The 71,565-nt window shown below is 39.2% G+C and overlaps 1 protein-coding gene across 1 annotated transcript; it reads right to left on the reverse strand.

The window, feature by feature from the left end:
* Positions 1-9,333: 9,333 nt before the first annotated feature.
* Positions 9,334-59,689, reverse strand: BRD10 (bromodomain containing 10). Its single transcript, XM_062612514.1, has 8 exons — positions 58,900-59,689; positions 56,376-56,576; positions 47,545-48,974; positions 38,240-38,316; positions 30,501-30,590; positions 19,293-19,408; positions 15,687-15,874; positions 9,334-13,545 (listed from the first exon to the last, which is right to left on the reverse strand). The coding sequence occupies exons 1-8, from the start codon at positions 59,484-59,486 to the stop codon at positions 9,914-9,916; spliced, it is 6,321 nt and encodes a 2,106-aa protein (XP_062468498.1). The 5' UTR covers positions 59,487-59,689; the 3' UTR covers positions 9,334-9,913.
* Positions 59,690-71,565: the final 11,876 nt, after the last annotated feature.

The raw sequence follows: 71,565 nt of genomic DNA on the forward strand, positions 1-71,565 counted from the left end.
ATTTATACCCAAGACCTGATGTCTCAAAGCAGGAGGCAGCTAAAACTGAACATTTGTTAAAATGAAAAGTAGTTACAGAAGAAAACTATTTTCGTGATCCATTTAACTGTTACTAGTAAAAAATCCAGTTCTTTGTTATCAAATAGGCAGACACAAGCACTTTAAAACAAACAAAAAATTAAACACAAGGGAGACTTACTTGCCTTACACAAACTCATCATGATAAACATTATGGTGATAAATAATAAGACATAGGTTTTTGGAAATGTTTCTTTTTTAATAAAAGTTTATATAAATTCATAAAATTAGGTACTTGTTAGAGGGTAATAAATATGTCTGGTTTTATAAATTTAGTAGCTATTTGTATTTAGAAATCTGTATTTAGAAATATGAGTCATTTCCAACATACACCTTCAAGGAAAAAATTCTGCGGACTTCTTTAGTGACAAGAAGAAAAATACACAGGAAAATACACAAAATGCCAGATTATAACTAGTCAGCTCCAGAGATGTAGAACACAACGGCTGACTATTTTTTGCAGATCTGGTAAGCTAAAGTTTGAGGCTAATGATCTTTAGCAACTGTGTACTCCGCAATTCTATTGTAAGGCAACATCCTTTCAGAAGACTGTGTGGTGCCACAGTTGAATCTAGCTGACATACGCATTCATGGCTGAGAAAAGAAATAATTTCTATAAAGATTAACTACTATAAAGATGTGAAGTACTTAGAGTTCAACAGTTTTACTTGATCCCACACATTTTTCAGTCATATCAGCATTAAGCATGTTACCAGCCATTTCAGAAGCTCATGAGAAAGTTAACACTGATCAAGTAGAAACATTTCCAGAACTACATAAGGCCAAATTGTTGGAACTGTTCAGCAGCCAGAGCTGGAACTGTTGAACTCTGACATTAATTTATAGACACTTAAAGGATAGGTAAGCTCTCTTGGAAACCATCTTTAGTTTTCAGCCTTCCCAGTTTTCCTCCCTGTGAAAGCAGTGTTCTTTATTTATAGACACAGACAGTAGTCTCAGATTTTAATTAGTGCATAGAAATAAGAGCAAGAAATAGAGCTTCATAGAAGTCTGTATTATATAGGTGGAAGCTTCATCAGCTACACTAAACACTCCCACAGATTCCATTTTTCAATCTGACTCTATACTGAATGAGGGTACACTGGAGAGGCTGCCTGCTGATCCATTAAAAAACACCAACAGAGGACAGGTCAGAATCTGAAAGCCAGAGACCTGTAGTTGCCAAAGTTGCATGCTGCAAGAACGGGCTACATTACAGTTACTTTCGGAATTACATTCAATCACACTGCAATTCACTAAAGATAAGCTAAAATTTTCTAGGAAGGCTGTCCCCTTAAGAAGGAAGAGAAACTTTGCAGCTACCACACATGCAGAACATAGTGCAGAGTTCTCAAATTTCCATGAAAGGCTGTCGTATTAGACAGTCATATGCCCCCAGAGTAACAAATGGTCACCAAAATTTTGATTTATGCTTTCTCTGGCATGGTCATTTTTGTACAGAAAGGGTGCAAAAGTCAAAGATCTCCTGTTCCTCCTTTTTTACACACTTTCCAATCAGGCTGCTATAAGATGTCTTGTATTACAACTATAATTCTCAACAAACACGGTATTTGTGCTTTATTTTCTTCCACCAAATGAGCAAATAAAGAACCCATGGGCAGTTTGGGTTCTCCCCTGGGATGCTGACAAAGTAAGGTGTCTGGTTGTACCTGGAGAATGAAGCTCTGCTTGGTACATTCACATTAAATGGCTTCCATGAGAGAAGTAAGCATCAAAGTTTTTCTGTACAAGAGGAGCTTACCAATATCTACAGCTATGCATGCAACCATCACGTAGATACAATGAACAACTTGGAAACAAGGCCTTTCATGGACACAGCGTGTTTTGGTCAAATTGGTAAATTACAATGGCAGCAGCAGTTGCATTGTCTGTGTTTGGATTCCTTGTATGATCCTGCTGGATCATCTACATCCTGATGAGGCTGCAAGCCTCAATTTAGTCTTAAGACTCCAGAATATTGCTCAGCCATCCCAGCCACAGCACAGAGACAAAACGCAGCCGGTGCTGACAAGGGCAATATTCCCGGCATTCTGAACCATGTAGTGTGGTTTAAACTCAGTCAGCCACGCAGCCTCGCTCGCTCACTCCCCTCCTTCTTCCTTCCCCCCGCTCCCGAAGGGATGGGGAGGAGAATCGAAAGAATGTAACTCCCATGGGTTGAGACAAGAACAGTTTAGTAACTAAGGTATAACACAAACCACTACTGCTACCACCAGTGATAATAATGACAAGGGAAATAACAAGGGAAGAGAATACGGTACCACCAGCTGACTGGTAATACCCAGTCCAACAGACCAGTGAACCAGCCGTTTGGGGTAACTCCCAGTTACATCCCGGGCATGACGTGCTGTGGTACGGAATACCTCTTTGGCTAGCTTGGGTCAGGTGTCCTGTCTCTGCTTCCTCACAGCTTCCCCTCCTCCCTGGCAGAGCATGAGACTCACAAAGTCCTTGGTCAGACTAAATATTTGAGCAGTAACTAAAAACATCAGTGTTATCAGCTCTGTTCCCAGGCCGAAAGTCGAAACCACAGCGCTGCACCAGCTACTAAGGAGAAAAAATGACTGCTACTACTGAACCCAGGACATGTAGCAAAACATTCAAGGGGACAAGAGCCATAGCGTATATACTGCACACATCAGAGAGCTATGGTAAAAGAAAGTACCAAGGACTTTCTGCAGGAAGCACTTGTTTATTGGAGTCTCACTAGACCAGTGTAACAGGACTGGCATATGCTGCTGGTTGACAAGACAATCGGGTGACATTCATCTCAACAATCTCTGTTGATTAAACACCTGCTGCAGCTGGGAATGTAGACAGACTATCTTGGACTCAAAAACTGTACTAGTATTAACCATATTGCTTGTAATTTTTCAGTTAAACAAAACATTCTATTTTGATTCATATTTATGTCTAATATTGGTAAAATATCCACTATTTTGCTGGTGTATGAGCATGTACTTATGTGACTTAAGAATACCTTTTCTTGCCTTTAAAAGCAAGTTTATTTTCACTTCTTACGTAAAGAAAGAGGTTAATGAAATCCTCTGTGCTTTGGAGAAGTAGCATTTACTTGTGTGCTTTTCTGCTGACTGCACATTATTGTGCAACAAAACTGAAAGGCTGTTGTATGTTCACACCATTTCATTGAACAGATTTTGTTGACCATTAAATCTGAAAAGTGCTTTAAAGTTTCCAGTGTTGTCTTTTGGCCGCATATCAGCACTGAATTTTATGTACACTAATAAAGGTAAAGTAGCAGCAGGGGAGACTTTAAAAGGGTGTCTACAGCTACTATTTACACAACACATCCATGCTGACAGCTAAAAACCAGCCCTTGTGCACCTTTTGGAATTGACCCTTTGTATTCTGCATCCTTACACAATCCTCCAATTTAGTTTACTTCCTTTCCCCAGAAAGTCCTTGGCTCAAGTGCTGGCTGGTTTCTAATGAACAGAAACAACTATTACTTCCTTTGCTCCAAATTCTAGCTCTTCAAGACATTTTGACCACATAGGTTCTACTCTTGGGCAAATATGAAAGACCACACTTTTGAGGGTAGCAATGTTCCTAAATGCCTTGTGCTCATGGGAATATGAATGACAGACCCTTGTCCATCTCATCCTCATCCTCCCTAAACGGTCTCTCAAATTTACCCATCCAAAGAGAACCAGAGCCTACTGAGCCCTATTCTACCAGGAAAAAAAGGGGGAGAATGTAGAATTCAATGTGTCAACACTACTGACACCAAAGCTACAAGCCACTGTTACTGTCTTCTCTAGTTCCCCCAGAAAACTTTTGCCAGGTGATAGCAGTAAATTCCACTCTTGCTGCAGTCACATGGGCCAGTCCTTGTAAGGAATTAAAAGGTATCATGTGCCTACCTTGTAATAAATTACTCATTTTTTGTATCTCCAGAAATCTCTTCCTGAACATTTCTGGTGTTGACACAGACAGAGTCTTACATTTGTAATCCCCAGGATATGCAGTCCGCATCCTCTACACCTCATTTTTTGGCCTCACCAACAGCAAGGACAAAAACAGTATTTCACAGTCAATTCCTCGCTCAAAACTTACGCTTTCTAGCAGGGTTCATGCACCTCTCCTACCACCACTTAAACTGGAGAAGCAATTTTATGTTTTTACGTCCTTTTTTTTTTCTGTTCTCTGAATTACTGCTCACCTTTTTCCAATACCAAAATCCCTGGCTGCAGAATCTGTTATTCTTACACAAGTCCAGGCTGAGTTCACACAATTCTCCTGGGATCACTGTTGGAGGCTATGTATACATACTGGTAAGATTCATTCACACTTGATCTACTTCATGTTCTTTTTGCTAAGCATTTTCTACTGGCCACCACAGTGAGATAAAGTCAAAGGTGTGGCTTATACAAAGACTGGGCTGCTGTACCAGCTGTATCACTTGCATTCCACGCACCGAAGTAAGAAACTCACTTTAAATATGGGCTATTTTTAAAAAAAAAGGTTATAGTTTTGCATCAATTTCTTGGGCCATGGAAAGAGGGAAACAGTTTCATACTGGTCTCCCCTGCCTGAAAGAGTTTGCCTATTAAAGGTCCTTCCAAGATCACCTTGCAGAAAAGCACTCCACAAGCAAGAAGAGTGTTTTGAAAGCATAACGTGTAGTTGAACTGCAGTATACTGGCCAGTTTGCCTCAAGCAAACTATTGTAAGTTTAGTATTGCCATGTTGCTGATTTGCATTGATTAAGTTTTTTATAAATAGATGTAAACAATTCCTTCTCCTCAGTTAAAACTGAATGTAATGCTAAAAATACCTACCTTTTATGCACTGTTAATTGATTCCACCATAATTCCACTATTTCCTTATTATAACCAGGACACCCTGTGATACATAATAATACCCAGTCACTAATCCCTCTCCGATATTCTATTTTACTGCTTCATGTGATTAAAAACAAGGGAGTGAGGAATAATTCTACAAATACCAGTATATTATGTGGATAAGATCTCAACGCATGTGCTGGTACTAAGTGCCCATGAGCTATACATAGCCAAGAAAAAAGAAGACGTGTTTATCAAGATCTTAAAGTTTGTTTTACAACAAACTATAGTTTCAAGGAAAATATTTAAAATAGAAGATAATCTGTATTATGTTTGCAAAAGTGGCCTCCTCAACAACTCACCATTTTTTATTTGTGTGCAAACGTGTTTAAGATGATCATGGACCTAACATACAGACTTAAGCTTGCATTCTATGCACAAAAATAATGAGAAATATAATCATGTTCGAAATCATTATAGCAGTTTGTCTTTCTACATTTCTCAGAGAGGTAAAGCAAACAAAAGTAGAAAATGTACAGAGGGAGGAGAGTGCCAGACTTGCACTGGTTTCAATAATCTGCCTTAAAGATCAGGTCTGAAGAGCCATCCTATTCTGGTATAGTCTTATACGATGGATTGAATTTACAGATCAAATTGTATTTGGTTTACAACTGTTATTTCTATGAAAAAGTTAGTACAAGGCTAAATCACAGTCAAGAATTGAAATCTTGAGAGAAAAATCATCACAACACTGCCAAATAGATTCGTAGTGCTTTTAGAACACGCATTATTCTGATCCCACATCTCATGGATATAGTAAAACTGAAAAAGGTACAAACAGCAATAAAAATAACTGATTATTTCCATATAAGAAATAATTAATGATGTCTCTTTACCCCAGAAAAGACAACCAACATGGCAAAGGTCTACATAGGTCACATGGAAAAATGAATAAAGATCAAAAGCTTAATTTATCTTACAATACAAATATTATTTGCACCAAATGAAACTAGCAGGTGCCAGGTTCAGAAACAAACAGATTTATTTACACACTGTGAAAAGCTCTTTGTCACAGGAGGCTGTGGACGGTAACAGTTCATCTGTGTTCAAGATGAATTCTAGAAAGTATTGGTCAATTTAACAAAAAAATATACACTGAGGGCTATTAAGTCGAAAAAAAAAATCACAACTGTCTGAGGGAGACTGGCTCACACATTAGTAGATCCTATAATATTCAGGCCTGTTATTATGCTCCAGACTGCTACTGTTGGCTGCTTCAAGAGACATAACGGATAGATAGACGGACCATTAGTCTGATAATGGTGTTACTATTCCTGAGTCAGTAAACACACTTTAGGTGCATTTTAGAGAACAGGACACATGAATTTAAGTTTCTGTGAGCACCTTCTGATGTTCTTTTTAAAGGAAACAGCCTCATCATAACAAACATTCATATTTAATAAAAATTATTAGTTTACCTTAAAATCAATTTGGGCTACTCAAGTTCTGCACTACTACAAAAAAGCAAAACCAGCTATGAAACAAACTGTAATGAGGCTATGGAGTCCCTTCAAATGCCAGCTTTTAGTAATTTTCTGACCTACCTACATGAGTAAGTTTCTCTTCTCTTGCTTATCAGGAGAATTTCTGATTAATTTTCCCCATTGTACTCTTTTTTTATGTCAGTGAAATCAGAGTGGGTTTGAATAACTTGATGATAACAGACTTGGTTTGAACAGGTACTTCTATGACTCCTATGACTTCACATAAGGAGCCTAATGCGAAGCCTAATTGTGTCTAGTATAGTGTAGAGGCAGAATCCCTAGAAGAAAACGGTAGCACACGCATGAGTTTGAACAGTGAGGCAAAATGAATGTCATTTTCTACTCAAAGTGATGCTATTGTGCAGAATATGTTAATTTAGGTAAATATCAAAGATTTTTTTTCATTTTCATCAAATACACCTTTTTCATTCTGGGACTATAATCTACTGTTTTACAGCTCTTTTTGTGCTATAGGTAGCACTATATATTTGGTCCAGAGGAAAAAAGATACATAGCAAACTGTCAACGGCTATTTGCTTTCACTTGAAAGAAATTCTTACTCTGACCAACATTTATATTATCAGAGAAGAATGATGGAAAGAGGAATTTTATTCAAAAAAATGACTAAAATTTGTTTTTACAAAATAATGAATCATGCAAACTCATTACCTAACAGTCTCAAGCCTTTCTCCAGTAGTATCTGGGATCTGAACATGTGTCCAGTAGAGAATAAAAGTCCATGAAAATTCTAATCAAACTCTGCATGTTGCAAAGTTTATGAATCCCAAATTACAAAATATTTATAAACCAATTACAAAACATTATCATACTAATTCAGAAATTTCTTAAGAAATCATTCAGGCAAGTACCTTGAGTTCCAAGTTCCTCAATTAAGATTTTTTCTAACTTTTCTCTTTATTAGAGTTAATTATAGCATAAAACTTTCTACTGCATTAGCACACAGAAAAATGTCATGCAAAGATTTTCTTCTCCAGGCTGCCTGCAACAGTAGAACCTAGTCTTAGGCCTTCCAGACAATACAGACATTCACTCAACAACAAAGAGAAATAAAAATTAAAAGGAAAATCAGCCATTGCAAGAGAAGAGAAAAATCCAAGAAAGGCAGTTCCAAAGTTCAACCAGTGAAATAGAAATAAAATGTGTTGCTGGTATATATGGTTTTAGAGTACGTAAAATGTCCATGAAGGAACTGCCATTCTTTGCCATCTTCCTCTTCTGGAAAACTCACCTGCAATATTCAACTGCAAAACGCAGTCAAACTTAAAAAGCCTTAATACTGTAAACTCCAGCAGACAGGAAGTACTTACTGCCACGCATCTTCAAAACTGATTACCTTTAATGAGAAATAGGCAGCTTTTTCTGAAATAAAAACCAACCTTTTGTCTCCCTGAAACTGACAGCTTCCATCTTTCCTAACCCTGAGATAAGATGGAGATTACTGAAAGGCAACTTCCCAATTCAAAGCTTCTAGTTAGTGCAGACAGGAAAGCTACTACGGAACGCACATGCCTTTATTCCCCCACTTCCACATAACTCCAGTTAACTAGTTACCAGATTACTTTTCAGAGCAAAATGAAGGGAAGCCAAAACAGAGGGAGTAAGCTGTGGTCTAATTCTACAACTCAAGATCCAAACTGCCAAACTGTATAGCAAATGGGGAAAGAAGGAAAAACTCAACAGGATGAAAAGCAAAGCTGAAGCTTCATCTTGATAAAAATCAGTCTAAGAATGCTGCTATGTAAAGGTATGTATGCTTTTATCCCCCTTTAAAGCCATAGCTATTAAAAAGGCAGCTAACATGCATGAGGAATTCTGCAATCTTCCCTTCTAATGTCTAAAAAAAGGAAAAAAACAAAAAAATCCTACACATACAAAGATGTTCAGCCTGAGACTGGATCTCTCAAGCAACTAACGGAGACTATGACTTCAGATTTTAATACAGCACTTCTAAAATCATCATCATAAAAATCATCATAAAATAAGAGCTCCTATACAGGCAGCTAAGTCAGTATATACTAAGTCCCAAAAGAAACCAAAAAACATTTATATTTTCATGAACACTGCAGCAGGCAGCTGTGAACTCAGGTGACCTGCAGAAAATAACCCAAGGGTTTCATCAGATCAAAAGCTGAACCTAAGCCAACAAATACAGTGCAAAAATGGGAAGACTTATGTAATATGTGAATTATTCCCACTCAAAGCACTAATAAGGCCTCTTTTAATACTGTGTGATGTTTTAGTACTATCCTTCCAGACAGAATAATTAAAAGCTAAACAAAAAAAATTACAAATCTAGAAAGCATGACTGGTGAAAAAAAATGGACAGCTTGTTATGGCTACATGGAAGATTACAGAGTGTTTACAGTTACCAGACCCCCGGAAATACATACAGGGCTGTAAAAAAGAGAATAATGAACGTATCTATGAGCTTTATGACAAAAAATGGTAGTCCTAACCAGCAACCAGTGTGACTTAGAGTGGTGTCTGGGAAATGATTTCTAGCCTTACCACATCACTGGAGATTTTATGCAATATAACCAAACATTTGTTAAGAATGAATGAAGTATGGGTTACATCCTGCCCTGTATTGGGAGGATCAAGATGGCCTTCCTTCCAGCTCCTATTGAATGAAGTATGGGTTACATCCTGCCCTGTATTGGGAGGATCAAGATGGCCTTCCTTCCAGCTCCTATTGAATCATGTGAGATGTAAATAACAAAGAAGAGCAGAAGAGATTAAATAACTTCATTCTACTATATTCCAAAGGTTGAGATGCACCTGCTTTAAGCAGGATGATATATGTATGTATTCTGCCATGCTGCAATAGATACACACATTTTTAAACTATTGCCAACACAAAGCAGTACAGCAACTTGATTTATTATATGCAGATTCTTCTGCATTGTTGCTAAACAGTACACTGGTCCAAAGTTACTAAAATACTTAAAAAACTATACATATGTAAACAAAACATAAATAAGACAGCAGAGTTCTTTGTACATATAGTTTAGTACAGATTGTTAGGAATTTATGAATATGTACAATTCTATACCATAGACTGCATTTTTACAATGCATAAATATTTTTTACAGGAAAAAATAAAAAATAAATTTGACAAATAAAAAGGAGACATATACTGTCATAAACACTGGCAAACAGTCCATACTGTATGATGAAACATGTGCAAAAGGCTAGGTTTCTCCAAACTAAGATGTTTAATGAATTTGTCACTCATTTCTGACCTTTTTACTAAAGAACTCTGAAAATTCCCAACAAACTAAAACTTTTCTTCTTAATCCCCACAGGTAAACAGGAAAGAACTGCAATCTCAAGTAATTTTTAGTAAATCAACTGTTTCAAACAACATAAGAAATTATTCAATAGTTACAACTTTCAAAGTCAGAAGAATCCCCAAATTTTCAAAGTGGCTCATTTGCAATAAATTCAGGATGCAGCTTTGTCAGGTTTATCAAGGCAAGATGACTGAGATGCAGGGAAGACAGTGGTAGGATTTCTGCTTGTGGATACAGCAACAGGAAGCAGTGCTGAAGACATGGAAGAAACTTTTGATGCTGGAGTATTTATAGCATTCAAAATTGCTCCCTCTGGACTGACCAACAGTTTTTTGATAGAAGTGTCTAAGTGAAGCACCGAAGTATTGCTTGGTAAATGAGAGTTTGGCAAATGAATGGCAGAAACCACAGAAGATGCAGCTACTACATTGACAGGAGACTTTATCACGGAAGACACAGATGGTGTTGCTGCAGACAATGGAGTACAGGAGTTAGCTGGAGTACTAAGTATCTGGGGTGTTGCATGTACAATGGGTAATGCATCTGCAGACCCAAAGGAGTTCACAATTTTTGTGGAGCTTTTCAAATGATGTTTTGGTATCTGCCAACTTAATGAATTACTTGGTGCTAGCATAATTTTTGAAGTTATTGGATTAACAACTGGTACATCTTGAGCCTCTTGACCATGGTTAATAGTTAAAGGAGGAGTCTGTTTTGTATTACAAGAGAGAAGAAGAACATGGCTGCCAGCTACAAGGCCTTGTGGTGGAACAACAAAACGAGTACCATTAATCATTATTTGAGTTCCAGGTGCCAAAGGCATACAGGTGTTAATGACTATTTTCTGTTGAATGCAAGGTTCATACAACTGACTTCCTGCTTTGCTTGTTACAGCTGGTGAAGCTGCAGGCATATGAATCGTGGAAGCACAAGTGTAAGCATGACTTTGTTTCTCTGCACTGGGAGGCACCTGCTGGCACTGCAGGGAAGAAAAGTTGGGAAAACTAATGACTTTCCCTGTATTTAGTGATGGAGGGGGCAACACGCTCTGAGGTTTGTGAGTACCTGCATTACTTGGCATAGCAGCTGAAACTCCTGATGACTGAAACTGAAGCAGTGTAGGCAACTGGCTTTTTGGCACTGGAGGAGGCGCTGGAACTGCTGCTAACTGAGGAACTGTGCATAACACTTTGTGGGGCGTGGTTATAGATCCAGGCAAGCTAATGACTGGAAATTGCAAAGCAGATGCTAAGTTTTGAGGAGATACTGGTGGCTGTGTTGCTGAAATCAGCACAGATGAAGCAAGATGTCCTGTTTTCACAGTTGATATACCCACAGTATTTCCAATATTTGATGTACACAGCTGACTACCCATAACTGGCCTTATTCTCAAGGGATCATTTCCACCAACCAAGACAGTGGGCCGTGTCCCAGAAGTCCCACCTGATGTTACTGAAACAGATTCTACACATGCATTTGCTGTTGTTACTGTAAGAGCATTTTCAGCTTTTGTTGTAACACATACAGATTCAGTAACTGACACAGAACTTCGACTCACAAAACTTGGAACAGGAACCAAAGTACTACTACCTGTCAAAGATAGCCCCAAGTCCATGCTCTTTTTGTCTTCTCCCTTAGAAATGGCAGAGTGCAATATATTCACTGGTGGAGCCTGCTGTGCATTGCCTTTGGTATTTACAATGGTTTGACCTATATTTAGTCCAATTTTCACATCTTTTACTTGAGCAATACTTGGTGATGAATTTATTCTTATTGGTGCTCCTACTGTAGATGGGATCAGAACCAACTGTGGTTGCTCTGTGGCACTAACAAAGGTTTTGCTCAGGGAAGAAGGAAGGTTATGTTTCAGTGACTCAGCAACTAGATTGGTGGTTGATGGACCATTAGCAATTTGCGTGTTAATGAAAATAAACTTTGGAGCATTAACACCAGCAGATGCTGGAGAGGGTATAATACTGACTCCTGATGCCCCACAGGGCGAGAAGATGGGTGGATTTGTGAGTACTGTAAGTTTCTGGACTGGTATACCACTGATTAAATCTCCAGTTGTTGCTGAGTAAGACTCAGACTGTATAACAGTTTTAGTTTTAGTATCATCTTGTTGCAGCACAGAAGAATCTGGAGTTACAACAGTGTTATTCTGTCCAATGCTAGTCACACTAGGAGGACTGTTTGGAGTTCTTGACATCAAATTGCTGGCTAATGAAATGGAGGACAAAGGAGAGGACACACAGCTAGAGTTCCCTATTACTTGGCCCAAAGTGCCTCCAACAGCAGGCTGGTGTAATGTCAATTTGATATTCTTCTCTGTTGCTTGGGTAAAATCAGTTGGGAAAGCTGGAATGTTAACAGAAGCAGCTGTTGAGGGATCAAATCCAGAAAGAGATGATTGTCCAGTATGTGAGAGACCAGATGTGGCTGTTGCTACAGATGTAACAGAAGAACATGATAATGCTGTGGTTTTTGGCACAAGAAAAGCCTGAAGTTGAGGTGCGTAAGTGAAAATTGAACTAGAAGATAAACTAGGTGAAATCTGGTCTGGGTTTGTTCGCACTTTAACAATTCCTGTGTTTCCACCTCGTGTTGTGACCAGAATAGATTGTGATTCTCTTATACACACAGTCTTCAGCTCTTGCCTAGTTTCAAAGGAGTCAGTTGTCTGCTGAGGTGCAAGAATATGACAGGTGGAAGTAGTGTTTGTAGACCCACTTAGTGCTGTTGCTGATATCAAAGACTGGCTAGCTGTTGAAAGAGTAGGTGAAGTCAAAGATACAGGGGATGTGGCAGCTGAAGCTGTGGCCTTGATTTTGTTGGTTTCAGTCTGACTCACCTTAACAGTTGATGACAGTAAGTTACTTGCTGAAGTTACAGCAGCCAGTGGTTGCGCAGTGTTTAGGGGACCAGTCGTTTGTGACAAGTGGGTAATATCCTTGTTAAAAACTGTACTAGGTGACCGAGTGCTAGCATTTGCAGGGCCTGTCACCAGAACAGATGTTAAAGAAACACTGACATTCGGTATTTCTGATGAAGTTGTACAGTGCAGGTCAGATGATTTTTGATGTAGTGACTGAATGTCCTTGGACACAATTTTTCCCTCCTTCTGCTGAATAAGAAAATTCTTAGGTAAAATAAGAACTTGTTGCATAACTTTTTCTCCAGTTTTAGGGTCCATCACAGGTTGCATTTGAATTTTCACAGAGCTGTTCTGAAGATCTACTGGTACACAATGGACATTTGGCATTTTGTATACCATTTGTAAAGGAGACTTTGAACTAGTTTGGCAGGACAATGCTGGTTTTATCAGTGATGGTTCCAAAGGTGGTGAAACTGTCTTCTCAGAAGTAGATACGCTTACGCCTGTGAGAGGTGACAGCTGATTTGTTAAGGTCACTTTGTTCCCAGTATTCTTGGCAAGCAATGCCTGGATGGGTTTGGTCCCTTTCAGAAAGTTTGACACTGATGTTGTAGGATCTGTCAAGGAAAATGATTCTGGAGTTGACCCTTCAAATTGTTTCGGCTCAGTCAAACAACTATCTGGCTGCAGGTTACTTTCTGAAATCTGGACCCCAGCCTCATTAGTGCTCAGCTTAGCTTTCTTCCTCAGTGAAAGCTCATTAATGCTTTGATCCAGACAACTATTTTGCTTGGACTGTCGTTTAATACATTTGGGCAGTGTCTTCTGTGTTTCTTTGGAAGTTGATTCTTTTTTCAGAATTCTGTTTTTTCCTGCAGGTAAATTCATCTCCAATAGTTTCATTTCATCTGCAAGGATATTAAAACAGAAACTATGTTTTACATATTTGTGACTGATTACTTCTATATAACAATTATATAGTGTCTAGTTCAGGCAAATTCATAGTTTGCAAGTATAAGGATATGTGTGAAAAAGAATGCCTACTTCTTTGAGAGCACCTGGTCAAGAACCTTTTCAATTAAAAAAGATGGTAATAAAGAAAGGAGGAAGTAATTAACAAGAACATGCAAGGACATAAACCTCATCAGCACGGGAGATCGTGAGGAAAACCAAACTTGGTCATTCAAAGTAACTGATGAAGTCATTTAAGAGTGTGAGAACGCTTATTCCAGCAGTTATCTTGAGGGGAAAAAGGGAAACACCAGAAAAAAAAATATACAGGGACACCAATCTAACAAAACATCCATGGAGATAACGACAATAAATCAACCTCACCAATCACACCAATTGACAGGCCATCAAGAAAAATTGCAGGTGCCCCTTTCAGGAAGATTAACCTGGAGTATGCAACAGGTATGACTCTCCAGGGTAGATCTTGGACACTGGGCTGGAAGGGGTGAGGTAATCAGTAGGGCTATACAAACTCATGAAGGGATGTGCGGCGGAAAGGAGAGGTGCAAGGACAGAGCAAGAAGTGCAGCCTATGTACGTAGTGCCAGCTGCTGGGGGATGTCTGTGTCTTCCCCAAATCCAGTGTACCTGGGGACAGTGTCTGTTATTGACTGGCAAACTTCAAGACAGATTAGCCAGCAAACAGATGGGGCTGGGGACTGGGCATATCAGGTGGAGTTCTAAGTGTGTGGGGCCTGTGGGAAAAGGGTGTGAATGCCACACGTTTCATATCAACCATCAAGCATCACCAATCAGTGAGCAGGGGAGACATGAAGTACACAAGAGGGCCCAGGATGCAGGCAGGGGTGCTGGGTGGACAGAGGTGCTGTGCATTGAGGTGTTGCCAAGGTTTTGGCAGTGCAGGGTTGCAGGAGGGGCCTGTGCCAGACACAGCTGGCTCCAACAGAAATCCATTGCAGGGCATAAATGAACCTGTCAGCCAAGCTGGTGATGCCTCATGGAAAATGCTGTGCTGGAGAGTGTGACAAAGAGATGTTAAGCAAAAATGGAGATACAACCCTGCAGACACCAAGGTCAGGGGAGAAGAGGGGAAAGATGTGTTCCAGGCACTGGAACTGACTCCCCTGCAACCTGTGAAGACACTGGTGAAACAGGCTCACCACCTCCCACAGAGGACCATGCTGTAGTAGGTAGCTACACTGCAGCTTATTGAGGACCCTATTCCACAGCAGGTGAATATGCCCTGAAGGAAGCTGCAGCCCATTGAAAGCCCACAGCAGAGCAGGCTTCTGACAGAACTGTGGCTTATGTTGCACCCAGACTGGAGCAGTCTTATCCTGAAGGACTCTAGCCTGTGGAGAGGACCCATACTGAAGTAGTTCATGAAGCACTGTATCCTAGGTGAGGGAAGGACTGCACACTGAAGCAGGGCAGAAGTGTGAGGAAGGACCAGCAGAGACAAAGTATTATGAACTGACCTCAACCCCCAGTCCCCAACCTGCCTGCATCACTTGACAGAAGAGAAGGTAGAAGAATTGGGAATGAAGTTGAGCCTGGAAGAAGATGGATACAGCGGTGCGGTGAGGTAGAAGAAGCTGTTTCAGTTTTTGTCTTTGTTTCTCACCATCCTACTGCTCTATTTTCAATTAGCAATAAATCAAATTATTTTTCTCCAAGTGAGTCTGTTTTGCTTGTGACAGTAACTGGTGAGTAATCTCCCTGTATGTATCCTGACCCAAGTGTTTTCCCATCTGACTTTCTCTCCCTGTCCTGTTAAGGGGGCTGACAGAGTAGCTTGGGTGGGCATCTGGTAGTCAGCAAAGTCAACCCATCATAAGCATAAATTTTGAGCAGGCTTACTATCTTATTACAGAAATAATTAACCACAAAAATGGCAACAACCTGCATTAATCAGAATTTTCATCTTGGTCATGTCTGGCCTCTTCTAGTCTACATCTGTCAGACACACATCATGAGCAATTTCAATACAATCACAGTAGTAGGTAAGGTAGAAGTATCAGATAAAAATGAAGCTTGTGAATCAAGTTCAACCAATGAAATTCCAGTAAATGCTTACCATTGTTGGGGTGATCTTTTTTGGAAACTTCCACATATTCTGCAGACTCTGAAGATTTACCACATACTACTGCAAATAAATCTTTGCCAGAATCAACTTCACTTTCATCATTAGTCCACAATTCTCTGTTAAATTTATCATGGTCTGGATGTCTTTTAAAGTCATCATAGTCCTTCTTCAATCTAGATCTTGAAAATAAAAAAGAAACTAACAAGTAAAGAACCACACCTTTTTTTTTTATTTGTATTTGCTGCCACACAAAAAAAGTTACTGTAGAATTGCCTGTGTCCTTCAAAAATTTCAGGGTAGCTCTATCTGCAAGTCTCCAAAACCCAGAAAATGTGAAGCGACAATAACATCCCTTCCCTCACCAAAGCTGAATACTATGTCATGGAATCTTATAACAGGCCAAAAGATATTACTCGTACTGTCATGGGGGTTAGATCCAGACTAAATTCTATTCCACGCAAGAATTCCACATAAGAATAAAATCTTAAACAATAGGCCAAAAGACAAGTATGACCATCACTGCTTTACTACATCCATCTTCTGTTTTTTCCTTCATCTTGCACTGTGACAAATGAATCTGTATGGACTTGTGCATTAACTGTAACAAATACACTCCTTCCTCTGAATGTAACCCCAAACAGAGAATTAAGTAAGTTTTTTATTTCCTACATGCATCATGCTTTTGGCCCAGCTATGGGACCATAAGGTTAACTTTCTCTTTTAAGAGAACTTTCCTATATCTGGGCCATTAGTACAGCTGCTACCTACATTCATAGGCTCACACTCAACTAAAAAATGCATACATGACAAATACATAGCTGCTTTACTTACCTAACACTATTCAGAAACACATCCATTTACCTTGATTCTCCTAACCAGCTACATATTTCCATTATCCCTTCTTCTAAACCATTGTTTAGGTGAGATTTAGGGAGTATTTTAATATACAGTGAACTACAGGATTCAGCTAGTGACCAATACAATATCTACGAAGATTACTTAGTGAATGAATAAATACATTACAGCAATTAGCACCTTGTGTGAAATATAATCTAGTCTGGATCTAACCTGTATGATAGTAAGAATAATACCTCAAATCTACCCATTCTTCTGCATTAAAATAAAGTTATTTGCCCTGAGTGCAGCAACGGCCAGCTGCTATCTAAGGAATTAAGAGGAAAGAGCCAAGCATGAAGCCCATGGCAGCAGGAGTGGCACTAGGTGACCCTAAGGTCCTTTCCAACCCTAACCATTCAATAATTCTATAATTCTATGAAGTCATAGCTGGCAGGGCATGAGCCTCACCAGCCAGGATGCCATCCCAGTACCTCTGAATGAAGGAGCAGGGCAGGCCTAGAGGTGGTAACTGTGCTCAATCAAGAGCCCAGATCAGCAGGCGAGTTCCTGGTGCTGAGACAGGTCTGAAGTCAAGCTGGGAAGCCAATTTGCAGCTTCAGGTCAGGATCAAGTCCAGTGATAACCTTGAGGGTCAGGACTTGGTTGAGTAATTTCAGGGAAGGTCCACAGTGATGATACAGGCCCAAGGTCAGTCTGAGGGTCAATTCAGATCAGTAGGACCTGTGGCCAGGCAGGTAACTGCTGTAGCTGAGTGGGAAACTGGTATTCCTATGGCACTGATTGAAGGCTGCAGAATGACCTGAAATGGGGATCCTAGCCATGGGCATGTGACATGATGTGGACGGAGGCCCAGGTGAAGCTGATTAAGATCCATAAAGCCTAATAGTTACTCACAGCTTTGACACTCTCACAGAGAGACAGAAACCTTGAAGTCTGTATGATTCAGTCATTAGGATTTTGAGCATGAAGCTGAGACATAGAGGAACTACAGAATGACACTAGGCAACTACTAAAGCTTCTGGATGGGAATTTCCTTTTTCTTTTGAGGAACTTCTGCTGTGGGTCTAGTGAACAAATATGATCAGTGGACAAAAGTAACCTTTTCTTTTAAACACTGCTGCTATTCAAATACCATTCAACATTATACTCTGTCATAATTTCGAAGACACCAGAGGACCTTTCAGAAGGGAAGTAAAAAAACCTGATTTTGATCATAAAGACTGCTCGTACTAATTGAAAACATCAAAAAATTAAGGAGGGTAAACTCCAGTTTCTTATTCCATATGAGGCCTTACACAGAAAGAAGGAGCTCTGCCAAGCCTTTCACAACCTAGAAGGCCAACACTGTCATTCAGTTAGTAGATGTTAGTATCTGGTTGAGACCTCCTATAGACACTGAACTGCAGCCAGACTTTTGGTGGTGCTGTTGTTCGTACCAGCATAAGCAATCTTTACTCAACTGCTTTTTTCTTTTCACATGATACCTTTATGCACCACTGTAACTGGTGCTACACTGCTGCCTTCCTCCACCCAACTCTCTTTCCTCCCCACAATCTGTAGAGATTGTTATTCATCTGGAGCTGCTCCCTGGTACGCTATGTGTCTGTCCAAACAGCTGTAATATGAAATGTCTGCCCAAACAGTTATGCTATGAAATACTTCAGCTAGCACTGCTGAATAAATCTGCATAAATGACAACCCCACATACTGGAAACAGTAATACTTTTAGACAGGATTTCAATCTGCCACATTTCTAAAAGGAGTTTGAATTGCTACGAACGGGAAGAAATAAACATCTAAGGAAAATGAACAGAAACTCGAAAAAAACAACAAAAAAAGCAAAATTTGTACTTTAGTCCATTATTTAAAGCAAAACGTTCAACAACATCCTGGATTTCCAAACAAGGATTTTAATTCATGCACCGTATTGATGAAATGAGCTACTTAGGAACTAATTTGTAGTAGTTTTATGTTTACTGTCTTTGGTACTACATTGTTGTTTTTTTAAACATAACACTTTTTACACTTTTCAGACAAAGTTCTGCACCATGTAACTGAGTAAATTGGTTCCTTCACACTCAAAATTCAAGCACCGCTTGGGGATGGGCTGGGTATTGATCAGCAGGTGGTGAGCAGTTGTATTGTGCATCACTTGTGTTTTGTGACTTTTCATTTCTGTTGTTGTTGTTGTTCCCTAATATTGGTGTTGTTATTGTTGGTATTATTTTTATTATCACTACATTCTACTTTATTTTTATTAAACTGCTCTTGTCTCAACCCAGGGATTTTATATTCTTTGGATTCTCCTCCCCATCCTGCTTAGGGAGCGAAAGTTGAGGGTGAGAGGGAGGCTGCATGGCACTTAGTGACTGGCTGGACTGAAACCATGACAGATGCCCTAGCCTAGTTTTCTAGATACAGGTTTTCAGCACCTCTTAACCAAATAAACAGCAATATATATCCTAACTAAACTGCAAGTATTAATAGGCACAATTAAGCATTTTAGGGGAAAAAATATTAGGGAGTTAAGCTCAACTTTATTAGTCAGCTTTGGAGACTGGAACATAAAATAATTCTTCCAAATAAAGCACTGCAGTGCCTCACTGCTCTCCTCGAAGTATTTTCACTTATTTGAGAAGCTAACTTATTGATTAGTTTTTAAAAGGAGAATTCTGCTGTTTTCTACTCCATACACTCTTGTTAAAAAAAAAAAAAAAAAAAAAAAGACCAGCTGATTACCTGTTTCTTTGAAATGCTTTCATTAGCTTTGGTTCCCATGGTAATAGTTCATTAAGCAGTCGTATCAATGTACCATGCAATTCCTTTACTGCTTGCTTCCGGTGGTACCATCTTCCCTGCAGATATAAATGACATTTATTTATCATTGCATTAGACCTGAACCTTCTTATATTTTATTAGTATTACAATAATCCTGGTTTACTAATACAGCATATGAAGAAAACAGCTGCAAGAAAATACTGTTTCACAGTTTAGCCTTAACCTATGTAAGACTTTTACTTTTTTATACTATAGATAATGTCCTAGCTAAAAAAGCAATACTGCAAAGATGTTCACTTTTTATAGGTGAAACTTAAGTACAATCCAACAAACATACCATGTGTTTAAAATTACTTAATTGATTAATTAACACAGGTTAAGGAAACTAACCATGTATGCATACTCCTAATAGAGAAAGAATTCCTACAGAAAAGTCTTACCATAATCTCATTTAACATAAGTGATGCAATTTATATTATTGTAATTGTTTGCAAAAACGATTTACTACAATTTTCGGGGAAAAAACTCACACAATTTTTGCATTACATTTTGTATGTTATTCAAAGTTCTCTATAAAGGTGTTTTTTTTTATGAAAAGTTTTGCAAATTCGTCATTTATGAATTAACAGACTATGCAGTAGAAACCAGTTTTCCAACATTAAAGATTTCAGCTTTTAACTCAAATGTATAATCAAAAATTACTTCCTTTTCCAAACTGATACATGTAATCTTATGATCTTCAATGAAGAATTCATGTTTTCGTAAGTCTGGAAAGTCTGAATGTGGATAAAAGACACTGTGAAGTGACAATTAGCATGCACATACATACATACAGCACAACCATGGTGGCCATAACACTGCAGAGCACATCTCTTAACCCTTCTAGATACTCTTAGAAGTACTTTTTTTCCCATTAATTTTTCTCCACTTTATTACATAAAAGACTGAACAATTCATATATACATAACAGCTAGAAAAAGAGAAGCAGCATACTCTGGTACTTCTCCCATTTTACTAGTTCTGCGCATTTTATATGTGAGGATTTTATCTCTTTAATTCTCAGAAATGATACAAGACAATGAAGAGACCTCTTTTCCAAGAAAATGAAGCAGGACTTGGGAATTTATTTATTTTGATAGAGCGCATATCTTTCACAGCTTCCTGCGGTCTACCACACCAAGAAATGCAGAGCAGGAAAAGCTGGATGAAGCCTGACACAGCTGCCTTTCAGCAGTCTGCAATAATGATTTTCTTTTGGAGCAATTCCTTTCTATACATTTCAACAGATCTGTCCAATGTACAGCAAGATCAATCAGTCTGAATGCTTGTTTGAAGAACAGGTATCTATTTTTTATGGATAATAATTTACATGTTACATAACACAATACCTATTCTTTTCATTCTTTAATTAAAATCATAAAAGCAAAGATTTTAAGTAGGAAATTATGCCAAATTACCCCTTAATGGTTAGTGTTGAGCACATAAGACAAACCAGCAAACTGTATTCTTATCTCCCTTATTTGAAGCCAGTCACATCTGCAGAGGCAAATGCACTGCCCCATAAAACCTGACTGAGCACTGCAACAGAAAACAGCATTTGTATATACTGTGGCCTATGAAAGCATTTGCTATCACATCCTAATGTAGCAGTCAAAAGAATTAATTGCTAACATATGAAAGAATATTATGTATACAGTTTTATCTTTTCTGTAAGACATACAAAACATTTCTCAGTTTCAAAAGGATGAATTAATATACTACAAAGCATTAGCTGATTGTACCAAAACAAAAATCAAAATGGCAAAAATAAACAATGCCACCACTATCAGAATACAGAAATGCTGTACATGCATTTGATATAGCAAAAAATGAGATGTGTAAAAGCATAAAGATATTTATGTAATTACTACAGATTAAGAACAAGAAGAAATTATTGATTTATGAGATTCATCTTTAAATCAGGCTTAAGATCTTGGCTTAAGTAGAAAAAAATGAGTACTTATGAATCAGGTATCAGCCGATCACTGAAAAAACTTTGAAGTGGTAACTGTACCATGCACTGAATAACCAGACATAAGCAGAAGGTTTAGACAAGAGCAAACTTCAAGAATGTACTGCCTTTATTAACACTTCCTAGAAGAACAAATACAAGTCACTTGTCTTTTTGTTTACAAAAAATGAATAAAACCCCTAACCATTCCTCTGACTTTTAGAGCTGTTTTTTAACAAAAACAGTGTCTTCCGTATGTAACCTCTGGAAAGCTCAGTATCTACTTCAAAATAACTTTAATACAACTATTACAGCAACATAATTTTAAGCAAATGTTAGTGAATTATTTCCCATTACCCCAGTTACTATTTTCTACAGATAATAAACTTGCCATTACAAATGTCTGTGTGGCAAACACCAAACAGCTACAAACCGATGCTTAGGAGGTTCAGGCTGGACATTTTCATCAGAAACATACAGCACTGGAACAGGCTGCACAGAGGAGCTGTTGAATTTCCTTTTTTCTGTCCTGTTTTCAAAACCGGGCTAATCAGGTCACCGATGACTTAATGCAGCACTGACAACAGTCCTACTTCAAGGCGGGGACACCTAAAATACCCCTTTCAACCACTGACTGCAGGGTACTATGTGATGATAGATAAGATGCCTCTAACTCAGGTGTGCACTGAGTTATGTTCTTATACGGTCTGTAATATACTATACCAGTACCACTGCTTGCATCTTGAAAAACAGTAATGAGTGGTGTCCCTCAGGGATCAGTGTTGGGACCAGTCCTATTCAACATCTTTGTTGGTGACATGGACAGCGGGACTGAGTGCGCCCATGTGTTTCGGTTGATATGTTGGAGGAAAAGAATGCCATCCAGAAGAACCTTGACACGCTTGTGAGGTGGGCTGATGCCAACCTTATGAAGTTTAACCATGACAAGTGCAAGGTCCTACACCTGGGTTGGGGCAATCCTAGGCATACCTAAAGGCCGGGTGGAGAAGAGATTCAGAGCAGCCCTGCAGAGAAGGACTTGGGGGTGTTGGTTGATAAGAAAATGAACATGAGCCGGTTGCAGTGTGCGCTCGCAGCCCAGAAAGCCAACCGTACCCTGGGCGGCATCAAAAGAAGCATGACCAGCAGGTCGAAGGAGGTGATCCTGCCCCTTTACTCTGCTCTTGTGAGACCTCACTTGGAGTATTGTGTGCAGTTCTGGTGTCCTCAACATAAAAAGGACATGGAACTGTTGGAACAAGTCCAGAGAAGGGCCACGAGGATGATCAGGGGACTGGAGCATCTCCCGTATGAAGACAGATGCCATGGGCAGGGTCACCTCACACTAAACCATGTCACCCCAGGCTCTGTCCAACACGGCCTTGAACACCGCCAGGGATGGGCCATTCACAACTTCTTTGGGCAACCCCTTCCAGTGCTTCATCACCCTAACAGTAAAGATCTTCTTCCTTATGGAATGGGTTGCCCAGGGAGGTTGTGAATGCTCCATAGCATCCTTAGCAGCTATTTATCCACCCAAGGAGGTCTCCTGGCCCTCCTGTTGCACTTCCTTCTAGTTGGGGACACAACACTCCTGGGCTTGTGGCAGGTGATCCTTGAATACCAACCAACAGTCTTGAGCCCCCCTGCCCTCTAGGGCTATATGCCAATGGAACCTGAGGATCTTGAACTCAAACATCTCATGATGCCTACAGCCAAGGCTGCCCTGGAGCATCACATTTCCAACCAGCCCCTCCCTGTTGGTGAGCACAAGGTCAACCACGGCACCTCTCCTTGTCAGCTCCTCTATTACCTGCAGAAGGAAGTTGTCTTCCACAGAAAAGGAACCTCCTGGATTGCTTGTGCCGGGCTGTACTGTCCCTCCAACAGATATGAGGGTGGTTGAAGTCCCCCATGAGGGCAAGGGCCTGAGAACATGAGGCTGTTTCTATCTGTCTACAGAGCACTTCATCCACAGAGTCCTCTTGATCAAGTGGCCTGTAACAGGTCCCCACACTAATGTCCCTCATAGCTGTTCTCCCTTTGACCCTGACCTACAAACTCTGTTAACTGATCACACCTGTAACCAGGCAGAGTTCCATACTCTCCAGCATATCACTGGCATAAATAGCAACTCTCTTTCCCCGTTTGCAGCGCCTGTCTTCCTTAAAGAGCCTGTAACTTTCTCTTCCAACACTCCAGTCATAGGAGCCATCCCACCATGTTTCTGTGATACCAGTTACATCATATCCCCATAGATGTGCACACATCTCTAATTCCTCTTGTTTATTCCACATATAACAAGCGTTCATATAAAGGCATCATAGTACTCAGGTGCAGCCTCACAAGTGCCCAGTACAGGGGGATGATCACTGCCCTGGCCCTGCTGGCCACACTATTTCTGATACAGGCCAGGATGCTGTTCGCTTCCTGGCTGTCTAGGCACAAGCTGAATCATGTTCAGCTCTATCAATCAGCATCCCAGGTCCTTTTCCACCGAGCAAGCTTTCCAGCCACTCTTTCCCAAGCTTGGAGCATTGCATGGGGCTGTTGTGGCCCAAGTGCAGGACCCAGCACTTTGCCTTTTCAAACCTCATACCATTGGCCACAGCCCATTGATCCAACCTGTCCAGATCTCTCTGCACAGCCGTCCTATCCTCCAGCAGATCAACACTCATGCCCAGGTTGGTGATGTCTGCAAACTTACTGACGGTGCACTTGTCCACATCACTGATAAAGACATTGAATAGAACTTAGTACCATCTTGTTCCAGGTAAGTGACAAATAAAACGCTATTCTGTAAATACAGTGTAAGGAATTAAGAACAGAACAAAAGAGAATAAGGCTTGTAGTGCAGACAACTATAACATATGACTTTCAGCTGTGTTAAGTTACAACTAGATTTTAAAAACACAAACACAATGAAAATACATTTTAGAGATGTGCGGAATGTTTCCATATAAACTCAGAGAGACATTCAACACATTCTTGACTGAATGCTTACCTTTTAAAATAAGGTTTCTGACATCCAGAGCAGCCAGGAAATGCTGACTCCACTCTCCGTGATGCCCCAATATACACAATACTGTCATACTCATCATGGAACCCCAAAGCAGACTGGAGCCAGGATACAGATATATGGGGTAAGGATTGAATTTTATAGGGTAGTTTTTTGTTTTTAAATAAGCACACACAACCACAATATTATGCAGTTTTATAAGATTTTCTTTAATCTTTACCTTATATCCCAGGGACATAAAATAAATTAGAAATCTTATAAAACCATGCAATATTGTTGAAAAGGGGTGGTGGTGGAGGGAGAAAACTTACCCTTAATATGCCTGCTCCATTCTGCAGTGGGTTTCTGTGGTATGTGTGACATCACCAGCCTAGCATTTTCTAGTGATGTTACACAGAGAGGGAGCTGACGATCTGCAGCTGCTTTGGACATCAGATACCTAAAGAAAAGAAATTGATTAACTTGTTCAATTCAGATATGTTCTTACTAACCTATTTATTGGTCAAATACCAGAATTTCAGACACTTATTCCCATGGCAGTTTTGAGTGAATAACAGTCCTGACGAGTCACGTGTTTTACTATACCAAATGATCTGTAATTGAAAGTGTTTTCATTTTGAAAATGCTTAGACTTCTACAGTAAAAGTTCCCAAAACTCAGTATCTTCTGTTCTATCTTCAGCAATATCAAGCTACATACTATAAGTACCTATCAACAACTAACCTCTGATGTTGTCTGAAGTCTAATACTGTATTGCTCCTGAATACAGTCAGGAGGAATGACGTGCAGGAATTGATAAATCCACTTATGACATCTCTTAAGCAGTTTTATCTTTGAGCATTTATCAGCAACTAATGAAAAAATAACTTTTAGCAGCCATCAAACTTTTTTATTGTTTTTAAGACTTCAGCTTGCGCTGATAATCTGCATCTAGATATCTGATCACATGAAGCTATATGCTAAAATGGTATCTCATACTGTCTTATTAAACATTACAAACAAATGAAGTAAAGAAACCAATCCAACTAAATAGTAAATTTCTTGCTACTGAGAGTATCTTTACTTCCTATGAACAAATTTAACAGCAGCCTGTTTGGAGTTTCAAAAAAACCAAATGCAACCAAACAGAAAATATTACATTCCATTCTGCCCCAATATATTCTTGTGGATAGTCTCAATATCCTACAGATGAAAATATTTCAGGTGCACTACAAAATACATATTTCTGCAGGTGTACAGAAAATCTCAGTTTATTTTCAGCCCTTCTGACTCACCTCCCTGATACAGACAAAAACATTCACGTCTTGGGAAGTACAGCTGTCGAATTAAGACCTTCGGGAACAATATTAGAAGACAGCAGAACCCAAAACCTTTATAGTTTTTTTCATCTCTTTTGCTATGAAGTCAGGAACATCAATGTGTTACAGATCACTAAAACCCAACAGAATCTTCAATACATTTTCTCCAGACTCTAACTAGTTGTGCACCTGGCTGGTATCTTTTGAGTAATTCTCCTTCCCTTCACTCTGTCTGACTTCTCTCCCCACAGGGAAGAGAAGGTACTTCTCAGGAAGGTATTGTCCTTCATCTATTTTAACCTTGTCAACGTAAGTGTGGGAATCTGGGGCACCAGCCTCCCTTTTCACTCCCCTGATGGTTACGCACTTACTAAATGCATTTGCAGGGAGTAATTCAAATCCAATGGCGCTACCAATGTAAATACTTGCATTTCAGTAAACAAGGAATCTTTCAATGTTTATGTTCCTCCAAGATACTCTATGCTTCAATATAATCAAGACAGGGTCTAGAATTAAGCATCCATGTCAAAACCCAGTTCATATGCATACTACAAAGTCAGCTTGCAAAATGACATCTGCAAAAAAGCCCGAAGTTCACTATTTGATAGAAATATCCACAATCCCATCAGTTTCACAGTACATAATAGCAAGAAAGAATTTGAAAAACAGTAACAAAAATTAAGTTCTGCTATGATATGCAATAAATACATAAAAGTGATCTACAGAATGGCTTAACAGTTTCATGCAAAAACCCAGTGACTTCAGATCACACAAGACATTGATTATCTGAAACGGAGCAGAGATTTCCGTTTACTCTGCAACTCCCACTGATTTTACCTGACACAGGAGAGAACGAAAAATGTGATCCAAAATGATAGAAACTGATAGCTGTTATCTTGCATACTAATCAGGATAGAAAGTGCTACTTTACTAACCCTTCTCACAAAAGAAATTTCATATAGTGCACAGAAGCCTTTAAGTACACTAAATAAATTGGCTAAATGATTCACCAGTACATATGTTTGGCAAAACTGGTTTTCATCAATACTGCTGCAAGTAGATTTTCAAGTGGAATTAGGCTACTTTGCATGTCTTGATCAATTTGCTAGATCTAGCAAATTTGTAAGAGCTCACATTCAGTTGAGCTTCCACACTTACGTATGCAGTCTAAATTTTCAGCAAACATGAGGTAAAAATACAATAAAATCTCAACAGAATTTTTAGTCAGTATGTTCTATTTCATATTTATAATTGTCTACTTACTCCTGACTTTCCCCACATCTTACCTGTGTCAGAATTAGCAACAGAACAGACATCAATTTTAGTAGAATTTAATTCTTGTTATGGTAGATTCCTTGGGGAGTTCTTCTATTAATTCCATTTTTACTGTACTTCTTAATCACACTGCTTTAAAGGATCTCAATTCACATGTCCTATGGAACATTCCAAAGCTAGAAGACAGTCCAGCTTAGACATTCCTCGGGGAAGCATCCTCCACCTTTTCACTAGACAATGCATAGAGCATTAGACTCAAGTCCCTTTTCTGCACCTCCCTCTTTCTGACTTACAGTCAGGTACTCAGTTAAGTAGTTAAATTAACTAAGTTATTCTCTCTCTCTTTCTCAGCATAGTAAGTGGCAAGGAGAGGAACTGTTTAGTAGCTGAGGGGACCGACTTTTTAGAGCACCCCTTCTTGCAGTATCACGGACAACTTCACTTGCCACAAAATGGCACTTTTTGTGTCAAAAGCAGTCCCACTTTCTTTTGACCCCATATGCTCATTGCTGCTCTTACAAAGACCCCTCAAACTATGGCAGAACACAAGCAAAGGTATTTGTGCAACTGCATGATAAATTTCACTAGAAAACTGATCTGGGTTACAAATACCTCAGGAGCAGTAAAAGTGGTTAAGTTTATCACAGAGTAACCATACAGCTGAAGAAAGAATTTTGCTACCTTCTCTCATGGGGTGGCACAGAAAACATAAGCTGCCAGAGACAGGATAGGAATTATTTATTTGGCAGTATTTTGGCTTATGTCAGTTGAAAACATATGACATTGCAGACCTGCTTCAGAACTATAGCTGGAGTTCAAAAGTGAAGCAGTCCAGGAAGAGATAACAGTAAGACTGAATTGAACTTCTGTTTAAATAACTGAGATAAAATTTAATTTTCTTCTCTAAACAGTTATGGCAAACTGGCACAAAGCAGATCTCATCAATGTTGCAAATTCACCAGTCATCAAGCAAAAGCACAAGACTTTTTAAATAGAAAAATACTACTCACAGCTAATTCAAAAGACAATACAGGTGTTCAAAAGAGTATAGAACCAAACTGTTTTAATCAACCAGTGAAAAACCTTTCCAAAAGACTTATTATTTCATTATTGTAGAAGAAACTGATAGTAATGCCTGCAGTTAAAATTACCCATGGCTTTCAATTACATAACATTGTTCTAATTTGCTTTTAACTTGCCAAACAAAACTTTTCTGTGCTAAAAATCTCTCAGGTCATTTTTTGGCTCAAGCTGATGTTCTGAGAAGTGACAGATACAACCGGTCCAACTACCTACAAAAAATGCAGGAGAACAGTATATTTACTCATGGTAAAGAAGTCTTACAGCTCAGCTTTTTCATTACAGCCTCCAGTACTTCCAAGTTCTGGAGAAGGAATTCCTTTTATGTACTCTAGAATGGTCTCCTAGGAAACAAAGGGCAGTTAGGACGAAGAAAAAGGTTATACTTTAGAGTCTTCATATAATTAGACAGCAGTATTTCTAATATGTGTTAGTATCATAAGCTTTAAAGCTTGCCTCAAGGGTTTCTCTCAGTAGCATGTGCAAACAACTACTGAAAATGCAATTACCAAGCAGGTTAGTCATGAAGAGATTCCTATGAGTTCATGTAGGTCATCACTGCAATCAAAGATCAATAAAGTTATCATGAAGTAGTAAGAATATCATCATCTTCAGGTCAAAACAAGAAAGGCATCCATGAACAGCATCAAAATTAATACCATTAAGTTTTCATATTAGGTTAAACTTCCATCGCCAAATTAGAACAATGTTTTACTTAGTAGACTAGGCACTTCAGAAAGCTGAAACAAACTCTGTTCTGGATGTTTCTGAAACTGCCACTGTCATTTGAGTCCGAGTTGAAGAATGAAATTCTGATCTCCATTTTTTACGGTATCTATCTTAGCTGTACATGGTATTAAGACATCAAAATGAAACTGTAATGAATTCCCTTGAAAATAAAACCTCATTTTTGCAAAGCAAGTTTACTAACTATTGATCTAATATAACACCTATTTGTGTGTTTAAAAGTGAATATGAAGTCTGCCTGATAATTAATTTTTAAAAAACAACACTTTACTGTTTCCTTAGCATCACTTCAGTAATAAATTACAGCCTTTTTAATTTACATAAAATTTCTAACCACAAAAGTATTTAGAGACCCGGAGTCCTGAACTATAGAAACACACAGAAAGATTGTCCTTACCTCACAGCTCCTGAATGCTGAATGAGTTGTATCTTAACTCCCCTGTACTTAAGTGGGTTTTTTTAAGACGGTGCAATTAGAACTAAACATAGTATTCCTGCTGAAGTCATGCAACTTATTTACGTAATGACATTATCAGATTTCAGTCCAAAGAGCAATTATGACATATTTAGCATTTGTCTACCCTTGAAGAAGTCTTGTTGGTACAGTTTTACTAGCAGACTAAAAGTCTCATCTATACTAACATTATTGATATGCTGATATGTACTCTCATTGTTGGCATTTTCTTCTACTGTTGACATAGCCCTTCTGATAACCTCTGACAATCTTACCATATAACCAATTTGCAATTTGGCAACTACAAAATAATTTCAGATTAAGTCTAGTTTTACTCCTTTGGATATTTTAACAACTATTACACTAAGTGTCTCACTGAATGGGGTCCTAATCTATATTGCTTTTCACCTAGCATATCTCTGTTCCCCATTAAAATAATTTAAGAAAACATTGGTTTTGCATGAGACTGAAGACACACAGAAATTAGCAGCCTAATTACTAAAATATAGAAAAAGCAGTATTTTTAACTGCTACTGTTCACAGAAATGCCACAGAAATGCCTACCAAAGGTTTAATAAACAAAACTGCAATGAAAGAAAGTATAATTTGGATGTAGAGGACCATTTAAATGAGTATTATTCACGTATTTGAAACAATCCACTATCATGATGAGAATCACTGCCTCCTACAAAATCCCAAATGTGTTGGGTTCTCTTGTCTAACCATTATTCATTTGAGGTTTTCAGGTGCACAGACTGAGTGATCCAGCGTACATTGGTAAAATTTGTATCTCAAACTGGTATCAAAAGCCAGATAACTGCTTTCCTGGGTTTTATTCAACCCACTTGAACAGAAATTGAATAAAGCCAATTTGAATAACTTACTTGCAAACAAAAGGAGTTAGGAATCATAATAAGCAACATTAAGAGTCAGCTCACAAGATTTATCAGCACTGCATAAGGAGACATAAGAATTCTATCCTGTAATTGCTTTTTAGGTAAGAGATTGTCATCAGGGCAGAATGATCACGTTTATTAGAAGTTAACTGCTCCTTCTAAGGTATAACCACTATCCACACACATTTTGGCAGTGAAAAGTGTTAACACATTTATAAACTTTACTTACATAAGAACATTTTGAACAGAGCACTATATACAGAAAAGATTAAAATTACAGTCTCCAGGTATCAACCTTATGAGGCTTCATGCAGTTACTGAACAGGCATAAAATGTTCAGTTGACAAGCCACAGCAAACAACTGGCACCGTTTTATACCCACACAAGAGAAAGCTTTTAATATCACATACCGATTTCTTTTTAATGTCCTCCAGATCTCTGAGTTCATTCTCAATCTTTGTGATTAATTCCCTGAGTTCATCAAGATTAGTGCAAATAAGCTAAAAAACAAATGAACACAAACACTTGGTAATGTGGGACTTGGAAAATGCACAATGAAGTTCAATCAAATCCAAAAGCACATGTTATCACTTAGTGCCACCATTTGGTTTTTATTTTTCTTACAGTATTTTCAAACATTAAGAAGAAAAAAAAAAAAAAAGGACTTTATGAAAGGAAGAAAATCTAGTAAGAAAATCATTCTTCAGAAACAAATTCTTCAGACATGGCTCATGTCTGCCTGGAGGTTTCCCTTTCAAAATGCACGTATTTCTTAAAACTCCTGTGAATGACTACCACAAATTTGTCTCAAGTATAGTAATGAGCTGGAACAGGTTTCAGTACTAAACAACTCCCTGGTGAATTAAAGCTAGCTAGCTCTGGACGACAAATAATTACACTTCTTCCAATTTCTTCCTGAATGTACCTTTATGTGCTTACACGGAGTATAACCTAGCCATGTCTGTCAAATCTACCTACCTATGTTTTGAAAAGGTATTATATTATTCTTATTCCTGTCTTTAAAAATTGCTTTTTACATTTTCCCTTTCAGAACATGGATATTATTTCCTTTAGGATTTGTCAAACAAAAGTATCTGTATGTTTGGCTTACCGTCATTTAGGGCAATTAAAGACTTAATAGGTTCTTTCAGTTTATTGTGTAGTAAGACCTACTTATTTTTAAACACCCTGAAGTGGAAATGTTTTCATTAATACCGAAAACATGCTGAAATAGTTTCAGAAAACTAAATCCAAGCTGAAAAAAAAGCAGCAAACCCACAAAAATTCTTTTAGCATACAACTACTAATTTTTTCTCCAAGTAAGTAATTCATAACAATGTATTTTTACTTTAATTACACATGCAGTTTTACAATTGCAGCAAATTAATATTTTAAAAACTTACTTTTACTATTAAAACACAGAACTAACACTTTTAGCAAAACACAAATGTCAGAAGTGTCTAATGCATACATGCCGGTTATTATTTTCATAATCATATATTACATAAGTATTTTCCACAGTTTATAGTGTTCCACATGGCTGAAGAGACAAACCTTTCGAAAGCTAATGTAGCATATATTGTCTACAGCAAGACAGTGCCAATTTCCTTATTTATTTGCCATATATTGTGTGCTCTTATTTGTCAAGTTTAAACTGGCAAATGAGAAAAGATTTTGGCACTGTCTTCCTGTAGACAATGTTATGTAACATTAACTTGCAAAAGGTTTCTCTCTTAACACAAAAAATAATATTACTATGTGTAACTCTATTAGGTTCAACATGCGTGTCTGTCCAAACACATAAGATGTAAACTGGAAGCCAAATACTGGCTTTTATTTTCCCATCTGGCCTTCAAGAAATCTATGATACTGTATTAACACACAAAAAGGTGCAAGTTAGTCACATGAGGCCATTGACAGAATAAAAGCATTGATAAAGATTTTACCTATGCAATTATAATCCACTCCTTTGACTTTATAACTGATAATTCAGTTTTTATATTTTATCAATGCTTTTTCTTCTGTGAGATATGTTTAATTCAGTGTACCATAGATCAAAAATCAAGCAGAACCATGAACCAAAAAAGATGCTGTCTTCATTTGCTAGATGTGGATGAATTTCTCTCTCAGAACCCACTTCTAGAAAGGCAAGAGTTAGCAAGGAGAAGGGTGATTTCACTATTGTTAGCTCAGCGCTGTCCTGGAAATACCAACTCTACCTTTGCCTCTACCATAAAAAAGCTCCTATATATCATCACACAATTAATGTGGCAAAACTTTTCACAGGTCCCAGTCCTATTTCTCATTTCTGGGACACTCACATGAGATGTAAGGATCAGATCTGCAAAACTGTTAAGTGTGTACCAATCCAAACTGCGGAAGTGTGGAGCACAATACAAACATATCACTTTTAGTTGTCTTGGGGCTTGGGGTGACTATAAAAAGTAATGAAATCTTTAAGTCCCAATTCTCATCAGAGGAGGTGTACGTTTCAAGCTAACATCTGTGTATCAGTTACATGCTGGTAAAACAAGGAAGGAAACAGCAGCTCAGCTTAAGACGATTTATTGTCAAATGAGTTTAGTATTTGAAAGACCCCAATACTGTACCGCAAACCACTATAAAAATGTTCAAGGAGAAACGTGTATTTCTTCATTCACAGAAGGATTTGAGATGAGGTACTAAAGCTGCACATTGACTGGCAGGAAGCTATTTCTGTACTTTCTCTCACTTGGTTAACATTTCCTATCTTACAAGATGAAGCCCGCATTTTGAAGGAAAAATGAGAAGAATAGTAATGAAAAAGTGTAGTGTATTTTGTATGATAATTTTAATATGGAATCTAGGTGCTATTTCTCATAATGTGACTCAATGTTTTAGTGTTCTTTGTTCATGGTTGTTAACTCACTGAATTTAGTAATTCAATTTTCTGCAAACACTGCCTTCCTAAATTGTTTTTTTATGTTTTAACAGGTAATTTAACATCAAAGCAAGAAGAAAGGTATTAATGTTACAAACTAATCTTTCTGTCACATTGTGACAGCTCACTTGTAGTTTCACATACTGCTCTTGAAGAACATGCCTTATCATTTATACTGAGAAAAAGAATAGGAGGAGGAAAATGTTCCCTTTATGACTTACCAAAGGCAGTGAAAGATAGTGCCTGTTCTCTAGAACACAACATGGTAGCTTAAAGATTCAGGGTGTTAATATTTCCATTAATGTACAAGTCATGTAAATAGTTACGTATATACTAACTACAATACGGATGTTTTCACATCAGGCACAGTATTTTCTACACATAAGCTTAACTTTCAGACAATAAACATCCTGTTTTTCAATGGAATACAATGGAAGCTTCAGGTATTCAGTATTCCAGGGGACGTCCAAATTCAGTGTTCAGCCTCAGTGATCTCAAAGACCCTCACTGACTCCTAGAACTTCCAGGAGGAAAGACAGGAAGTCTCCCCAGACTTCTGTAGAAAAGACATGGGGACCAAGCTCTATCCCAGCTTGTGATTCTCCCATGATCCATTTCTTAGAATTTATAAATGAAATACTTATCATTATAAAACCACATCTAATCTGTGGATCAAGTTATAAATACAAACCTAGTGTACTCCCCAGATCACTGATGCGCCACATTTGCTCCTGTTTACTTCAGCCAATCTTTTACAGCATAAATTTTTACACACTTCAGTGAGGTCTCATACTTAACTTAGAATCATAGAATCACAGAATAGTTAGGGTTGGAAAGGACCTTAAGATCGTCTGGTTCCAACCCCCCTGTCATAGGCAGGGACCACACTAAACCATGCCACCCAAGGCTCTGTCCAACCTGGCCTTGAACACTGCCAGGGATGGAGCATTCACAACCTCCCTGGGCAACCCATTCCAGTGCCTCACCACCCTCACAGTAAAGAACTTCTTCCTTATATCCAATCTAAACTTCCCCTGTTTAAGTTTTAACCCATTACCCCCTGTCCTATCACTACAGTCCCTAATGAAGAGTCCTTCTCCAGCATCCCTATAGCCCCCTTCAGATACTGGAAGGCTGCTATGAGGTCTCCATGCAGCCTTCTCTTCTCCAGGCTGAAGAGCCCCAAGTTCCTCAGCCTATCTTCATACGGGAGGTGCTCCAGTCCCCTGATCATCCTCGTGGCCCTACTCTGGACTTCTTCCAAGAGCTCCATGTCCTTTTTATGTTGAGGACACCAGAACTGCACACAATACTCCAAGTGAGGTCTCAGGAGAGCAGAATAGAGGGGCAGGATCACATCCTTCGACCTGCTGGTCACGCTCCTTTTGATGCAGCCCAGGATACGGTTGCCTTTCTGGGCTGCAAGCGCACACTGAAGCCAGCTCATGTTCATTTTCTTATCAGCCAACACCCCGAAGTCCTTCTCCGCAGGGGAAGAATCTCTTCTTTGCCCAACCTGTAGCTGTGCCTGGGATTGCTCCGACCCAGGTGCAGGACCTTGCACTTGGCATGGTTAAACTTCATAAGGTTGGCATCAGCCCACCTCACAAGCGTGTCAAGGTCCCCCTGGATGGCATTCCTTCCCTCCAGTGTTATCAACCAAACCACACAGCTTGGTGTCATCGGCAAACTTGCTGAGGGCGCACTCAATCCCACTGTCCATGTCAGCGACGAAGATGTTGAACAAGACCGGTCCCAGCACTGATCCCTGAGGGACACCACTCGTTACTGGTCTCCAGACGGACATTGAGCCATTGACCACAACTCTTTGCGTGCGGCCATCCAGCCAGTTCTTTACCCACCGAGTGCTCAATCCATCAAACTGATGTCTCTCCAATTTAGAGACAAGGATGTCGTGTGGGACAGTACTGGACGCTTTACACAAGTCCAGGTAGATGACATCAACTGCTCTACCCCTGTCCATCAGTTCTATAGCCCCAACATAGAAGGCCATCAAATTGGACAGGCAGGATTTCCCCTTAGTGAAGCCATGCTGGCTGTCACCAAGTACCTTGTTGTTTTTCATGTACCTTACCATGCCTTCCAGGAGAATCTGCTCCAAGATTTTGCCAGGCACAGAAGTGAGACTGCCTGGTCTGTAATTCCCTGGGTCATCCATTTTCCCCTTCTTGAAAATGGGGGTTATATTTCCCTTTTTCCAGTCATCGGGAACTTCACCTGACTGCCATGATTTTTCAAATATGACGGCCAGTGGCTTAGCAACTTCATTTGCCAGCTCCTTCAGGACCTGCGGATGGATTTCATCAGGTCCCATGGACTTGTGAATGTTCAGGTTCTTAAGATGATCTCGAACCAGATCCTCTCCTACAGTGGGCCTAAGGTCTTCATTCTCACAGTCCCTGCATTTGCCTTCCAAGTCTTGGGTGGTGTGGTCAGAGGCTGTGCCAGTGAAGACCGAACAAAGAAGTCATTGAGAACCTCAGCCTTCTCCAGATCCAGGATAGCCAGTTCTCCTGATAGCTTCCAGAGGGGGCCTACGTTGTCCCTAGTCTGTCTTTTATTCGCTACGTGCCTATAGAATCCCTTCTTGTTATCCTTAACAACCCTAACCAAGTTTAATTCTAACTGGACCTTAGCTTTCCTAACCTGGTCCCTAGCTTCCTGGACAACATCCCTGTATTCTTCCCAGGCTGCCTGTCCTTGCTTCCACTTTTTATAAGCCTCTTTTTTCCTTTGAATTTTCCTCAGCAGCTCCTTATCCATCCAAGGAGGTCTCCTGGCCCTCCTGCTGCACTTCCTTCTAGTTGCGATGCAACAACTTCAGCTTACCTGTATAATGATTCTAAGTTATATTTTATTTCCTATGAACCTGCTCTTTTATTGCTGCCAGCTCCATGTGGTAAATGTCCAGACAGCCCCTTTTGAGATTTAATATAAACCATAGCTGACAACCCTGAAATTGTTAAGAATACAGTTAAACAGAAAACATTAAGTTAGACCAGTTGCTTAAAATGTGCATGTTCCTTTTTTCCTTAATTATAGTACAGGTAGGTTAATATAGGTACATGAGGGAAGACTGAGACAAAGCAGTTGTTACCAATCCTAAACTTTGTAACCGGAAAAGAAACCTAAACCCCCCCACATTAATGTCTCTTCTGTACAGCAATATAGTAACTGTCATTTCTTTAAAACATTAATGAACAGTAGTTATGATAAGCTTGTAACTCATAGTGCCTCTTAACAGGAAATAGGCAACAGCCAACTAGCTCCTACTCTTTAAAGATGCAAAATCACTTCTCAAATAATTTTCAAGATATGGAAAACAAGACATGGCTTTTTGTGTCTTTTTATTTGGTAGAGAATTTAATTTGCATCTCCTTATCTTTTGTTTGGTTTTGGTTTGTTTGCTTTGTGGTGAGTTTTGGTGTTTTCTTTTAGAGCAACCTTGAGCTAAGAAATCAGTATAAGGTCTGAAATCACATAAAAAGGGGTGATTTTTTTGATTAATAATCAGTTTTAACAATTTTAACACATATTGAAAGATTTATTAATAATAATTTTATCAGCTTTAATATCAAGTTATGATTTTCAGGTAAGGATCTATACTGAATTACAGGACCTAGTCTTACAAAATAAAGTGCTCTGTGGTTTTGGTCATTTTTCTAATCACATTTGTAGCCTGCAAGGAGATAGAACAACTTACAGATTTTCATTTACTTACTTTCTTTCCAAAAGAACGGATGTTTAGATATGAACAGTAATATTCCTATGGTTATACTCTCCCTGGAATATTTCAGGGGGCCTGCATACACTCAAGCTCTCTTACCAAACATTTAAAAAATACACACTCACCTTCAAACAAGGTTACATAATTTCATAAGGCTTATACATCCACAGTGTGGAGCAGAGTATCTTGAAGCATACTTTACTAGGCTCTAAAAGTCCGACTAGTATTCCGAATATACTTTAATACTGGCAGATACTTCTAGCAGTCATGCCTGCCCTCTTGAAAAAGGCAGGTTAAACTCTTAAAAATTTCCCAAAGAGGAAACTGCTCATACTAATCAATTTTAGCTCTACCTAGAACAGATGTAATACCTAGCTTTGACCAAAAGAGACAGAATTATTTTATTACATTTAACATTTTACACAGGTAACTATAATAACATTACTTTTACAGCTGGATATACAGATTACCTTGGTTAGATAGAAAGCTGGGCTGAGTTTGAGATAATGTTTTAGACAGACTAACTAAATACAGCAGTTCAATATTGTAAAAAAATATTTCTAACCTAACCATGTATATCCATGGCAAGCAGGTAATACGCTGGGAAAAAGAAAATTTTTAGACACTGTACCTGCTTTCTGTAGCTGCTAGGAAATATTTTAGTTCCTACCATTAGAATATAGCCAAAAATCAGTGTATACTTAAATATTAGTCCTTTCTCAACATTGACTGTTACTAGCCAATTTTATCCTCAGAAATTCTGCTAGCTCCACTTGAAACACTTAATTATCATCCATGCGAGGATGTTACGGAACAGTCATGATTTAATGTGGGTCTATTGGTCAGAATAGCAGATTGGTTTGTGAAAAAAAATTATAGCCAAAGGTTAACTTCAATCCAAGCATGCATGCATGCATGCATAAATTGTGACTTTGAACTCAAGTACTGTAACACTTCCATCACAGTACCATAAAACCACACTATCACAGTTAGCACTCTTTTCTTAGTGATCTCTGGTCTAAAAGTCATGTGCAGATAAGGCCTAAACATAGCACACAAGATGAGCCCAGAAGCTACCAATTTTTTTCAAGTCCTTCTAGTAAACCAAGCTAGATTTCAATTCAAGGCCACCAGTGTCACACCTCATATAAAACACAAGTATTTTCATCCCAGAAAATTACATCTACTGTAAAAATTCCGTTAATAACTCCTAATTTTTACAGGTTTTGTCCTGTAACAGATGTATCTCTGATCTTAAACAGTACTGTGAAACGGTGTCTAAGCTCCACATAATGAAAACTGCTAAAACTTTCTCTACCAAGAAAAGGTGAAATGCACTTGAAATACACAATCAGATTAAAAAAGTTGAACTAGAAGAAGGAAATTCATTAGGATTTCCAAGACCTCTATCAGAAACTAAAGGATTTACTTCACAGACATTCAGATTTTAAGTGCTTAAAATGAAAATCAGAATAATTTACCTGAAATTCTGGTATGGTAGACTTTGTGACACCTTTCCTCTTCTTTGTGATTGCTTTTTTAGATACCGATTTTTTCCCTTGTAAGATTAAAAGAGAAAAGCTTCATAATGCTGCTTGTTATTAACAAAATCAAATTACATATAGACCTGAAAATTAAACTGTAACTAACAAAGGGTTAGGTCTTAGGCTTAGGATAAGTCATGTAAACATGATGAATCATAAATAAACCCCGTAAAACCAAACATTAGACAAGTATCTGTGTAGGAGAGTCTTTTAGGAAAAAAAAAAATAAAAAAAAGAAAAAAAGAACAAATCTGCTACAATGCTCATACTAAAAATTTAAGTCAGAAAACAAGACATTTACACCGTTTTGAAAGCCATGAAATTCAGATGTTAAGCCACAAACTTAAGAAATATAGCATCTTACCTGCAAGATTTGTTCTCTGACACTGTAAAGTGAACCACACATCTGTATCTTATAGTAGAAAATACCCTAAAAATACTGGCAATATCTAGAAATCTCTCAATGAACAGACTTAAGTTACCAACGAAATCAGATTACTGATTTGTTTTTTCTGGCTGTAGCAAAATCTAACATTTTAAAAGGAAGCAAACTCCTTCCTAAAACGCCCTTCACAACCACTGTGCTATATAAGAATATGGAGGTAACTAAAAGCATCTTTGAAGGTAAGGCAAGTGCTTTACTGCCTACAGTATCAGGGTTCACAAGTCACATACACTTAAATCAAGTAGCTATTTCACCAAGTCCTATATGCAAGATAATGGAGTTTCTCATATGGTCATTCTACGTTAACATCATATATCGAAACAAGCCCACACTCTAAAATTACTGTCACTCACACTCAGGAGTCCTAAAACACAAAAATCCTTACAAACAAAACAAAACAAAACAAAGCCCCCCAAAACCACAAATATGTGGAATTTGTTGTCAAATAGAATCATTACAGGCACTTGGTAATAACAGAAACATGTGCAAACCTGGTTATTTATATTAATGAAAATATTGGCAGCAATTGCATTTAATTTTTTCCTAATACATACTTGCTTATGTGTGCAAATGCATATATACATATATACATCCCTATTCACAGATGCCTAGCATGTAAATTTTCAGTTTATTACAGCATCCTATTTTCGTTTTACTATACTGTGAGCTTCCTGAACACCTTACCCAAATCTGAAATAAAATACATTTATGAGGTGGAACACAAGACTCGATGGTATGCTCCTAGGACTACAGAAGGTAAGGACCTGGATTAGAAACTCTACATAAAATTAAAACATTAAAAATAAATAAACCAATCTAGATTTGAAACTCTACATACTGAATACATAATAAAGTTCTAAAAGCCCTAAACTAACAAACAAAAACACTCACAGGCTTCACATTACAGGACAAGTGATAAAACAGAGAAGCACGTTTATTAGAATAATAACCCAAACATTTTAACAATGTGAAAAAAAAGACAGCATTTTTGTTACGTATTTTATGAATCCAGCTGCATTGAAAACGTAATTGCTACTACTGCAAACAGTACTATCCTCCTAACAAACTAAATCAGACATCTAATATAAGCATTCTTGGCAAACTGACCCAAAAAGAAACCTGATCATATGGGAATTCCTTGTTACAGCCTGCAAAAGAATGTTACCTGGCAAGAATGTGAAGGGATAAAAACATAGAGCAGCTAGACTGTCTTCTTTCTTTACAAAAAGATTTGAATATGATTAAAATGAACATTTACATTTTACTTGACCATTTCAACATAGAAACACAGAAACAAATAGGTTGGAAGAGACCTTTAAGATCATCAAGTCCAACCTTTACCTCAGGACTGCTAAGACCACCACTAAGCCATGTCACTGAGGGCCTCATCTACTTGTTTTAAGAACACTTGCAGAGACAGTGATTCCACCACTTCCCTGGCCACCCTGTTTCAGTGCCTGACTAACCTTTTGTGAAGAAATTTTTCCTAATATCTTTTCTAATCTTGCCCTGGTGCAGCTTCAGGCCATTATTTCTTGTCCCATCGCTTCTACTTAGGAAGACATCTCCTTTCTCCATCTTTCTCTCAAGTAGCTGTAGACAGCAATATGGTCCCCCCGAACCTTTTCTTCTCCAGACTAAACAACCCTCAGCCATTCCTCATCAGACTTGTGCTCCAGACCCTTCACCAGCTTCACTGCCCTTCTCTGTACCCGCATCAGCCCCTCAATGTCCCTCTTGTAGCGAGGTGCCCAGAACTGAACACAGGATTTGAGGTGGTGCCTCACCACTGCCCAGTACAGGGGGACGATCACTGCCCTGGCCCTGCTGGCCACACTGTTGCTGATACAGGCCAGGATACTGTTGCCCTTCTTGGCTGCATGGGCACAAGCTGGCTCATGTTCAGCTCCATCAATCAGCATCCCAGGTCCTTTTCCATAAGCAGCTTTCCAGCCACTCTTCCCCAAGCCTGGAGCATTGCATGGGGCTGCTGTGGCTCAAATGCAAGACCCAGCACATTGTTTTGTCGAACCTCATACCACTGGCCACAGCCCATCGATCCAACCTGTCCAGATCCCTCTGCAGAGCCTTCATTTCCTCAGCAGATCAACACTCCCACCCGACTTGGTGTTGTCTGCAAGTTTACTGAGGGTGCACTTGATTCCCGGATCCAGATCATCAGTGAATCAACTGAATAACACTGGCCCTAATACTGAGCCCTGCAGGACACCACTAGTGACCGGTCACCAACCAGATGTGATACCATTTACCACTACTCTTCAGGCTCCACCATGCAGCCAGCTTCCAACCCAGCAAAGGATCCACCTATCCAGGCCATGAACAGCCAATTTCTCCAGAAGAATGCTGTGGGAGACAGCGTCAAATGCTTTACTAAGTTCCAAGCAGACAAATGTCCACAGCCTTTCCCTCATCAACCAGGCGGGTCACCTTATTGTAGAAGATCAGGTTGTTCAAGCAGGACCTGCCCTTCATGAACCCATGCAACTGGGCCTCCGTTTTCCCACACATACTGTGTGATCACACTTAGGATGACCTGCTCCCTGGCCTTCCATAGCACTGACAGGCTGACAGGCCTGCTATAGAAAAGCCGGCTGGAAGGAATAGCTTGAGGTCACCTAGTCTGATTCCTTGTTTCAAAGCAGGACTGCCATGAATACCAGATCAGGTCAGATGTAACTTGAAGAACTGTAAAGATGGAAATCTAGTTACTGAGCCACTGTTTCCCTTCTACCTCCGATAATTTTTGTACTGAAATTACTTTATTGGCTTGTCTACATGTAGAACTCTTAACTGGTTTATAAATTATGGCAAGTAAAAACAAGGGACCAAGAGGCAGCAAGCAAGGGTGTGCTAAATTTGAACAGATGACCTGAAGAGATCATGCATATAAGCTTCCTTATCAGAAATATTTTTTTTAATTATTTCTTAGGTGTGCTTTCCTAACTCTGATTGCTTTTAGTCAGCAAGTACATTTGTACATTGTCTGTTCCAAAAGGTACCACGTGCTGTGATTCAAAATTCATCTAGCTGCTGTCAGAAACTTCACTTCCTGAAGTAAATTAAGCCATTTTAAATAATCTCTTTACCTAGGATTACGCGTAAGGGAGCTCTTGAAGACCTCAGTGGAGTGGTTTGAGAAGCTGTCATTCACAGCTGATGTCTGTCCAACCCCTTAGTGATTTTACCCTCAACACAAAATCTATGCCTGCCTCAGCCTGGAAGTTGAAGCTATATGACTACTCTGTAGCAGCATGGATGAAGCGTTTGTATGGTTATGCTACATGCGACAAGGCCAGTAACTGGTAGAAGCAGACATCCCTCACCATTTCTTTTGTTTCTGCTGAATGTGTCAGCTTTTGGTCTGAGAATTTAAACTAGCAAATCTTGATACATTTTTATTTTGGAAATCTGATCCTTGATTAATTTTACTCAAGGATTTTTCTGCTTAAAGGTAACTGAATTGGAATAAAAACAGACCCAGATCTACAGATCTTTCAAATTTGTTCCTTTTAAATAACCACCAATGGAACACTTCTGTTCTAAGATTCCTTGGAGATCGACATTTTATTAGCCGAGAGTCCCTTAGCCAGCTTTGCAAAAATTCTTAGACGTTATTTAAGTTCAGCAGGTCCAGAAGATGCCTGGCTGCCCTAGGTTTTCCTTTCAAGCCAAAACAAGTTCCACAGATGGGATCACTGAACACATGCGCAGGCTTAACAAGGTAATATACAAACTAGGTCCCAACACTAGTTATGAGCATCCAAAAACACACTAGGGAGATCAGATGCAACTAAACAGAAGGCATCTCAAGTTGGTCCTACCATCTAAAGGTGAAGACAAAGGAATAAATAAATGACATTTCAGATCACTTCTAGTCCTATTTTAGGCACATAGAAATGTAGACAAATAAAGCACTAAGCCACAGAAATGCTCTTGACACTTGTAAATTACCGCAGCAAACACAATACAACCAATTTATAAGTTCTCGTAACAAATAATTTTGACTTGAAAACAGGAACATTTTCACAGATGTAGTAAGTTTATTATGAACTATGATATTTAAGTCCTTGTGGCTCCTCCTTGAGGAATTAATGTCAATTCATGTATTAAATTACAAAGTGAAAACAAAACAATTTTTAATAAAAAATATTTTAATTATAATTCTAAATAAAAATGAAATTTCTACTGCACATGCAGTAAAGCCCCATTCATCAACAGGGAAACGGACGTTTCTGATATAAAACACTAAATCAGTAGTATGTGCCACGATAAAAAAGTGAGCCCTGTCCAACTGCAAGAATTCCTATTTTCTCATTACATTCTAGCAGCAACTCCACTCAAACGTTCTCAAATTGAAAAGCTGGTCATACAGCTTCCACCTCACAAACTTATAAGACACATTTCATGCCTTTCAAAGATTTGGCAACTACTGAGCATGTCCTGTTTTCTCTGTATTCTGCTAATCTTCTCTCCTGCTCCTAACAGTTCCTCTTTTAGAAAATACAACTTACAATGATCTGGAAAACAAAGCATTGCTAATGACTTTTGAAGGTTCCGCACTGCCACACAATATGCTTTCATACAGTCAAAATAGCAAAGCAAATCTGAACAAGAGCATTAGTAAAGCTGATTTACAGAACAATGTAAGTAAACCCAATAAAATCTCAGTGATAAATGTTTCTGAAGATACTGACATTGCAGCTTAATGCATTAAGTACATTGTTACAACTTGGTAGAATACCTCACTTAATGTTTTCAACAGGGTTACCAGGCTATTTGTTCAACACCTAGAGGCTAGGCAACACTACAGTGAAGTTTTTTGCAACTCTGAAGACAAAATATTAAACTCCCAAGCACAGTACATCAGACATTACAAAACTGCTGCTAGGCTGTTAAACTGATTTCTTCACATTCAAGCAACTTTTTATTTCACAAAATGTATAAAATATAGCGTGAAACAGAATTTGAGCAGGTGGACTGCTATGAATCTTTCAGAGCATAAGTATAGGGTATCAGATTTACACCAAGGTTCTTCTAAAGCTGTGCACTGTATTAGTGTTTCTACACCAGTTGGAATAAAAGAGATTCAACTTACACTCACTTCAACCTCTGCTTCAGGACACCATAGTTATTTCAAGCAGTCTCTGGCTGTTTGAAACAGTCCTCCTATTTTCTCAACCCTACAGATGTTCTGAATTTCATCCAATCACTGTTTCAAGCATGCAACCACAGAATTCTCATGCTTCTGTACCATATCTTGCACTGCAGTCTTTGCTGTACTCCATGATTTACTTCAGCATAGCTGTCATACTCCAGACCCAAAAAGCCCCTCACCACTGTCACAATCTAATTCAACAACTTATAGCCTAATTTATCTAACACCTAAAATTAATGTGTAGCATCCAACTTGTTTACATAATTACTCTGATTCTGTCTTTTCACTATACTCAGTACTCTGTCAGTAACTGGCACAGTATGCTGCCACAGTAATAACCACGACCTTGTTCCAAAGTCACAGACTGAATACAGTGATTGCATCTTCCTTTCCATAACTTGTAAGAAATGCTCATTGATGTGGCTATGTTCTCCAGTCAGTTTTGCTCAAAATAGTTACAGGAAGTTTTCAGCTAAAAAAACCACACAACCAGTCTATATCCATGAACAGTATCTTTTGAATACCTCTGATACAGCAATCAGGAGTGTGTAAATTATCTCAACAAGAAAACGAACTGTGACTAAAAGTTAAACTTAGCTGCCTTAAGGAACCAACAGCCAAGCTTGTTAAAAAATTTTACATTCCTAATGCTCTCTTCTACCTCCTGTACTTTTAAAGAACATTATAAAGAGCAATTATGGCTATGATCACATTTAAATCAAATGTTTTTGTGAATCCAGAACAAGTTTTACCAAATCGCTTTCTCTGTTCTACATTATAAGCGTATCTCTAAGCAGAAGATAAAACTGCAGAACAGCTCTGAGAAATACTACCTAGCATTAAACATTATGAAACATTACAGAATAATACCGCATTGGTATGAATTCAATCCAATCCTGTCCATTTCAGCCTAACAGCCACAGGACTAACAGACTTAACGAGCATCGGAAGAAAAGCTCTTTTCTTGTAATACAGCAAAGTCTTCGGAAAATTTTCTCCAGTGACGTTGAAGTTTGCAATGAAACAGTAGTCAGAATAAGAAGGGAAATGCCTGAACATATATTAAGAGATAAAGGAAAAGAAAGTACCAAAAGAAATAGATCCTTTCGTATCATGCCCAGGACAACGTCTGTCACCTGCAGATGAAAAGGAATGTTTTATGTCCTCCGCCTGAATGGCAAACACACCATTTGAGCATGACTAGCAGAGACTATTAGATCCATCAGATCAAGTAGTGAGAGACACAGGAGAAGTACAAGTAGAGAGAATCATAGGAACTTCCGTAATTTCTCACAGAACAGACACATGTCTCCATGTGCAGACAGGTTTGCAAAACCGTGCAAATACCACCAGAATAGCCAAAAGAAAACTGTTACTCTTTTCTGGATTTCCACCTGCATTGACACATCTCCTTCCTGGCTAAAATCAAACGAATGGGAGTAATGCTGTACCTGCAGGGACCTCTGATGAAAATGTAAATAATTAAAACCAAGTTGAGATGATTAATGGCATCTTATACTGGTCTACAGCTACAGATATTCTTATAGACACTAATTATTTTCTGTATTAAATTACATCTGGTAACATTAAGCTTCTTATGACACAATATGGAACTCAAAAAAACAGCGGTTCCTGGCATTCTGTTGAATTTACTACTCAGTCATGTAAAAAATACAAATTAAAACTAAAATAACTACTGTTTTAATTCTCATGGTTTTAGGGGTATGGAACACTAGCTTGTGTTCCATAAAATCTTTTGAAACATATCTGGTTCCTAAAATACATTAGGATTAGGTCAGGGACCTACTCAAGATCAAAAATTTTTAACCGCTACAAACTAAAAATTAGAAATTAAAAATATGAGAATTTTCACTGTGATTATAGGATATATTTTTATTATAAATACAATCATTCTGTGATAGGTGTTTATGATGCATTTCTGTAAGAATAAAGTTTAAACTCACACTGCCAGTATCTACAGTTCTTCTAAGAGCACTCAAAAATTTGTCTCTTCATCTCTAAAAACACAACATAGCTTTTAGCTATAAATACCTCAAGATGGAGGCAAACGGGCAACTTTTTTTAACTTTTGGGGTTTTTTATGACACACGTAAGAAAAGCCATTATCACAGTGAATATCATCTCTATTAACTTCAAAGGCTACTTTCAAATACTGCCTGAGAACAGTGGTTCAAAACAAAAATCTATTAAAAAACTACACATGCTGTTCTATGAGCATTGCTTCATTTATAGGAAGTACATTTTTAGGCATGTGCTATAAAATGAGGGTTACAACAAAGACTAAGGCCAACTTTAACTACTTTCACAGAAAAAAAAAAAAGTCACTTGGTTCCATTTTTTTTTTCCTAATAGTTCTATAAATTAGAGAGCCCTTATTTTAAATTTAGGTTATTATTCACTTTGTGGTTGTCTGATTTAAAAAATGGAAAGCGATATATTTCCAGAGCTAACAGTCACAAAAGTGAATGTAAAATAAATTTCTTTTGCTGAATACTGCACCTATGAACTTCAACTGTAACTCTTAAAATTTATGTTTAGATGTGGGCATTGAAAATTTTTGGAGGGAGGAAGTTGTGATTTATATGGTAAGACACTTCCGAGTATTCTACACAAATATTTGGGATCTAAACATTACTTTTCTTAGCTTTAAATTTCCATTGAATTTCTAGGTAAAATGCATTGGCATCAGATCTCTGAATTCCCTTACGTTTAGAAGTTTTGTTACAGAGATGTTTGGTTTTGGCTCTCTGCTTTTAACTGAAATCCAGTATTTACCTGTCAATCTACACTGATTCTGAAAATAAGCCTGTTGCTTCGAAAAATATGTTTGAAGCAGCCTGCTGAAATCTAGCACAGATAGCTTAGCCCCTGAATGAACAGGACAGCAGACCAAGCTTTATGGTGCTTTATACAACATTAAAATACTACCTGACAATGGAAACTGACTTAAGGACTTCCAACTTCACTCTCCTAATTTTAAAATTTTCCAGTGAGCTAACTGGAATTTGGATCATGTATCACCTACCTGAAACATTTAACTAGATGCTGCCAACATCCACAATGCAAATGCCATCTGCATAAATTCTGTATCTCAGTCGTTGGACTAAGCAGAAATTTGATCAGGCCTGCAGTCAAAAAGCAGTACTATTTGGTGACTGGTGACCTAAGACTGTACAGTTCCAGTAGAAATGATTTTAGATTCATGATGTTATGTAATTACTCTGTGTTTCTTTGTAATTTATATAAACTAACATTACCAGAAAGGGGAGAAATATTTCCACAATTGCTACAAGACAGCATAAAGCAACTTCAAGCTACACTCTCTAATGCTAACCACTCAGTCAGATTTTCTTAAATATTTCTGTGACAAACTCTTCCAATGAGACACGTTCTCTAAAGATACATTCTGCAAATGAATCATGGTTTAATCAGCTGATTAATCTATTTTACGTGCTTGTGTTATTGCAATGGGAAATCTTCCCACTAACAGAAAAACCTAATCCACGAAGGCTGTTCTATTTCACAAAATAAAACACAGACTACTCAACTAACAAAATCTGTATCCTCCTAAATTTACTAAAGGTAAAAATGCTAACTTACCAGATTTGTGCTTCTTGTGTTTTGCTTTCTTTTTAATTATAAACAACTTGTTCTGGATCTCAGTTTTGTAAGATTTGAATGGATGAAGATGCATCTCACGTTTTTTTTGCAAGTCATCAAGTTTTCTCTGTAGATTTGCATTTAGAATATCCTTCAACTTCTTTTTTTTCTTTTTCTTCTTTTTCACCCGCAACTTACTTAGTTTCTCATTATTTCGCAGTGACTTCTCTAGCATTGTTTCTTTAGCAGATTCTTGGTAATTTACATCTTGGTTGTCATTATGAGTGCCATTGACATGCATTTGGCAAGCTTTCAGTGTGTTCTCCTTGAATGGACTCATCTCAGCTTTTATTCTAGCCATTTCAGAAAAACTATGGCCATTCTCCACAGTCTTTACTTCTCCTGAACTAAGGTGACCACCCATACCAACAGTTTCTCCTGAACTACTCAAACTCCCCAAGTTCTCTTTATAGCAACCAGTTTTTTTGATGTCGCAGAATCTTGAGGGCTTGATGTCACAGTTAATCTCCTCTGTAGTGACTCTAAAGCTATCCAAACGTGTTTTTTTTTCTGGACAGCTAACAATGGAATCCATAGTCTTCTCTGCTTCCGCCTTGGAAGGATGTAGCAGCTCTTCTTTGACACCAGAACTAACCTCCCCATTACTTTTCCTCACATATTCACGTTTTACTTTTTCCAATTTAATACGTGACACTTTTCTAACTTTGATGGGAGGAGATGGGAATTCAGGAGCCTGAAAAGGCTTTTGTTTGTAAATCCGAACATCTGCACCACAGAACTGTGGAAAATGAACGTATGCATTCTCCAAGTAGTCATAACCAAGAATTACTTCTCTGCATTCATGTATAGGCTGACTTAGCACTGAATCCTGAACATCCTTCTGTGTTTCATACACAAAATCACAGAGACCTTTCAGCAGCCACACTTTTTGGTAGAATGGTAGCTCATGAAATGGTTTTGATTCCAAGGGATTAACTTCTCCAAGGACTTTGAAAAACTGGGGACATAATCCAAGTTTTTCTGCAGAGCTATTAGCATTGTCACTCTGCCCTACAACAGTATACCAGTGTCGTACTTTCTGTCTGAGTGCTGCTTCCCAAGTCCTGTAAGAAAGTGGAGGCCTGCGATGTAATGTAGATCTGCGATGAGGAGGACTTAACAAAGACGTCATTATTTTAGACAAAAAAGCATTACACTGAGGCATCAGAAGACAACGTTCCAATTCATAGAATACTATTTCCGGTAAATTTAAAATCTGTTGTGCTAAACAAAGAAAATGACCAATAGCTGGAATTTCCCACATTGTCTCCATCCTTGTAGGTGCTGCTTGGGCTAAAAGTGACTGTTCCCATTCTTCTATTTCTTTCTGACTAGCTTCTTCTGCTTCTTTTCTTTCTTGCTCTCTCAGCCTATTAAAAGAAAGTTTATGAAAATTGAGGAATCAGGAGAACAAAAAGAAACAGGAGAGAAAAATACCAGAACCACAGCATGACAAACATACTTGTCCTGAAGTAATAAATAACAATACAGTTCAGTTTGTCTTACTTTGGATTACACAATGCATCACTGCAACAAAATGGGAAATTATTACAGCCTTTTACTTCTTCTACCACTAATTTAAGAAAGGAAAAAGGTAAGAAAATATCTGGCATATATGGTTTATAAATATATGGCTTATATATTTTAAATATATGGTTTATATACTTTTTTTTAAATGCACTCATTTCCCCAATCCGTTTTTTGGCAAGATTTAGTATTTCCAACAAATATCTGTATAAAAATATCTGAAAACAAATTTCAGGTAAGACTTGCTTTCAAACGGTTGTCCTGCGGCTTGTGTCACCTACCTTGTAACTAACTCCCTCAGTGTACAAGTGTACTGCCTGTTAAGTACTTCATTCACATATAAAAGCCATTTTCCCTCCCACCCACAGGTGTGTTACTAGTTGATTTGCAATGGTGGTCAAAAAGGAACGAAATATCAGAATGCACGAAGAATGTGATGGAAAATAACACCAGAAATAAAATGTCGTTAATAAATGGTGTGCCCTCACCTGAAAAACTGTATTCAGTTCTGGTCCCCCTATCTAAAAAAAAAGGATAGAGCAGAAATAGTGGGTATTCAGAGAAAGAGGTCATCAGTAATCAGAGGCCTGTTAAAAACTTCTGAAAGATCTGGGAATCCACACATAACACTAGCAAGAGGAAACACGACAGCAATATACAAAAGTAATATGACAGAGTGGGTACTTCTGTTTACTTTTATTTGTAAATTCATCATGAAATTTAAAGGCAACAAGTTTAAGATGAAAAAAATGCTTCCACTTTAGATAATTAATTATTTGTAGCTTAAGGTCTAACTTAGTAGGACATATGTTAATATGTTAATTTAGTTCCAAAGTGAAAAATAGGACATCTGCAAGAATCACAAGAATATCAATGTTTATCAGTAACAGGAGGGATTCTCCTTTAATGCCTCAATGGTAAACTAACATTTTTGCCTTAAGGCATAACCAGATTCCAAAAGGTAGGATTAGGATACAGCTGTACTTAGAAGAAACATTTTCTAGAGCTCTTTCAAAGCTTCTCATATATTTTTCTCACATTTTCTCTGAAGCTTCTGTCACTGACCACTGTTAGAAACAAACACCTGTGTACATCACTAACGTGACCTGTTGTTGGCATTTACATTTCCCAGTTTCTAACCTCCAATTATATTTCTTCATACAAAACTAGAAAATGTCGTGTATCCATTCAAAGCTTTCCAAATTTAGCCAAAGAATAACAGTATATTAAAATCTTTCTTTTGAGCATGAAGCTAATAGTGGCTTCTAGCATTAAGAATGTATATTTGAAGCATTAACTATGTATCTCCATGCAAAAAAAAGTGACAAACCTAGCTTAGCCAACATTTTAGCATGGATGCAGGAGAAATATGCCATGACCATGAACTTCAAACGTACATCCTCTGTGTATGCAAAATGACACATAATACAGTAAGATTCCTCTGAATGTTTTACCTTATATAATTTAAATAAATGTCAAGGTATTTGCTTGAATATAATTTGAATAGAAATGTTTAATACCACATATATGCAACCTAGTTTTTTATGTTAACTATCAAATGCAGAAAAGCAGATTCATGTAAAACATAAAAATAAAATGTAAAAGCAAACCGATCAGTAAATTCTCAACTTCACCCTCTCAGTGCACCACTAATTTTACTGTATAATGGATGAAATCTCAAGATAAAACCCCACTCTGCAGCACTAATACAAAAACATACAATGAATGTGGTCTAATAACAAATGCCCATTTGCCATTCCAGATGAATAAACCAGTAGATTCAACAATACTGCTTGTATAAAGTGAGCATTTTTTTAATTGTGATTTTTGTTCTATTTCTATGTGTTAATACTGCATTAATTTATAAATAAATATAACTTAAAAAAAAATTGAAATAAATAAGCAGGACAGAGGAAGAAATGATACGAAGTAAAAATGAATTTCAAAGCATTCTCAAATCCCATTCCCTCCTTCCTCCTAAACATAAAACATTTTCAAATAACCTGCTGCCTTCAAAAGGTGTGACTACTATTAAAATAGTACGGAAATACGCTTAAATATGAAGACAGTTAGATGGAACATTTGTAGAAACAATCATGTCAGTATCACTTAATAAAAACACAGGTTGTAGATCTAAAAATACCACCTTCACAAGCAGTTTCAACTTACCATCAATTAGTAATATAAATAAATGTAAAATTCTAACTGTGCGTCATAAAATGACAATCATTATACTACTTTAGACATCTTTTTTAAAAGAAGAACCTATCTTGTTCCACTTGCAAAAAGTTTGCCTTTTTTAAAAAAGCTGTCATTTTATCACAGTATCTGTAGTCATTCCATTCTCGGTAGACATTCAAGAGAAAATACAAGTAATTGCACACTTTCACATCTTCCTTATTGAGGTCTTCCTATCAGCTGCCTATCTTTTCAAAGGCATAGCTTTTTTCTGGGGCATTTTTTGTTGGTTTTCTTTTTTGAGAGGGAGGAGGGGGATGAAGTAGAGAGAGGAGGTGCAGCAAGGAAGAAAGTGCAGAGGACAGAGGGAGAGAGAGAAACATTTCATATTTAGGAGGACAAATAGCCTTACACTGAGAAGTTCTCTGGACAAACATATCTGGCTTTTATGCTGACAGCAACAGTAAAAACCCTTTGTTCATACTTTTATTTACATTTATGAGGAACATGTTTCCAGGCACACATTTTGTTTACAATAATAACACAAGACTATTACAAGGTTTAAGGTCAAGCTGGCATTTCCAGACTAACAAAGGACAAGCATATTCCTAAAACAACGTCTGCAGCAGTGGATAAAACCTGACCTTAAAACTCAGCAGACATGCCCAAGTAGAGATAGCCCCTAGAATAGAGTCCAGAAAATTCCCCACCTGTAATTTTCTCTCTAGACAGCAGACACATCTGGCCAGCTAGTTCCTTCTCACTTGCAACAAGAGGTTTCACTGGGAGGGCAGAATAGACAAATACTAGATAGTACTTTCCTCCCTGCCCCCAAATCATCACTTCTGAACTACTACAGTATTGAGTAATTTTTCACAGGTAAATGGTATGGTACTGGAACTCTGATGGCAAGGTATAGAGAACTGCTTTAATTCTACAATACTTGTTTCTACAAACTTTCTTTTTAAAATTATACTAGAAAGCTAAGTATAAAAATAGCAATATTATGCATTATTCTAAATTTGATCAAGATTTGACAGTTAGAAGAAACTGAATTTGGAGATGCCCATGTGACCTCAGTTCTTTACCTGTAATGTCTTATATCGTATTACAACATACTTTTTTTACATACATTTTTCCATAGGACACACTTCATTCCATGTTCACATCCTCGCAAAAGCCTAGACTGACTGTATACACATACCTCATTTCACAATTTAGCAATTTAAATGACTAACTTACAGCCAGAATTGAGTTCTTTAAATGTTTCAATGAACATGTCTGAAACTTATCCCAGAGTCATGTTTTCAGTGGTGGTAAAGACATAGTTTCGCCTAGCATAATTTTCAACAAATCAAAGTTGTACGTTATTCCCATTGAAATCAACCAGTTAATTACCTAGCATTCAGTGGTTGTTTAAAAAATTTCAGTAGGAAACTACCTCTATGTCTATAAATGCCTCTCAATGGGCAAGCACTTCGAATTATATAACAATTCCACCATTATTTATTGTTAACTAATATGGAAGTTAGTATGTTAATATATTACTTAATTAACACATAATCAAGCAGCTGAGTAGAACCCCAGGGAAATGTAGCTGATAACTGAAGTAAGACAGTCAATGTTCTGATAAACAGAACAACTGTAGGAAAAGAACAAGAAGATTGACAAGAACAGTAAATAAGATGTCCTTATATACATACATGGCGGAGGGGGAAGCACTTCAGAAACTCTCGGCTGCAAAATAGTGAAATTAGCTTTGCAAAGACATCTTCACAATTTTTACATGTTGAGTCTACCATGATAAATGTATTAGTTGGGGGAGGTTGTAAACACTAAATAAGGAAAAAATTGAGATCAATTATGTTGAGGACACATAAAAAGGACATGGAAATGTTGGCACAAGTTCAGAGGACAGCCATGAGGATGATCAGGGGACTGGAGCACCTGTCGTATGAAGACAGGCTGAGAAAGTTGGGGCTGTTCAGCCTGGACAAGAGAAGGCCGCGTGGAGACCTCATAGCAGCGTTCCAGTATCTGGAGGGGGCTATAGGGATGCTGGGAATACACTATTCATTAGGGACTACAGTGACAGGATAAGGGGTAACGGGATAAAACTTAAACAGGGGAAGTTTAGATTAATATCGGGAGGAAGTTTTTTACTGTGAGGGAGGTGAATGCTCCATCCTTGGTGGTGTTCAAGGCCAGGTTGGACAGAGCCTTGGGTGGCATGGTTTAGCGGGAGGTGTCCCTGCCCATGGCAGGGGGGTTGGAACTAGATGATCTTAAGGTCCTTTCCAGCCCTAACTATTCTATGTTTCTATGAAACAGATTATGCAAGACGCAGATAAACTACATCGAAGAAGAGAACTTCCTACAAAGAATACCTAGATAACAAAAAAAACCACCAAAACCCAAAACCAGAAACAAAAGCATTTGGAGTAGGATTTCCATTAAGTTGATTAAGGAAAAGAAGATAAAAATCACACCTCAAAGTAGTCTTCCAAAATACACAGCTGAATAAAAGCTTCTAAAATCAATTTCAACATTCGGGGGGGGGGGGAATAATCACAAACTATTTTAACGATTTCATTTACTGCATTTCTTTCTATTCATCATAAGATGGCAGTCCTTTACAAGAGCGTCTGCGTATCTAAAGCAAAGGATTAGATATTAACTTGGACTTCAACACGCAATTTCTTTAGGTATCTGCCTAAGTTTTGCAGAAAGGCACTTATATTTGCAACCTTACTTACCTGGGGCTGAAAGCATGTAACTCCTGCTCAGGTGACTAAGCAGTCTAAACTAAGATAATTACTAGCTAGAAAGTAGATGTATGCTGAGTGGTCAGCTGGATGGCTACAAAGTGAGCATTTTTGCATGTTCCTGATAACCCATCTGCATGTTGTGTAAACAGCAGGTGCTGCCTATCCAAACAAAACTGATGAGCAAGCACACAGGCAAGTTACTCCACAACATTGCACACAGGTTTATGGGGAAAAACAGCAGCAGTGAAAGAGCAAAAGGAAGGCAAAGCTCAGTACAGTAGAATTTAAAATCCTGAACAGTTTACAGACTCATTTGATGTGACCATCCCAGTCACTCATAACTATACCCTGATGCAGGATATCCTGTATTATAGCAACAGATTTGGACACTAATTCTTTGACAACTCTGATGAAAGACCAACTAGAACAATATTAATTACCAACAGAATAATATGTATCCACTAAAGCAGTGCTTTAGTCCTATGAATACAGTTTATAGCATGAATTCTACTGGCATACATTAAAATATGAATTCTGCAGTAACAATTTCTGGCCTGAAAAAGATGGAGATAATTGTTCAGAATCTAATATTTAATTTTCCTTACAGATTTAGTACAAGATTTAAACAGGTATAAATGCAATTTCAGTTCAGCAAACTTCATTTTTGTTACAAAAAATGAAGAGCAAGTGAAAGCCACTTTTTAATAAAAATAGTATCCCATCTTAGTGTTGTAAGTATATGCAGTCATATATAAAACACTCTAAAAATGTGTATGTGCTGTATGATATGATCTTCACTGGTAATGTATTACTAACTAGGCCTCCCAATTTCCAAGCTTTTTCATAAAACACCTCTACAATGTACTTCCAGAACATCTGCGTTGTGGTGAATTGGCAAACAACTGGTATAGAAAGGCTCAAGTTACTTTCAAAAATGCGGTAAATCCCACTAGCAAATAAGAAAAGAAGGTATCTGAAGCATGATTATCTGAGGAGATCAACAGAATCAAAGAAATATTCAACCAGCTACCTGATGACACATTTTTATTGCTTCCTAATACGTGCTATAGTACAAAATTTCAGGACATAAAGACACAAGCTAGTTGTGATCTTCTGTTAATGTGTAGAATTAACTACCTGGGGGTATCCTTTGCACTGGGACTTTTGAGTATATCCAGATAAATGCATTTAACTGTTAATTACAACAGTTTTGCAGAAAAGTGCATAAACAAGATGTACGAAAGCAAAATTTTTATTTCATGAGGTAATACGTTATCCTGACTCTACAGGTGAATTAAAACGTAATTAAAATGTCCTTTTTCGTAACTGTTATGAAGTTCAGAGATCTAGAGCACAGAACTGAGCACAAATAAAGAGAATTTTACCAGAGAAATAACAATCCTAATGATTTTGCAAAGTATGAGGTGGTAATATGAATCAAAATTCACTAATTTCTACAGAAAAATAACTGGTTAACAGTCAAGTCAGCCAAAACTGCATGTCCTCAAATCTGCTGAAAATGAAGACTACCTGCAAAGTGACAGTGGTTATACACAGGAAATTTCTACAAAACTGTATACTTTGAAAAAAGCTGGTAAGATCTTGCTTCCTAAAACTAATACAGTCTTACCATCATGCTTCATGTTCAAACACAGTCCCCCAAGCTACTGTTAAAGTATACAAGTTTACAAGCTTTGGTTTCCTCAAAGTAAATTGTATCACAATCAACATTAAACACTGCCTAGAATTAATTACCTCTTAAATTTATGAAAACCTCAAAATCCCAAAGTTAATTATACACATTCTAAATTTATTACTGAGAGTTAAATTCCACATCAGTGAGATAACAGGAGTGGCAGTGGTAATTTGCTTTTGGCTAACAGTGAGGAAAGCAGTGGCAAGATCACAGAATTAGACTGTAATTAAGCATTCTGGTAGTTTTTAATCTAATTGTTGCATGGAAAACAGTCCAAGAAGAGGTGTGATACACCATGACTGAAGTAACAGGAAATTGCTGCGGGTTCTTGCAGTTACTATTAGAAGTTTTATAATCCTAAAATAACAGCAGTCAATTTATTTTAAAGTTTACATGACTTCAGAAATTTTTCAAAAATGTGGTAAATCAAAAATTAATCTCTTGTTTTGCAGATGCACTGTACTGAAGTCCTAGTCACGAACTTCAGACAAAAGAGCATTACAGCATTTATTTACCTAGAAAAGCCTTAAGGAGCTAGTCCCTGTAGAGAACTAGGAAGACATAATTATTTAAAAGTGAAACAAAACAGTTCTTCCTATTACCTCTTTTCCTCTTTTGCTCTCAGGTGTTCTTCTTGTCTTAGAACCTGAACCATCACAGACTCAAACATGCCTGTTGACAAGCCTACTAAACTGCGAGGCATGGAACGACGTCTTGTTGAAATGCATGCTGCTCCTTTCTCATCTTCCAGCCCATAACATCCTCTAGATGTTACAGCTATTGAAGTTTTCTCTCTCAAATGCCTAGAAGAGCAAGCCAGTTCAAAATTATAATTTCTCTTATCAACAGCACTTCAGTGCCTACACTACCACTCATATATCAAGCATACTTACTCAGAAAAAAAAAGTAGTTTTCACCTGCCATTTTTTCCACTTTGAAAGTTCCTTCAGAAATTTAAAAAATTAAAACCAACATGCTAACATGAGCTATTATTTTCGTATCTGTTAAAAACAGTGGATCTTTACCTCAAGTAAGTAAATATTATTTGGAGATTTAACTTCTTATATTAATGGGTATAAAAAATCAGAAAGAAAATCTTCCACAAGACTTGAGATAAGAAACTATCATTTTTAGAAGACACCTAAAAATACTGGGGGGGGGGTGGGGTGGGGGGGTGGTGCACTTGTTGATTTGGGTCAGAGGGGCTGTGTGTTAAAAAGCAGTTTAGTTTTGTTAAAAGTTAAAAAAGATCAAAAAGCATAACACTATAAATTTGCCTGTAAAGTTGTATCTTACACTGTTCCAAAGTACTCTAGCAAAACTGGTATGAGAAGTAACACTCTATCACACCTCTGAAAACATCTGAGGTGACGGGGTAAAAAAAGTCCAACCTCCAGCTCTAAAGTGATTTTTCTATGGTCTGCAGTATCTGAGTCATGCAACAAACCCTGACTCACTTGATGGGGCTCACTGAGGAAAATACTGCCCTAGTGAAACAAGAATGATTATTCCAAGAAGTAGTTCCTGAATTCCATTTTACTAATAAAATTATTTCTGTTAAACACTTCAAACAAGTCTGTCTGAACAAAAATTATGAAAGAATTTTGAGATTTCTAGATTCCCTAATCCTTTCTATACCTAGTTCTTAGAAACTTTTACCAAGTGAGTGTATACAGACAAAAAATATTTACAAATCTCTGAAGAGTTAATATCAAAAATTCAGGATTGCCTGTTTAATATTTCTTAATATTTATCTGAATAAAGACTGCATTTGTGAAAGAATGACAACTGCATTTAGTAAATACATATACTGTGATATAATGACAATACCTAAATTGACTTCACTTTCTTCTGTAGTTTCTAATAAAAAGGCATTGAGCATTCTTAGGTCTTACTGAATCCAATGAGTAGGCATCTAATCCAACAGAGATCTCCACAAAATGCCTATCAATTCCATACAGTTGAGATGTTACAGTCAGCACAACATATAAAGGGAACCTGGCACAAATCTTCAGGCTGCATCTGGTTAGCTATCCAGCAGTAATTCTCTTAAGCCAGGAATTCTGACCTGTTTTTTTTTAATCAAGTTTTACTCAAGCAGACTAGCAACATTCATGCTCTGTTAGATTCAGCTCCTTCCCTTCTAGTCCCACACTGTCCCAGAACTGTTGTTGAACAAAATCAGTTTCAAATATAGTGTTGCTACACCAATACGGAATACATTCACTCTGAGTTATTGAGTTCTGCACCACACTTCTCAAGTGCTCCTGCTACACAAAACAAGGTCCCGTTTACCAGCTGGCGGCCAATACTGTGTCAGTAGCAAGTTTAAGGTTGATGGACACGCACAGCTTTATGCATTTCTCAATACTGTTCCTTCTTCACCTTCACCCTCTGCCTATGTTAAACTCCTGAGAGACTGCATTTCAGTCATGATTTAAGCTGGACTTTCTAGAATGTACCTTGACAGGTTTCCTTGCTTCAGCTGCTTTGGCTGATAAACAAGTTCCTGCCACGGGCTTATATTTAAACATACCAAAATTTCCATTTTGCCATTTAAGACGATAACATGCCAAACATTATCTTTCATTTTATGATTATTAGAAAGAAAAAAAAAAAACAAACCCTTTTTATTTCAAAGCAGATACTTTGGCTCAAGAATTTATTCCTACTTGTTTTAAAGACCTTAAAAATTTCAGACTGTAGAAATAATTTTGAAGAGCCAGATGCTTATGCAAAGCTTGGGTTTCACTTGCTTTTGGCAGAACAAAACAAAGAAAAGAGCATTTGACATCTTGTCTAAACAAGTCTGCCTCCAGTTTTAAACCGCTTCTTTCTGAAGACTTTCTTTCAGAAAATCTTAACCAAGAAACGCTGAACACTTTTTTTATATTTTGGTATTTTCAGGTTTGGAATCTCCAAAGGAGACTGAATTGTATTTGAATAGTTCCCACCAGGAAACATTCCTCTTTGTGTAAGCACTGAGAGTTCTCAAGTATTTTATTGTGAGGTTTGGGTTTTTTTAACCCATGCAAATAGTACTTTTTACATAATCAAACACACCCTCTTTTCCTACTTTACGTAAACAGCACGTGGTTGGCCCCCTTTTATGCTTTCTACACCTACCGGGACAGCAGCGCCAGCTTCTGCTCCAGCATCATCTCCAGCTTCTGGGCCTGTTTGGAGAGCCAGTGATCTACACCATTCAGTCGGTAACAAGTCTCCAGCATTAGCCGGAAGTCACCCACGAAGTCTGCTATCCCCGTGTACTGCCCACTGGAAAATTTTTCTTCCATCTTTAACAACCACATTCCAGCTGGCGACTGCTGAAATGAGTGACTGCTCTTACAACCCGAGAGGGAGCCAGCTCCTTCTTCCCTGATGGATGCCTGATCCGCAAGGGGCTTCAAAAACGGTGCTGTCAGAGGCCGGTACTTCTCCAGGAGAAACTCACGCAAGATGCGGTATCCCTGCTGCAGCTCGGGATTCAGGCTCTGCTCCCAGGAGCAGCCGCCGCTCTTCCCTCCCTCCTCGTCTTCCTCCTTGTCCGGCTCCTCCTCCCCGCCAAGGCGGCTAACCGCGGGCGTATCCGCCGAGAAGTGTCCAGCCGCGGCGCCCGCGGGCTCTGCCGAGTCCATGTCTCCCACCCCGCTCACGCACGGGGACTCGCCGGCTGCGGGGCGACTACCGGCACGGGACCGGCTCTTCAGCATCACTTAGGGACCGCCGCGCTCCCCCTCGCCCAGCCGGCGAATCGACATCGGGCTCACCTATGCAGAGAGACACTATTCAGTCCCTCACCACGCTCCCCCGCGACGACCTCAGCCCTGCCCCCAGCTGCGGGGGGAGGGCGGGCCTCGGCTGCCGGGGCGGAGGCAGCGGCCTGCCGCCGGCTTGGCCCGCCTCTCCCTGGCGCCTGCCTCCCCGGGCCTCGGGCGGGCGGGCGCGCCCGGGCCTGCGTGCGGCCCCGCCCGCCTGGGGACCGCGCTCGCCTGCAGGGGCAGCCTCCCGCGGTGGACACCCGCGCATCGCTCTCCCGTCCCCTTCCCTGCCCGCGCCGCCCCCGCCATGACGGGGCTTCCCTCCTCCACTCGCCCGCGGCCTCCTGAAGGGAGGCGCAGAGGCCGGCCGGCCGGTGCCGTGTCTGCGCTGCGGATGCTCCGCTCCTCTCCCGTCCCTTCCCGTCCTCGCCTCGCCTCGCAGCGCAGCAGCAGCGATTGAGCTGGCAGCGGGGCCACTTAACGGTCGGCGGGAAGGGGGAAGGGAGAGCAGGTCGAAGAAAGGAACGCAGCGCCTCACCTAACGCGCGTGCGCTCGACCGGCGGCGCGCGGCGGGGCTTGGGCGCCAGGTGAGCTGGCGTCATCAAAGGGCGCCTGGGGCGGGGCGGGGCGCGGGTTTATGAGGGAAAATGGGACGGGACGGAGATGGCGGTGTAATGTCGTGCTCGGGGGTGTTACTTCGCATGGTGGTGGTGCTGCTGGCGCATCGCGGCAGCCATCGGCCTCGCAAGGACACAAACACCCACGTAACGGTTTTCCCGAACGTTCAAGGTGTTGCATTAAAAACGGCGGTTAATGTGAGGGAGTTTGTGAGAGCTCTCGGTTCTTGCCGCCTGAAGCGCTTACTCGAGGAGTTAGGGGTTTGTGAGGAACTGCGGTGAGCCATGCTGGGGGTGCACCTGCAGCCCTTTCAGATTTGCTCTTCAGCATCTTCCAGCCCCGATCACCCCTACAACGACATACTGAAGAGCGTTGCAGGGCTCCAGGGGACGGCACAGTAGTAGTAAGCGCCCGGGGAACAGTAATGAGTGGGCCGAGTTTTGAGTTCATCCCATCAACATGTATGAGTTAAAAGTTCAGGGCTGTAGGGCCATTCACACATTCTGCAAGGTAACTTGGTGCAGAGATCACTTCGGAGACCCTGTGCCCTGTGCATGACATCTTGACAGGAACAAACCAGACTTCGCAAGATAAATGCAGAACCACTCCCCTGTTCTTACTGCACTTCCTCATTCTAGGGACACTGCAAAATTTCCACCTCCTTCATTCCGTTTGATCACAGTTGGCTTTCATAAATGGTTCTGTCAAGCTGCTTTTGTGGAAGGAGCCTGAGCAGAGGCTGTGGGGATGGTACCACTCAGGTGCTATGCCTCCTTGCAGGCTGTGCCTACATGACAAAAGTTTGGGACCCACAAGGTTAGCAAAAGACCCCTCTAGCCCCATTTTCCAGCCCCAGTCTACAATGTACAGCCTGTGCAAAAAGGTTGACCCCTGAGGTCCTGCCATCTCTCCTGATCACTTACTGATGTTAGAACTACCTGTTTTTATCCTTCAGAATCTCTTGAATTGCATACTCCAAACTTGTGAAGTCAGACACCTGAGCATGCCAGGTGTGGTATTGGAATAGGAGGCTGCAGCATGCTTCCACACTGGGGGAAGGTGATCCTGCCTGGAGGGCCATTGTGCATTTGAGGCCTTAGTGATCAGTGCAACAGTTAACTGAGTGTACCCACAAACAGGGTGACCTGCAGGCCTGTGTTGTGCTATAGGTGTCCCATGGCCACAGGATAAACTCAGCCAGCTCACTGTTAGAGGAGTTGTGGGCAGCTCCCATGTTGTACTGGCAATTACACCACTCCGTGCTGATGATCATGCCTCTGTCTAAAAGAACAGTGAGAAGTTAATGTGTGAATATTGTTTCTGTTTGACGGGAGAAATGATGACTAGAGTTGTGGGTTTTTTTTAAGAAAATCCTCTAAGAGATTTAATGGTCATAATGGGGGAGCCTTTTCACAGACAGGGTCTTCATGGTGTACTCTGATCAGAGGCCTTTTGATGCTGCACTGCTTGTGGTTCACGCATCTGAAATGCTGTAAGGTAGCAGTTCTCTATTTATGGCATTAACTCTAATAAATTGCATTTTAAATTATACTTTGCAGTGTCAGAATGCCTTTTTTACTGGGCCCACAGTGGACCAGCATGTACTGGTGCAAAAGAGAGGGAATGCTGTCTTGTGTTTCCACTGATAGCTTACCTCAGAAAGAGTGTTCAGTTAGTCTAATTCGCACTCCAAGATGAAGGTGGAGGGTTGTCATCAGGGGAACAGAAGTTGTGGAGGTCTTCCTGCAACATATCTGGATATGAAATCATAGAATCATAGAATGGTTACAGTTGGAAAGGACCTTAAGATCATCAAGTTCCAGCCCCCCCTACCATGAGCAGGGACACCTCACACTAAACCATGTCACCCAAGGCTCTGTCCAGCCAGGCCTTGAACACCGCCAGGGATGGAACATTCACAACTTCCTTGGGCAGCCCATTCCAGTGCCTCACCACCCTCACAGTGAAAGCACTTCTTTAGATCCCATCTGAACTTCCCCTGTTTAAGTTTGAACCCATTACCCCTTGTCCTATCACTGCAGTCCCTAATGAAGAGTCATAGAATCATAGAATCATAGAATAGTTAGGGTTGGAAAGGACCTTAAGATCATCAAGTTCCAACTCCCCTGCCATGGACAGGGACACCTCACACTAAACCATGCCACCCAAGGCCTTGTCCAACCTGGTCTTGAACACTGCCAGGGATGGAGCATTCACAACCTCCCTGGGCAACCTATTCCAGTGCCTCACCACCATAACAAGAAAGAATTTCCTCCTTATATCCAATCTAAACTTCCCCTGTTTAAGTTTTAACCCCTTACCCCTTGTCCTGTCACTACAGTCCTTCCCCAGCATCCCTATAAGACCCCTTCAGATACTGGAAGGCTGCTCTGAGGCCTCCACGCAGCCTTCTCTTCTCCAGGCTGAACAGCCCCAACTTTCTCAGCCTATCTTCATATGGGAGGTTCTCCAGCCCCTGATCATCCTTGTGGCCCTACTCTGGACTTGTTCCAACAGTTCCATGTCCTTTTTATGTTGAGGACACCAGAACTGCTCACAATACTCCAGGTGAGGTCTCACGAGAGCAGAGTAGAGGGGCAGGATCACCTCCTTCGACCTGCTGGTCACGCTCCTTTTGATGCAGCCCAGGATACGGTTGGCTTTCTGGGCTGCGAGCACACACTGAAGCCGGCCCATGTTCATTTTCTTAGCAACCAACACCCCCAAGTCCTTCTCCGCAGGGCTGCTCTGAATCTCTTCTTTGCCCAACCTGTAGCTGTGACTGGGCATCAGCCCACCTCACAAGTGTGTCAAGGTCCCTCTGGATGGCATTCCTTCCCTCCAGGGTATCAACCGAACCACACAGCTTGGTGTCATCGGCAAACATGCTGAGGGCGCACTCAATCCCACTGTCCATGTCAGTGACGAAGATGTTAAACAAGACCGGTCCCAACACTGATCTCTGAGTGACACCACTTGTTACTGGTCTCCAGACGGACATTGAGCCATTGACCACAATTCTTTGTGTGAGGCCATCCAGCCAGTTCTTTATCCACCGAGTGGTCCATCCATCAAATTGATGTCTCTCCAATTTAGAGACAAGGATGTCGTGTGCGACAGTGTCGAACGCTTTACACAAGTCCAGGTAGATGACATGAACTGCTCTACCCCGTCCATCAGTTCCATAGCGCCAGCATAGAAGGCCACCAAATTGGTCAGGCAGGATTTCCCCTTAGTGAAGCCATGCTGGCTGTCACCAAGTACCTTGCTGTTTTTCATGTGCCTTAGCATGCCTTCCAGGAGAGTCTGCTCCAAGATTTTGCCAGGCACAGAGGTGAGACTGACTGGTCTGTAATTCCCCGGGTCATCCATTTTACCCTTCTTGAAAATGGGGGTTATATTTCCCTTTTTCCAGTCGTCAGGAACTTCACCTGACTGCCATGATTTTTCAAATATGATGGCCAGTGGCTTAGCAACTTCATTTGCCAGCTCCTTCAGGACCCACGGATGGATTTCATCAGGTCCCATGGGCTTGTTCACGTTCAGATTTTTAAGGTAGTCTTGAACCAGATCCTCTCCGTCAGTGGGCGCAAGGTCTTCATTCTCACAGTCCCTGCGTCTGCCTTCCAAGATTTGGGTGGTGCAGTCAGAGCCTTTGCCAGTGAAGACTGGGGCAAAGAAGTCATTCAGAACCTCAGCCTTCTCCAAATCCTGTGTAGCCAGTTCTCCCGAGAGCTTCCTGAGGGGGCCTACATTCTCTCTAGTCTGTTTTTTATTTGCTGTGTACCTGTAGAATCCCTTCCTGTTATCCTTAACATCCCTAGCCAAGTTTAATTCTAACTGGGCCTTATCTTTCCTAACCTGGTCCCTAGCTTCCTGGACAACATCGCTGTACTCTTCCCAGGCCGCCTGTCCTTGCTTCCACTTTTTATAAGCCTCTTTTTTAATTTGAGTTTTCCTCAGCAGCTCCTTATCCATCCAAGGAGGTCTCCTGGCCCTCCTGCTGCACTTCCTTCTAGTTGGGTTGCAACAGTCCTGAGCTTATAGCAGGTGATCCTTGAATATCAACCAAGTGTTTTGGGCCCCCCTGCCCTCTAGGGCTATATCCCCTGGAACCCTCCTAAGCAGGTTCCTGAAGAGGCCAAATTCTGTTCTTTTGAAGTCCAGGGCAGTGAGCTTGCTGTCCCTCCCCAGCATCCTTATAGGACCCCTTTCAGACACTGGAAGGTTGCTATGAGGTCTCCATGCAGCCTTCTTTTCTCCAGGCTGAACAGTGATTCAGAGAAATCTCCAGGAACTTGCCACGAAAGTTTAAGTTGACAAGCAGGTATTCTTTATTATAGCGCTAGGAGATCCAGAGATAGCTTCTAGTGTGTCTCCCCAAATTGCTAAACAAGCCATCCTTATATAGTTGCTAATCATACATAGTCATTATGTACATACATACATATGCATGAGACTACTTATGCATTACATCATTCTTCTAGAAAGTTTCCTCACATATGTACAAAAATGTGGTGGTGGTCTTTGGGGGTTGTTTACTTCCTCCAACAATCTTCATCACTTTTGGTAGTCTTTGAAGCACGCACAGTAGGTAACGCTTACACCAGCTTAATTGGTACAGCAACACTGCAGACATAATCATCCTGTCCTACTTATCAGTTAGCTTAGCTGCAGCCCATCCTGGACATCTGCTAGTTTCAGATACTCTTTATCTACATGTCCTGTTTTTCTTACACTTACTTTTGTACCAAGGTCGTAAGGACCTTAAACTATGCCAACTACAGCGGTTTGTCTTATACAAGGATTCTCATTACGTTCTCTAGCTGCATTCTTACTGTTTTTTTTTTCTTCTTTGGAACGTCTGTTGGTTATTTTCCATGGCTACTGTTACAAAGCCATCAAACTTAACGTTACTTAGAACTGATTCTACTTATTCACAAAGGTTTGCATTTCACTTTGTGCCTTCTTGTCTCAAATCCCTCCTTTTTCTGTCCTTTTGCAAATTCTTTTGCAACACTTTATATACTTCCATTACCATTTAGAGTCTTTTTGAAATATTTTCCTGTTTCTACCTGATGCTTGATTTCATTCCTTTTCCAATCTTCATAATTTATCATAGATCGTTTACAACACCAGAAGTAACATTATATCATGCCACAAGTAATCAATATTGAAACAATTAATACTAATATTCCTGCAATTAATTTCAAGTATAAATTTTGGTCCCAGGCTTGTACTCCAATTATGACATAAATCCAAATTATGACAATTTCATACGTAAGGGTCCTGAAGGTTCTATCTGCCATATCTTCTCTGGCTCTGGTGCTTTCTTTATTCTTGAATAACGTATTCAAGCAGGTTGTTCCTCTGTCTTCAATGCTGAAAAGATAGTCAATAATACCCGGTACAGTCCGCTCCACTTCTTTTGTAAATGATCTCCTGAAAAGTTTTTAATATAAACCCAGTCTCCAGATCTGACAGGGTGAATCGGATAATCCAAAACTCTCACTCTTGTCCCTAATATTCTTTTATTTCTTTCTCCTAATTGTTTTCTCAGATTGACCAGAAATTGCTGGAGATAGCCTTCTCCCACTTCCTGAAGACTTTCTCCTTTAGACTGGGATTGATATGGTCTTCCATATAGTATTTCAAATGGGCTAACCTCTTCTTTCAACTGAAGTTTAGTTTGAATTCTTAATAGAGCCAGTGGTAAAGCTTAGTACCAACATAAATTCATTTCCTGACATATTTTACTAATCTGTTGTTCATCTTTTCTACTTGCCCACTGGCCTGAGGCCTGTATGGAACATGTAGTTGCCAATCAATTTCTAATTTTTTACTAATTTCTTGTAACAATTTTGCACTAAAGTGCGAGCCTTGGTTGGAAGAAATTGCCACTGGTACTCCAAAACAAGGTAGTATCTCCTTTAATAACATTTTGATTACTTGTCCTGCATTATTTATTCTACAAGGGAATGCTTCGGCCCAGCCTGAAAAACTGTCTGTTAACACCAACATATATCAATAGCTTCCTTGTCTCGATAATTCAGAAAAATCTATTTGCCACTGCTGTTGTGGATTACTTCCTCTCCAAATTGTCCCTATTTGATTTCTATTTTCAGTTTTAGGATTATTCTTACAACGGATCTGACATTGTGTTATCACCAATTGAACTATGGTGTATAGATTCCTTACTACAATTTGTTTGTGTAAGTATTTATATAAAGAGTTGCTACCCCAATGAGTTTCATTATGTTCCTCATAGCTAGCTTCCAGAGTTGATTATAGAGAATTACAATTCGCCCATCAGGTATCTGAATGCAATCCTCTTTGTTTTCCTGTCCTTTCAGATCTTCAATCAACTTCCTATCCTCTTTTGAATATCTAGGTTTAGATTTTTCAATTGTTAGTTTGCCATCGGGGATTAAGGACATGATTTTAGATTGTTCAGCTGCCCATTTGACTTCAAAATTGGCCAAATTATTTCCAATTTCCTGATTAAAGTCACCTTGTTGATGTTCTCTACAATGCATAATAGCTACTTCCTCAGGTAGTTGAACAGTTTCCAGTAGCCACAGAATTTCTGTAGCATGTTTAATCAGTTTCCCTTGTGTTCAAAAGTCCTTGTTTCCAGATGGCACCATGTGCATGGACCACACCAAATGTATATTCAGAATGAATCAGTACAAATATTTATCCTTTCGCCTTTAGGCAATTGCAGGGTTCTCATTAATGCTTTTATTTCCGCCTTTTGGGCAGAGGTGTTTGCGGGTTAAGGTTTAGCTTCTACTATCTGTGAAGTGGTGGTAACTGCATATCCTGCCTTCTGTTCACCATTTTTCATGAAAGTACTACCATCAGTAAACCAAGAGTCAGCATGTTCCAGAGGTTTCTCTTTCAAATATGGTTGGCTCAAATACACAGTCTCTATAAGTGGCCAAGCAGTCATGTGTTAGTAGTTCTGTCAGTTCTTCCTGCAAAAACGATGATGGATCCACAACATTAGTGACTATAATTTCTATGTCATCGTGTTCCACAAGGGTTGGCCTGGTATTTTAAAAAAAAACATGAAGGCGATAACCAATGGCCTCCTTTCTGTTCCAGGACTGCTGATACAACATGGGACACTGATACAGTGATGTTTTGTCCCAAGGTGAGTTTGAAGCCTGTTCAATATTCATGACAATTGCCGCCACAGCTGTTAGGCATCTGGGCCATCCTTTGCTTACTTCATTCAGCTGTTTTGAAAAATATGCCACTGCCTTCTTATAGGGTCCTGATTTCTGAGAGAGGACCCCTAAGGCTATTCCTTGTTTTTCGTAAGAATATAGCCAAAAGGGTTTAGTCACATCTGAAAGTCCCAGAGCTGCAGCTCTCATTAACTCTGTTTTTAAATTTCTAAAAGCCTCCTCTGCTGAATCAGTCCATTCTAAAGAGGGAGGATTTCCTTGTAACAGTTCATATAGTGGTCTTACCAGAACACCATAATCATGGATCCAAAGTCTGTGCCATATGGTCATTCCCAGGAACATCCTGAGCTCCTTGACAGTCAACGGTCATGAAGTTTGGCAAATGGCTTCTTTTCTAGCAATTCCAAGTTCTCTCTGTCCTCCTGTTATTTCATATCCTAAGTAGGAGACTCAGGTTTGAATTAGTTTGGATACCCGATAACCATTCAGACCCAGAAAATTCAATAATTCCACTGGACATATTCTTCATTTGTTTCTGTGGCAATTAATAGGTCATCCACACATTGTAACAGAGTTCCCGTCTGAGTAGGTGGCTTCCATGATTCTAGTTCCGGTGCTAACTGATTTCCAAAAATCATTGGGCTGTTTTTAAACCCTTGAGGTAATACCATCCAAGTTAATTGGGTTTTCCTTCCCATGTCAGGATTTTCCCATTCGAAAGCAAATAAATTCTGTTTTTCTTTGGCCAATGGTAAACAAAAGAATGTGTCTTTTAAATCGAAGACGGCAAACCATTTCTGATTATTATTCAATTTAGTCAATAAGGTATACGGATTAGCTACTACTGGATGAATATCCTCCACAATTTTGTTGATATCTCTGAGATCTTGAACCAAGCTGCAACTTTTCCCATTGGATTTCTTTATTATATTCCAATTCACATTCAGTTAATAATCTATGTTTTAAAATTTATCACTGATTTTTTAATTCCTTTTGATCCTGCAATTTTAAGGGATATTGTTTTATTCTAATTGGACAGGCCCTGCCTTTTTATTTCTACTTTAACAGGCAAAGCATTTTTCACCTTACCTGGAACTTCAGGTGCCCATACTCCCAGATATACCTGATTAAGGATTTCTTCTATTTCAGGGAGGTCCTTCTGTTTGCTTTTCTGTTGAATTAAAGATACACTCAAAACTGTAATTAATTGATTGTTTCTAACTCTTAATTTCATTTTGCCTTCTTTAAATGTTGCTTCTCACCCTAATAAAGATTTTGGAGAATTTGGCATGCATAAAAATTTATACATTCCTATTTGTTTTTTGTTTTCCCAATTTGTACTTCAACTGTTTCAGAAAGGATGTTTGGTTTTGGTTTTTTTTTGGCAGTCAGTAGCTCCCACAGCTGTAACAAATTCTTTTCCCTCTGATTTAACACCAAATATGTTGCTCGTGTAGCCACTAAAAATTCCACTTCATTTTCTCTAATCCCTAGCTTTAGTTTTACCAGTGGATCTGCTAGGGTAGATTCTCCAGGTCCCTGTCAGTCTAGTTCTAATTCAGTCACCGAAGCAACCTGATGGGTATTCTTTTAGGGCAGTCTCACTTCTAACATCCAAATTCCTTACAGTATGTGCACTGATCTTGTCCCATAGGAGAATTCAGTCTTTCACCTCTGCCTGACATTCCTCCTCCACCTCTGCCTCGTCATCTCACATTAGTCCCTCCACCAGTTTCTACTTGTCCCAAAGCAGCTACCATAGCCATGGCTATAGCATGACTCAGCTTTTTCTTCTCTACCTGTTCCCAGTTCCTATATGCGCTCCCTGCTTCCTCCTTCACTCCCATCCACATTTACCGAACAAGCCCTCAGTCCTGTCTGTTAACATGTCTGTTCCTACCTGTCCATCTGCCCCAGCACTCATCCCACACGCAGACACAGGAGCTTCGAGCTCCCCTCCTTTCCCCTTACGTTCGTTCTGTTTTAACCCTTTCTTAACTCTGTGATTCTGCTGCTTGTTGCCAGTGACATTCTTCCTTATCAATATCAGATAGGACAGATGCAGAGATCTTCCCCATTACTCTAGGTTTTTTTCTGGTTTTCTTTTTTGTTTTAACTTTAAACATCTTTCCCCAATATCACAGGCTGAACAACATCTCTCCAGCTTAGCTTTCTGCTTTTCCCTGTCCTTTTCCAAAGCCGAAATTAGGGGATCTGGCAGAGCTATGTGAATTTCGCATTCTGTCTGTCATTCCAGGTGGTTTCTTAAAGTGAAAAACAGATCTGCATCCCATTTTCCTTGTCACCTTAAGAACAATATCAATTGTAACAATGAATTATAGTTCAGAGTTCCATTTTTAGGCCATTTTTCCTGATCTTCCAAAGTATACAAAGGCCACCATTGGTTACAGTATTTTATCAAAGTTTTCTTGTTTACCAAGCCCCCAGGAAACCCTCCCAGTTCTTTCCAATGTGCCAAAATACTCCCTAAAGGATTCTTTTTCAAGATTTCTTCACTCTGTTGATTTCCCATTATTAATTTCACATACACATACACTGGGGATCCCACAGACACATTCGACACAGTTACAGTACTTGAGACAGAGACTAAATTCAGTCCAGCTTCCTCAGCCTCTCTTCATATGTGAGGTCCAGCCCCCTGATCATCGTTGTGTTCCTCCTCTGGACTTGTTCCAACAGTTCTATGTCTTTTTATGTTGAGGACACTAGAACTGTACACAATACTCCAAGTAAATCAACTGTGGAAAAAGCATGATTGAAGATGATAGAAAGCAACCAGCCAAGTTACAGTGGGAATTTCTAGTAGAAATTAATTATAAGCAGATTAGACTGGCAGCAGGTTTAGCAGCTTTGTGGCTTCTGGATATTCAGCCGATAACACTTGCTTACCACTTGGTACCACTAGGTCAATCAAATGGGAAAATTCTTCCAAGCAGGATTCTTGGGCCTCTTCCTACAGGACACTCAAGCAGTGGCTTCCCCTTTCCCGTCAGTCTTTGGCCTAACAATATGTAAGGCCAGAAGTCTTCACAAGTTTTGAGATCAGGCCTGTCCTTAATCTTCAGTAATCTCATAACCAATCCAGTAATACACTGTTCTTTCTAAGTTTTGCCACATGAGTGCACTGTTGAATAAAAACCATACTCCATCCATGCTTTAAGTTACAAGGTGGGACTCCATTTTGAAGTAGCCAGGATATAATTGCTGGAGCAAAAGCAAACAAACTTTATAAAATATGTAACAGCGATAAAATGGAGTTGCATTGTAACCACGTGCTGTATTAGTAACAGGAGCTGTGACCCACATATCAGAAAAAATATTGTTCAGAATAAATAGAGCTGATGCATTTAATGCTTCATTGAAGCTTATTCTGCTTTCTCTCCATACATCTGAATTTTGTATACAATTTTTGTGAAGTGTCATCATGTAGAATTATATCTTTTTTAACATAAAAATAGTTGCAAATGTAGATCTGCATGATCATATCTTGTCTTCAAGACAGAACATTACACTAAATGAGCCCCTCTGCCTTCATGCTATCACAAAGATGACAAATTTCACAATAGGATTATTATCCACAATGTCTTGAGGTGGTTAGGGAAAAGGGCAAATGCCTTGTGGATAAAGGTATACCACGAGCTAGAAATTTGAGATATGTTTGGGGAAGAGCAATCTTCCATATACAGCTCACAAAGGGGACTGATCTTGTAAAGGAATAGAGAGACCTGTCAGACCTGACCAGTATCCTTTACCTCTGAAAAGGATGTTGGGTGAGGAAACCTTAGCACATCACAGAGATCAAAATCAGAGATCTAAAGTCAAGTGTTTTAAGTTTCAGTTTTATTTCAGTTTCATGCCAACGATGAAAGTATCTACAATTTCTACAGACACCCACTGATACTGTAAATATTTAATCTATTTCTGAAACTTGATTTGGGTTTTATAGTGTGCCCTAAACTTATACTTCGCCTTTACATTTGCTCTCAAACTGAAATCAGTGTTATTAGACCATAAAGGAACAGCCAGTGGCTACAAATACTATACAGAGTAAGACAAACTACTGGGCAAAATCCAACAGGTTTAACTCCTTGCATTGCCTGTGGCCATTGCCTATATTTTAGAAGAGATTGTATGTTCATTCTCAGAGATTTGTATGTATTTTTCAGAAGACATGTAAAATAATTAACAAAAAAACCCT

The sequence above is a fragment of the Pezoporus occidentalis genome, unplaced genomic scaffold, assembly GCF_034315485.1.
Source record: "Pezoporus occidentalis ecotype Australia unplaced genomic scaffold, CSIRO_AGI_Poc_V1 ctg16, whole genome shotgun sequence".
Classification (NCBI taxonomy): domain Eukaryota; kingdom Metazoa; phylum Chordata; class Aves; order Psittaciformes; family Psittacidae; genus Pezoporus; species Pezoporus occidentalis.

Excerpts from the sequence above, each read along its gene's own strand:
- BRD10 (XM_062612514.1), bottom strand. The coding sequence starts at position 59,486 with ATGCTGAAGAGCCGGTCCCGTGCCGGTAGTCGCCCCGCAGCCGGCGAG. Across the intron at positions 56,577-58,899 it reads AAGCTGGCGCTGCTGTCCCG|GCATTTGAGAGAGAAAACTT; the intron begins GTAGGTGTAGAA and ends TTGCTCTTCTAG. Across the intron at positions 30,591-38,239 it reads CTACCATACCAGAATTTCAG|CTTATTTGCACTAATCTTGA; the intron begins GTAAATTATTCT and ends TTTGTTTTTTAG.